This window comes from Coffea arabica, chromosome 3e (assembly GCF_036785885.1).
Source record: "Coffea arabica cultivar ET-39 chromosome 3e, Coffea Arabica ET-39 HiFi, whole genome shotgun sequence".
Classification (NCBI taxonomy): Eukaryota; Viridiplantae; Streptophyta; class Magnoliopsida; order Gentianales; family Rubiaceae; genus Coffea; species Coffea arabica.
The window spans coordinates 41,920,151-41,992,239 of record NC_092315.1 but is presented as its reverse complement, the minus strand read 5'-3'; the positions used below and the strand labels follow the sequence as shown (position 1 = coordinate 41,992,239).

Here is a 72,089-nt window from a genome sequence, read left to right as displayed (position 1 = left end):
AGGCAAAGAAAGAGGGAAATGAGTTTTGTCTGAAATTTGGCTAAGTGTTGTTGAGTATTTTTCTTCCAAATCAACTTCAAACGACATCGTTTCTGCTTCTTTTAGAACCCCGCCTCTACTCCTTCAGTTTTCAGCTTCCCGCTTCCACTATTGCACACTAAAAAATAATGCCTTCTCTCTCTAAATTGTTGAACCTTTTTTATAGAAATAACGCCTTCTATCTCTTTTTCTTTTCCCAATCTTTGTGCAATTAACATTGTTTATTATTTTGAGCTTTTTTAGTTCACAAGTTGTATTAAAACTTTTGAATATAAAAATTTAGTATTTTTGAGGATTTTTTCTTTTTTTACTAACATAGGTTTTTTAGGTGTTATAACATATGCAACCAAACAAGTGAACAAACAAGAACACAAGCTTCAGGGGTGTTGCCCCCCGAGCCCCCCAGCCTGGACGCGTCGCCCCCTGGACCCCCAACTTGCTGACCGGGCAGCGAGACCCCCAAACAGCTCAGCGAAGGTTGAAAACTTGATTCAAGGCATCTCAACATTAGGATCTCTACCAAAAATAATGTTAAAAAACTAAAAGGCTTATTAAAAATATGTTTATGATTCAAAAAAAGATCTTTTAATGCAAATATTTTTGGTATCAATTTAATAATTTTATCAATTATGCACGAATTGTGGTCTGACAAGACCAAACAATCTGTTTAGTTGATCAAATAACCAAAATTGTTTACTACTACATGCATGAAACACTAAATCTATTTGATACAAGTACTGATTCATAAACCATAAACAATTTGATTATTGTAAATTGTAATACATAACAAACTCCAGTCATGCAATTGTCAAGATTTTTACTTAATTTCATATTAAATTTTATTATTCTCTACCATTATTTTCACACTATGTTAATCAGTAATTTCCCATATGTTGTCAAGAGAACTAAATAATGAATTCATGATATTTTTTAACTTTATAACAAGGTATTAGTTACGTTTGGAATAATTAAAAAATAGGTAAACATTGTTTTTTACAATACCTTCCTCATTTTGCTAATGATGAACACAACCTAAAGTGTAAAAGCATAGGGTGCCATAATAGAATTAATAAAACCTTTCTTTATCACATACGAGGCTAAATTGTAAAAGATAAGGTGTCAAGGAAGAGTTAATGAGATTAGTTTACCAAATACGGGGCTAAAATATAAAAGTTCAGCAAAATAACATAATTAATTAAATTTACTTACAGCATATGGGCCATATAGAAAAAATTTGGGTGGCATATGGGGCTAAAATGTAATAGTTAGGATGTCATATAGTAGAATTAATAAAATTTATTTACAACACATGGGCCATATTAAAAAATTAAGGTGGTATATGGGGCTAAAATGTAAAAGTTAGGGTGTCATAGTAGATTTAATAAAATTTATTTACAACACATGGGCCATATTAAAAAAAATAAGGTGGTATATGGGGTCAAAATGTAAAAGTTAGGGTGTCATAGTAGAATTAATAAAATTTATTTACAACATATGGGGCATATTGAAAATATTAGGGTGACATAGTAGAAATAGTGAAAGTGGGATGGGAATAAACGCTTTGGACAGTGACAACTAGTTGTTGTCACTAATTTAGAACTGGCAACCATATTGTGACAATATTTTAAGTTGTCACTGTAGGACCAACTTCAGTGACAACATGTTTTCCAGTCGTCACAATGGTGATTTCCCGCCACACTGGATGGTTGCGCGCCGTCCAAATTGTGATGACTTATTCCGTGTTATCACCGTTGACGGGTGAACCCACGATCAAGTATGACGACATTAAAAGTCGTCACTAAAGTTTTCAATTGTGACAACTTTCTCTATTGTCAAAGCGAATATTGTCATAAAAGGCCAAATTTCTTGTAGTGTCAGAACTTCACTTTCTTTCAAATACAATCATTTCAAAGCTGGCATCTCTTAAAGGCGAACTTCACTTCTACGAGCTCACGTTATGTGAATTCTTGAGAGTTGGTATTATCAAAATGCAAAGATCCTATAAAAGAAACTACTAGTAGTATGATTTTAAAATTCGTAACAAAGTTGGGAGGATAAAATTCCTCCATTTTGTAAATTTTGAAATGCTAAGATGGATCCGTTCTATTGTGCTAACGGAGATGTATTATACTAACGGAAGTGTAATTTTTGAGAGGATAAAATTCTTACCAATTATTGTTTTTAGGTGTGAAGAAAGGTTTTGCAACTTAGATGTCTTGCTCAACCTTTGAGTAAAGTCAATACTTCTTTTTGGTATGATTCTAAGCATTCTTTGGGTCCCTTGTACAAAAAATATAAATACCCCGTCTCTCTACTCGAAAGTTTGGGTCTAACTATAAAATCAAAAGTTATTGACTTTATCAGAGGTGATGATTGGGAAGTGACAACATGGGGGGAATTTACCCGCTTTGGTTAGTGACTTCAAAAAGTCTACCCCTTTATCTTTGCTATATAACTTATATCGACCAGATCAAATGGCAGGAAGAAATTGTTCTGTTCTGGTGTTAAGATAAGGTGGTTCAACCTGATATGGGGCAAAGCGCATATTCCCAAGTTTGCTTTTGTGCTTTGGTTGGCTATACTGGAAAGATTGATGGCAAAAAAGTGGTTCAACCTGGCATGGGGCAAAGCTCATATTCCCAAGTCTTCTTGTGTGCTTTGATTGCTTATACAGGAAAGATTGATGACAAAGGATAGGGTTTGTAGGTGGGGTGTCACTAATGAATCTATGGACAATTGTTTTTTAGTTGTTACTTTTTGCATTGTGCTTGGGATACAGTTCAAAGGATGTGTTTTTTTTTTTGTTTGTTTTTTTTGACAGAGGTACTTTATATTAGAGGTAGAATGAGTTGGAAAGGATGTTTTTACTTTATATAGAAGTGGAAGTAGCGTGAGTTGGCAACAGGAAGTGTTATGGTGGAGTAAGCATGCATGCTTTGATTCGTTTGTTGCTAAATTCAAGAGGTTGGTTTTAGCAACAGTTTGGAACAAGCATATTTTTTCAGCAATCCATAAACAGAAAATCCCATTTCTGATATTAAAAAAAAATTATCATAATTTATCAATGTGATCTACGTTATTGCACAGTATACGAATCCGTATGAAAAAAGAATCTTTACGGATCAACTACCGTGTTAACTTACTCACTATCATGAACTGAATATATCTTTTCAAAGCATACCAACTAATCTAATTGTGCATCAGATTTCAAATGCCTAAGTGCTTAATCCACTTCACTTCGCTATGGTTGATTGGTTACTTGAAAATTAGGCAGCAAGCGAGCAAAATTATCACCTTGAAAATATTAAGTAGATCATGCACAATATGAAGCATATGTAATGTGATGGTCTAAAATCAATCACTCATCACTAATAAGTATTAGATAAAAAAAAATGACTGACTTTAATACTCAGTGATGGATGATTAATATTTGCATTACATGATATTTCCACATGGTATACACATGGTGTAGTAAAGTCCATGCAAGCTTCATGTGTAAAGTCCGTACTAAAGAAGGACGTACGGAATCACTGTAGGCCACAAAACATGCCATCCTCATCAATCATTCTTTTCTTCTTCGATGCAACTTCTTGGGCATATATGCAAGCTTTAAAGGAAAAATTCAGCAAGAAACCTCAAAACTCAACGACAGCCCAGGTACAGTAAAGAAATAATACAGAAGTGATAAGTGAATATTTAACGTACATTTTGTATGAATTTGGCATTAATTTTTGGTATGTTCTGAGAAGATTAAGCCATATTTGAACTCTTTTGGTGATAATTGCTTAAATATTGATTAAGGTTTCAAAAAATTGATAAATGAGTGAATTAATGCGTTAATCTTGTGAATTTGTGAAGGTAATTGATGTATGAAATTCATGCACAAGTTCAAAGAAATGTAAGGGTCATCCAGAGGACAAAGTACACAAGAAATTAGGAGCAAAAATGTAGAAAAAAGAGAAGAAGTGAAAAACTGGAAATTGGTCAACACGGATCCGAGCTCGGATCCGTGTGCACAAGATGGATCCGAACCCTCGTCTGTACTTCTGGCGGAGAGCATCCGAGGTCAGGACGATCCGACCTCGGATCCATTACGAAATCCCTCGGATCCTGAAGATCCGAGCTCGGATCCATTTTCACTCCTCGGATCCGAGGCTCGGATCTGTCTCTCTCCTCAGCAAGTGCAACAGCCGTTTTTCTTTACCTTTTTCACAACTTTCCAGCTATTTTGAGGGACAGAAATCGGTGGCACATGCTTCTGCAACAAAAGAAAAGACCAAATGAGTATGGACAAAAGGAAATATCATATCTTTGACTTCTTTTTACAAAATCTGAGTGGAGGAAATTATGAAGTGAGAGGAATGGAATTTCTTCCACCTTTTATGCAGAAACACAGAGGAGAAGCAGAGGATGACCATACGTAGCTAGTTTTTCATTTTGTAACAAGTTTCTCTCTAGTTAGGAGTCTTGGAGAAGCATTTTGTCTTTGGAGTTTTTCACTTGTAATCAGATTGTGCAAGAGCATAGCAGGAATTAGAGAGCTTCACCTTCAGTTGGCTAAGCTTTCTTTCATCTTTCTTATACTTGTACTGTATGATGTTTTGCAGCAATAAACTTGTGATTCTGATTGTTGAATCATACATGAGTAGCTAACTTTCTTCATCTAGGGAGTAGATGAAACTTATGGCTAAATAGTATAAATTGAATGTGATTTACACTTGTTATATCTTGTATTAACTTGTCTACTTGTGTAGCTGTGATTACTTGCTATTGATTGATCACCAATAGTTTGGTTATAGTTGTTATTGTTCAATGAGAATTGGTAATAACAATGGAAACACATGAGTAGAGCTTGAGTTGTATGTTCATGAAAATAGAGATACACGTAGGTGGATTACTTAGCATTTCATGAAATAAAACAGAGTAGTAGTAGTATTTCACCATGAAAATAGGGAAATCTATATTGCTTTAGGCCATTTCATCATGAAAATGAGTCTTGGAAACTTTGGAAATGAATCTGTGGTTAAGCAAGAATAATAGCAAGAAGTAAATCCATTCATTTGTATTGTTTATGCCATAAGTGGAATCTACATCCCTAGAATCTTCCTTAAGTGAAATTTCTCTATTTGCATTCAGCATTTGTTAAACTAGATTTGTATATCAGATTTGTAGATTACAGCATTAGATTTTCTCTGCTCAAATTAATTGTTAGTCTAAATAATAGAGAAAATAAGGGCTTAGTAATTGTTTGAATTGCTCCTCGTGGGATCGACCCGATATACATCTTGTACTACAATTGCGACCTGTATACTTGCAGTCCAACGGGTGTAAAATCGGAATTAAACTTGCATTGATACAAAATATCCCGTCAAGTTTTTGGCGCCGTTGCCGGGGAGCGGCAATATTAGGGCCTCATCATCTCTATTAATTTAGATAAATTTCATTATCTTTATTCAAGTTGTTGAATTAAAAGTATAAAAATTTTCTCTTGTTTTTGTTTGTAGTGTATGCACCGATCAAATCGAGGAGTTGTACATTTCGATCCGGAAATTGAAAGAACATTACGCAGACAAAGGAGGAATACATCACATCAAGAGGAACAAGAGGTTTGGCAGCCAATAGAAGATATTTTGATAGAATTACAATTTGAGGAAGAAATGGCAGAAAATGAATCAAATAGGAGAATTCTGCGAGATTTTGCTTTACCGGGAGCACAAGGATCTCAAACTAGCATTGTAAGACCAACGGTAAACGCTAATAACTTTGAGATAAAACCATCACTGATTCAAATGGTACAACAATCTCAATATGGAGGTAATGCTACTGAGGATCCAAATTCTCACTTGTCAACATTTCTTGAAATTTGTGATACAATTAAGTTTAATGGTGTTAGTGAAGATGCGATTAAACTTCGATTGTTTCCATTTTCACTAAGGGACAAGGCTAAGGTTTGGCTACAATCTCATCCTCCAAATACTTTTACTACTTGGGATGAATTAGCTAAGGCTTTTCTTAATAAATTCTTTCCACCTGGAAAAACTGCTAAATTGAGAATGGATATAACAAGTTTCTCTCAACAGGAAGGAGAGACATTGTATGAAGCTTGGGAGCGTTATCGGGAATTGCAAAGAAGATGCCCTCATCATGGTCTACCCGATTGGCTAGTAGTCCAAACATTTTACAATGGTCTCACCTATCCAACAAAGACACATGTAGATGCAGCAGCGGGAGGAGCTTTAATGGGAAAGACAGCTGAGGAAGCTCAGCAATTGATCGAAGAAATGGCTGCTAACAACTACCAATGGGCAAACGAACGAGGTAATTCAAGGAGAACCGCAGGTATGCTTGAAGTAGATACCTTGAATATGTTAAGTGCAAAAATGGATAATGTGGTTAAGATGCTTAATAGGCAAGTTGGTTCTAGTTCTAATCAAGGAGTAGTTGTTGCAAGTTGTACCATTTGCGGCGGAGATCATGATGATTTTATGTGTTCTAGCAGTGAACAGGTTCAATATCTCAACAATTACAACCGTCCACCCCAAAACAATCCATACTCCAATACTTATAATCCAGGATGGCGTAATCACCCGAATTTTGGATGGAAAGATCAAGGGAACCAACAAAGACCAGTTAATCCACCAGGTTTTCAACAAAAGCAAACACTGCATGAGTCCAAACCAGCTTGGGAATTGGCAATCGAAAAGCTAGCTAATGCATCAAATGATAAAATTGAAAAGTTAGCTAGTGCCACTACTCAACGGTTTGAAAGAATTGAGGGAAGAATGGACCAACTCACCAATATGTACAGGAATGTTGAGGTCCAATTAGGCCAAATTGCCAATGCGGTTAATAATCGCAACCAAGGGGATTTACCTAGCAAAACTGAAGTGAACCCAAGGGAGCATGTGAAGGCCATAACCCTCCGTAGTGGTAAGGAATTAGTTGAGCCGCCAGTAGTTGGAAGTGGAAGAGAGTTTGAAAAAAGAGAGAATAAGAAATTGAGTGAGTTAAAAGAGGGAAGCAAGGAAGAAAAAGGGAAAGAAAAGATAGAGGAAAATGAACTGCAAATGGAAGATGCAACACCAATTCCTCCACCGGTGCCATTCCCTCAAAGATTGAAGCCTTCAAGAAATGACAAAGAATTTGAGAAATTTGTCAACATTTTTAAACAATTACATATTAACATTCCTTTTGTGGATGCTATTTTGCAGATTCCTTCGTACGCGAAGTTTCTCAAGGAGATAATGACCAGGAAAAGGAAGTTGGTAGACAGTGAGACAATTGCATTAACAGAAGAATGTAGTGCAATCATACAAAACAAATTGCCACCCAAATTGAAAGATCCAGGGAGTTTTACAGTTCCTTGCACTATCGGTAATGTAGAATTTTCTAAAGCACTTTGTGACCTTGGTGCAAGTGTGTCATTGATCCCTTTAACTGTGGCTAGGCAATTGGGGTTGAAAGAGTTGAAGCGTACTAACATTTCCTTGCAATTGGCTGACAGGTCTATTAGACATCCAATGGGCATATTGGAAAATGTGCTCATTAAAGTGCAGAAATTTATTATTCCTGTCGATTTTGTTGTTTTAGATATGGAGGAAGATGTAAATGTACCTATTATACTTGGTAGACCATTTCTGGCCACTGCAGGTACAATAATAGACGTCAAACGAGGTAAGTTTAAGTTTCAAATCGGTGAAGAGGAAGTGGAATTTGATTTGAGTAAAGTAGAGAAATATCCCTCTTTTACCGACCATGTTTATTCGGTTGACATATGTGATGAATTGGCATTAGAAATGAGTCAAGTAAATCTTGATAATGATTCTCTTGAACTTTGTCTTAATGGTATAGGTATACAAGAGGAACAGATTGAAGAAATGACTGAATTTTTGCAGGCACAAATTCCTTATAAAAGGAGAAATGCATACGAGGCGTTAGGACTGAGCAAAGGGCTACCTCCACCATCATGTGAGAAAGCACCGCAGCTTGAGCTTAAGCCGCTGCCTAAGCACCTCAAATATGCATTTCTTGGAGAAAAAGAGACACTGCCTGTGATTGTAAATTCAGCATTAAATGAGGAACAATTAGACAAGCTCTTACGTGTTTTGAGGAAGCATTTAAAGGCTATAGGATGGACAATTTCTGATATCAAAGGAATTAGTCCAACTATTTGTATGCACAGGATTTTATTGGAAGAAAATTCTAAACCAGTGGTTGAGACTCAAAGAAGGTTAAATCCAAACATGAAAGAAGTGGTAAGAGTAGAAATCCTTAAATGGTTGGATGCAGGTATAATTTTTCCAATTTCTGACAGTGTGTGGATTTCTCCTATCCATGTAGTACCAAAGAAAGGGGGGATAACCATAGTACATGGTAAAAATGATGAAATGATTCCCTCTAGAGTTGTGGTTGGTTGGCGAGTCTGTATTGATTACAGAAAATTGAATGCAGCTACTAGGAAGGATCATTTCCCTCTTCCTTTTCTTGATCAAATGGTAGAAAGATTGGCCGGATATGAATTTTATTGTTTCTTGGATGGTTTTTCAGGATACAATCAAATAGTCATTGCACCAGAAGATCAAGAGAAAACTACATTCACTTGTCCTTACGGTACTTTTGCATTTCGAAGGATGCCTTTTGGATTGTGCAATGCACCGGCCACTTTCCAACGATGCATGATGGCAATTTTCTCTGATTTTAATGAGAAAATTATGGAAATCTTCATGGATGATTTTTCTGTATTTGGATCTACTTATGATGATTGTCTTAACAATTTAGATCTAATTTTGCAGAGATGTGAAGAAACAAACCTTGTACTCAATTGGGAAAAATGTCACTTCATGGTTTGTGAAGGTATTGTGTTAGGCCACAAAATTTCCTCAGAAGGTATTGAGGTTGATCAAGCCAAAATAGAGGTTATTGAGAGAATGCCTCCACCAACCAATGTGAAAGGCATTCGTAGCTTTCTTGGACATGTGGGATTCTATCGGCGGTTTATTAAGGATTTTTCCAAGATTGCTAAACCTTTATGTGAATTACTTGCAAAAGATGTTCCTTTTCAATTTACTGATGAGTGTTTACTTGCTTTTAATAGGTTAAAGAAGCAACTTGTCTCCGCACCTATCATAGCATCACCGGATTGGAGCTTGCCATTCGAATTAATGTGTGACGCAAGTGATTTTGCAGTTGGGGCTGTTCTTGGGCAAAAACATAATAAGCGACTTCATGTCATTTATTATGCAAGTAAAATGTTAAATGAAGCTCAAGTTAACTATGCAACAACAGAGAAGGAGTTGCTAGCAGTGATTTTTGCATTGGATAAATTTAGATCATACTTAGTAGGATCTAAAGTTATCGTTTATACTGATCATGCAGCACTCAAGTATTTGTTAAATAAGAAAGATGCAAAACCGCGATTAATTCGATGGATTTTATTGTTGCAGGAATTTGACTTGGAGATCAAAGATAAAAAAGGATCCGAGAATTTAGTTGCAGATCATCTTTCTAGACTGGAGAACATGCAGCAAGATGACCATTTGTCCATTAAAGAAGAATTTCCAGATGAGTTTTTAATGGCAATTTATAAGTCACCATGGTATGCTGATCTAGTTAACTTTATAGCTAGTGGAGTGATACCTAATGATTTGAATTCTCATCAAAGAAAAAAATTCTTAAATGATGCTAAACATTACTTTTGGGAGGAACCATTCTTTTACAAACATTGTGCAGATGGAATAATTAGAAGATGTGTTCCGGAGGAGGAGGTACATAGCATTTTAATGCATTGTCATACTCTTGAAACGGGAGGTCATTTTAGTACTACTAAGACTGTAGCAAAGATATGGCAATCTGGATTTTATTGGCCTACTATGCACCAAGATACTAGAAATTGGGTGAAAAGTTGTGATCAATGCCAAAGAACCGGTAATATCTCAAGAAGGAATGAAATGCCTTTGACTACATATTTGGAAGTTGAGTTATTTGATGTTTGGGGCATTGATTTTATGGGACCATTTCCTAGCTCATATAATAACAAGTACATCCTTTTAGCAGTTGATTATGTCTCTAAATGGGTGGAGGCCATTCCTTCACAAACTAATGAGGCTAAAGTTGTGCTTAAGTTCCTGAAACGGAACATATTTTGTAGGTTTGGAGTCCCAAAGGCAATAATAAGCGACGAAGGTAAGCATTTTTGTAATAAAGCTATTGACACTTTGTTGTTTAAATATGGGTGCAGGCATAAAAAGTCACTCCCCTATCATCCTCAAGCTAATGGACAAGCGGAGTTGGCCAACCGGGAAATTAAAATCATTTTGGAAAAAACAGTAAACCGATCAAGAAAGGATTGGTCAAACAAGCTTGAAGATGCTTTATGGGCGTATAGAACGGCATTTAAAACGCCGTTGGGAATGTCTCCATATAAGCTTGTTTATGGGAAAGCATGTCATTTACCTGTGGAAATAGAACATAGAGCTTATTGGGCTGTTAAAGCAATTAACTTTGATTTTAAATCTGCAGGTGAAAAGAGAATGCTTGAGTTAAGCGAATTGGAGGAATTGAGGTTGACTTCGTATGAGAATGTCAAGATTTACAAAGAAAAAGTGAAATTTTGGCATGATAAACATATCCTCCCTAAGCATTTTGAACAAGGGCAAAAGGTTTTGATGTTTAACTCAAGGCTTAAATTATTTCCTGGAAAGCTTAAGTCTCGATGGTCCGGTCCATTTGAAGTGGTTCGCATGTTTCCTTATGGAGCAGTGGAAATAAAAGGAGAAAATGGTGCTCCATTCAAAGTAAATGGCCAAAGATTGAAGCTCTATTTGGCAGGAGAAAAAGTTCCTAAAGGGGTAATTTACTCCTTAGGAAATGCAAAGGAGAATTAAAGAAGTTATAGGATTGTCGAGCCAACGACTATAAACAAAAGCGCTTGTTGGGAGGCAACCCAATAATAATAGTGTATTTGTGTGTTTTTAGGTGTTTCTTACATTTTGGCGTGATTTAATTGACTAATTAGATGTATTTCACTTGTTTGTAGGAGGTACGGGAGTTTTATCATCCATCTCGGAGGTGCACTTGAAGAATATGTGTAAAAGGGAGTTTTTCTTATCAAATTGTGTTTTAAGTGCTCAAAATTCCCATGCATATACATACATTGTGCATTTCAAGTATATTTAAGTGAGTTTTGGTGATATCATGGTTATAAAGGCTCATGGACTCATTTGATATACATTTAATGCTCAAAAAAAAAAAATGCCATTTTAGTGTAAAAATGCAAAAATGATCAAAGAACCTCACCTCTCGATTTTCAATGTAGATGTGTTTGTTGTGTTTTGAGAGGTTGGATATTATGTTTATGGTATATTACATGTGCATGGGACGTTGGAATTGAGAAAAGGGATGTCCAATGTGTAATTTGGAATTGGCCGAAAAAAGGGAGAAAAAGTTTGAAAAAAATTGCAGTTTCTGCAATTTGTTGCAGAGACACAAGGATCCGAGCTCGGATCCTAAAAGCCCAGACAGATCCGACCGCGGATCCATAGATCCGAGCTCGGATCCATTCCAACCCAGACAGATCCGAGGGCTCGTCTGTGTTTCTGTTGGGGCTGATCCGAGCCCTATCGGATCCGAGCCCTTCCAGAAAGGATCCGACCTCGGATCCTTTCACGATAAGAAAGGAAACGAGGCCTCGGTTCCTCATTTTTCCAGATTTTTTTTTCTCTCTTCGAAACCCTATTCCCTTTCCTCCAATCTTCCATTTCATCCATAACATTCCCAATTTTTCACAACAAAAACCTTCACTAACCTCTTCTGAGCATTAACCCTTAACAATTTGAAATCAAAAACATCAAATTGAGGGGTTTTGATCTTCAAAACGCAAATTAGGGCCGAATTGAAATCTTGCAATTTGAGGTCGCGTTTGGGCTTGGTTGTTCTCCATTTTTGCATCATTATCATCCTCCATCATCACTCCATCTATTTGAGGTAACACATTTCGAATTTCTGTGACATTTTATATCTCTCATTTTTGTATATTTTTAGTTTTTCAATATATTTTGCTAATAGCTTAATTGTTGCAAATTCGTGATATAATTGTGATACATTGTGCTCAAATCAGTTGCTATAATTATTTTCATGCTTATTTGTGTGAGAATTATGGATTTGGTGATAGTTTTGAGATTTCCTTCTCAATTTTTGGGCTTGAGCATGTTAGTGGTTTAAACTTGTGAATTTTGCTTTCTGTGAATATATGAACTTGTTCAGAGAGGTATAAATCACTGTTATACCAATTGAAAATGATATGCTAGAGCAATAGCCCATTGGGTAAAAGTGTGTGTTCCCGATCAAGTTAAGCACATTGAACCACTTTTACTTGAAATAATTAGTATTTGGATTAATTGGGACTCATATGTCGTTAACTTAAGTGTTAACGAGTGTTATGAAATGGATTGGAGATATTCTCAAGTGTTTGAGTGTTCATTCTTGCAAATGGATATAATTTAAAATTGTTTGCACTTAATATGCATGAAATGATTTCTTTACTGCTAATATCCTTTCTGAGTGTGGGAATTGGATTTGACAATTGTTAGAAAGTTTATTTGTTTAATTTTGGGTACATTTTGGCAGGGAGTTTAGCCCTTTTTCAAGGGGAAATTCTGCCGAAATTTTCTTAAATTCTTATTTAACATGTATGAGAGAGTTTCTATCGTCTCTAATAAATACTCATCTTGTTTATAGGTGCTATGGCTCGTACAAGGAGGGCTCGTATTCGTACTCCTACACCATCGTCAAGTGAAGAACATACACCTTCTGTGCATGAGGAGTCGCCTGAGGAAGAATCCCCTTCGCCTGAATCACCACCTCGATCTCGCCGGAAAACTGCATCCACTAGCCGTGACGAGCCAATTCCTGACTATGATACCACTCGTTTCACCTCCCTCGAGAATCAACAGTGGTACGAGGCTGGTTTGGACAAAGAGATTATCGTTGAAAAACATTTGGCACCGGAGGTGGATGCACACTACCACATCTCCACGGTATTTAAGCGACTCGGATGGGAGACTATACTAAATTTGCCAAAACATTACTATCCCAATCTGGTCAGGGAATTCTACGCCAATGTAGAAAATAAACAAAGTCACAGTGGCAACCTCATCGTCTCGTGGGTTCGAGGAAGAAGAGTGGCTCTCAATCGCGATACATTGAGACAATTCACCAAACTCAAAGATGAAGGCGAAGATGTCAAATTGACCAAGGAGTTCAAAGCTCGAGACCCTTGGGAAGTGGGAGAGGCCGTGGGACGGCTAAAGGGTCAATACCGTGAGCGAGGAAGTTCGAAAAAACTCACGGTATATGCCGACTCCTTCGAGCATCGGTACCACCTGATTTTCTACCTTTTTGCCTTCAATGTGGTACCGAAAAAGAGTGGCAAACGGGAGATCCGAAATAGCGATCTCTATTTTCTGGATAAAATGATACATGGAGTGGGTAGGCAATTGACTGGTATTCCTCTACCCAGCATTATCATCAGCTATATGCGAACCACAGCTCGTATGAGGGCCGGCGAGACTTGTTTTGGATTTCCTCGGCTGCTATCCCTCATCTTTGAGAAGCTCAAGATTCCCATTGGAACCCAGAGAGCTGTGGTAACTAGGTCGGCCGACGAGGTAAATGATTCGTTACTCAAATCCTTGGGTATTTCTACTGATTTTGGAGCTACTTTGGTCCGGGACACAGGAGAAGCATCGACTTCCACTCAGCCTCCGCCTCACACTGAACCACAAGCGGAAACTCAAGAGACGGAGGCACAGCAGACTCTTCCTCCTCCGGTTCCACGACCACCTCCTCAATCGCGCTCCAAGTGGCAAGAGCTTCTCAATGCTATTTGCTGTATGGAGACGCGAGTCGTCGAGCGCATTGACCAGACGGAACGGATGATGACTGAGCGACTCGACCGACATGATCGCCGTCTTCGTGCGATCGAGGATCATTTTCATATTCGACGGTCCCCTACACCGACACCTCATCAGGAGGAGGGCCATATTGGTACCTCACAGGGTCCTCATGGAGCCGAGGAGGCAGTAGACCCTCGTTCCCAGCAGCCATGATGCTTTTTAGCGCATTAGACCTTTTATTTCTTTATTTTTCTTTTCTTTTGTTAAGACAAACTTTGTAGCTTTTATTTTTCTTTAATTTAAATCATTTTGTGCTACTTATGGTATTTGGTACCCTTGTTCTCTCATTTTGGACAGAAAATGGATGAGCGTGATGATTAAAAGATTCAAACGGCATCACCACCTATTTTGAGGGAAGTTTCAGTTCTTTTACCTTCCTCTACAATGAGGACATTGTAGATTTTAAGTGTGGGGGAGGCATTACTTATCTTATGGATGGGTGATTGTGTGTTGAAATGCATGATTTTAGTTGTTTATGGCTTAAAAATGTTGGAATTATATGTGGAGATAGTCATGAGGATTTCATTACAATTCTTCCATAAAAATGGCCAAAATGTTAAAATTTTAAGTGTCTAATTCTTCCATTGGATAAAATGGTATGTGTATTTTGGAAAAGTTTAGTTCTTATTTGGCCTGGAATGAATTATTATGCAATTAGGATATTTACATTTTAGAAAGTATATTTGGTTAAATAAGAAAAATTATGCTTAGAATTTTGCAAAATTAATGAGATTTATCATTTTTACTTAATTTTATAAGTAAGTGATTGATATAGTCAAAAACAAGGCCAAATTCTTCCTTTAATTATACTTAGAGGGAAAAAGAAATTATATGTCATAAAAAAAAAAAAAAAACAAGAATAATATTATTATTTTTCTACTCCAATGATTCATATACTGAGTAACCGGGGGTTGGCATTTACAAATGTCGACATTCGCGTAAAAAGGTATTGGAATTAAGAGTATGCTTAGCAATTTAAATAAGTGAAATGTTGAGTAACCGGGAATTTTCACCTAAAAGTGTTGATTTTCGCGTAAAAAGACATTTTCATTATTTAAATAAGAAGAAATGTGAATAAATCCCTCTAAATTGATAAGTTTTGGGATAAGGAAGGCCATAAAATTGACTATGTGATTTACTTATTTGTGAAATTAGGATAGAATGAGAGAATTGATTTGAATTTGTTGAAATTAAGGCATAATTATTTTTATTTAATTAAATATTATGAGTATTTAGTGTAATCTGAGAAATGGCATAATGATTGGTTTCTAGGTTTTTGAGGAATTAAATTTGACAAAAGTACGTATATTGTTTTATCTATTAAAATAGTTGAAGTAAGTTGAAAAAAGAAAAAAAAAAAAAGAAAAAAAAAATTGCTTGAGGACAAGCAATGATTCAAGTGTGGGGGAATTTGATAAGTGAATATTTAACGTACATTTTGTATGAATTTGGCATTAATTTTTGGTATGTTCTGAGAAGATTAAGCCATATTTGAACTCTTTTGGTGATAATTGCTTAAATATTGATTAAGGTTTCAAAAAATTGATAAATGAGTGAATTAATGCGTTAATCTTGTGAATTTGTGAAGGTAATTGATGTATGAAATTCATGCACAAGTTCAAAGAAATGTAAGGGTCATCCAGAGGACAAAGTACACAAGAAATTAGGAGCAAAAATGTAGAAAAAAGAGAAGAAGTGAAAAACTGGAAATTGGTCAACACGGATCCGAGCTCGGATCCGTGTGCACAAGATGGATCCGAACCCTCGTCTGTACTTCTGGCGGAGAGCATCCGAGGTCAGGACGATCCGACCTCGGATCCATTACGAAATCCCTCGGATCCTGAAGATCCGAGCTCGGATCCATTTTCACTCCTCGGATCCGAGGCTCGGATCTGTCTCTCTCCTCAGCAAGTGCAACAGCCGTTTTTCTTTACCTTTTTCACAACTTTCCAGCTATTTTGAGGGACAGAAATCGGTGGCACATGCTTCTGCAACAAAAGAAAAGACCAAATGAGTATGGACAAAAGGAAATATCATATCTTTGACTTCTTTTTACAAAATCTGAGTGGAGGAAATTATGAAGTGAGAGGAATGGAATTTCTTCCACCTTTTATGCAGAAACACAGAGGAGAAGCAGAGGATGACCATACGTAGCTAGTTTTTCATTTTGTAACAAGTTTCTCTCTAGTTAGGAGTCTTGGAGAAGCATTTTGTCTTTGGAGTTTTTCACTTGTAATCAGATTGTGCAAGAGCATAGCAGGAATTAGAGAGCTTCACCTTCAGTTGGCTAAGCTTTCTTTCATCTTTCTTATACTTGTACTGTATGATGTTTTGCAGCAATAAACTTGTGATTCTGATTGTTGAATCATACATGAGTAGCTAACTTTCTTCATCTAGGGAGTAGATGAAACTTATGGCTAAATAGTATAAATTGAATGTGATTTACACTTGTTATATCTTGTATTAACTTGTCTACTTGTGTAGCTGTGATTACTTGCTATTGATTGATCACCAATAGTTTGGTTATAGTTGTTATTGTTCAATGAGAATTGGTAATAACAATGGAAACACATGAGTAGAGCTTGAGTTGTATGTTCATGAAAATAGAGATACACGTAGGTGGATTACTTAGCATTTCATGAAATAAAACAGAGTAGTAGTAGTATTTCACCATGAAAATAGGGAAATCTATATTGCTTTAGGCCATTTCATCATGAAAATGAGTCTTGGAAACTTTGGAAATGAATCTGTGGTTAAGCAAGAATAATAGCAAGAAGTAAATCCATTCATTTGTATTGTTTATGCCATAAGTGGAATCTACATCCCTAGAATCTTCCTTAAGTGAAATTTCTCTATTTGCATTCAGCATTTGTTAAACTAGATTTGTATATCAGATTTGTAGATTACAGCATTAGATTTTCTCTGCTCAAATTAATTGTTAGTCTAAATAATAGAGAAAATAAGGGCTTAGTAATTGTTTGAATTGCTCCTCGTGGGATCGACCCGATATACATCTTGTACTACAATTGCGACCTGTATACTTGCAGTCCAACGGGTGTAAAATCGGAATTAAACTTGCATTGATACAAAATATCCCGTCAATAGCATTTAAAATTCATATTTTCACCAAAAAAAAAGGATAAAAAGGTTAATTCATTTTTGGGTATTATTATTATTATTATTATTATTATTATTAGTCTGAGATGCCGAACAAGTTGTGGAGACTTATTTCACCTTTACAAGGTCATTGGAGGGCTTGACGAGGTGCGATGTGGTAAGGAACGGCACAAAAAACTCTTTTTTCTTTATTAAAAAACATACAAATTGCACTAATAATGGCTGAAAATGCATCCAACATGCAATAGTGAAAAATGGTTAGATGCAAGATATATAAAAGTTAACAAAAATTATCTTAGAACCTCTGATATATTCCAAATTCAGATAAATCATCTGCCCCCAATGAATATATGTGCATATCATCATTTTCAATAAATATTTATGCATATCATTCCCGTTAGATTTTATATTGAAGTGGTTCAAGCTCCAAATCTAGTTTTAGACTTGAGAAAATAAGTTAAGAAATTCAAGATTTGACATACAAATCTGAAAAGCTCTCAAATGTAACAAAACAAGATATAAAATTATCTAAATAAAACTCTCACTAGGATATTTTAGTAGAGAAGAAAATTCTCACTAGATAGTCTCACTATACTTTATTAGACATAAAAAAAAAAAAAGAGGGAAGTCAAACAGAGGGAGGAAGGCATTCCTCCATGGAGGAAAAAATAATTGTCTTGAAGGTTTGTGTAGAGAGATGGTGGAGAAACTTCTTTTGTTTTATCCATTGGTTATCTTTCTAATTGTTAGTTAACGAACAATAAACTCTAAATGAAACTACTAAATTGCAGCCGAAGACATTTGTGTGCTTGTATTTTAGCATCGAAATCGTCACCCAATCAGAGCCGCCCATGACGGCTTCACTAAATATATAATTTGGGGCAACCAGGATTTGAGGCCAAATTTCGGCAACCTTCAAGGCACTTCATTGTTTTCTCACAAATTTTGTTTATTTATTGTAAAAGATTAACTTTAAAGTGTCCTCAAATTTCTTCCCTATTTTCTCTCAAACTTTACCCGTGAAAATTGTTTGTCTTCATCTCGTTGATTGTCTGCCCGAGTGCATACAAATGTATTATGGGCATTTTGGGGAAAGAAAGGCATAAACCGAGTTCTGCACAACTAAATTTTGCCAATAGCATATGAAAATATGAAGAAGAATAATAATAAATGAAGGGTCTGTCTAACAGGTGTCCATAGAGTGTCATTAAAATATATCTCAAGCATTATGATTTTGGAAATGTAAAATTAATTAGAAAAAATAAATAAATACAAGAGAGAGTAGATAAAATTAAATAAGAAAAATATATAAATGCAAGAAATGTTAATAATTGTCAATAGATGTATATACATGGTAGATTAGATGAACGTTAATGTATTAACGAGTGCCTTATTAGCACCCGTTAAAAAAACCTATAAATGAAAGATGTGATCACCAGATCATTGACAAAGAAATGTGTCGAAAGTGAAACAAGAAAGTCAAACATGATAAGGGATCAAAAATGGAATTTAATAATTGCAGATACTCCAAGAAGTTGAGTTGAAATCAGTTATCCGATTTCAAATTCACAACTTCTGCTGTCAAAGAACTACAAAGGTACTCAACTTCTGCTAATTTTTATTAGTTTCGAAACTCTTACAAGTACCCTAGCACCTGAGATTATCACCGGGATCAACACTCAACTGGTCACAATATTCAGTATAATATTCAACACGAGCACTAACAGCGTCCGGATTTGCACCATCACATTCAAGCTGTCCGTTAACGGCACGAATTGTAGCCCCAAACCCTGACCAGAAATGATAAGATGATGACAATTGTTCATCCAGAACCACAAGGCAGTTTTGAATGAAATAACATTATCTGTGGCCACAGTTTCAGGTTCATTTAGTCCATCGAACCCTATGCTTTCACCTGCTGGTCCATAGTTAAAGTTCCATGATATTTGTAAAGGACCCCTGCCGTAATATCCCTTGCCTAGCACACATGGGTACTGAGTGTTGCTTGATAAGTGACTAAATTACGTTTTAATTGAATGACATTTTATATTATTTTTAGTCACTTTTCTTATATTATTGGAAGAAAAAGAATCATTTTGGCTATAATTGGTGAAAAATGCTTTTAAGTGATTAAATGAGGTTTTTATCACTTTTTAAATGAGGTTTTTATCACTTTTTACTTGGATTTTGCGAATTTTGACAACTTTGACACATCTTCGTATTTCGGCTATAACTTGAGCTCCAATGATCGGATTGAGATGATTCTTGAACCAATTTGAAGATAAGAGATAGATCTATAACTTTGGTGAAGATATCTGAATCCAGTTTTAAGGTTGCTCCTCGTGGGATCGACCCGATATACATCTTGTACTACAATTGCGACCTGTATACTTGCAGTCCAACGGGTGTAAAATCGGAATTAAACTTGCATTGATACAAAATATCCCGTCAAGTTTTTGGCGCCGTTGCCGGGGAGCGGCAATATTAGGGCCTCATCATCTCTATTAATTTAGATAAATTTCATTATCTTTATTCAAGTTGTTGAATTAAAAGTATAAAAATTTTCTCTTGTTTTTGTTTGTAGTGTATGCACCGGTCAAATCGAGGAGTTGTACATTTCGATCCGGAAATTGAAAGAACATTACGCAGACAAAGGAGGAATACATCACATCAAGAGGAACAAGAGGTTTGGCAGCCAATAGAAGATATTTTGATAGAATTACAATTTGAGGAAGAAATGGCAGAAAATGAATCAAATAGGAGAATTCTGCGAGATTTTGCTTTACCGGGAGCACAAGGATCTCAAACTAGCATTGTAAGACCAACGGTAAACGCTAATAACTTTGAGATAAAACCATCACTGATTCAAATGGTACAACAATCTCAATATGGAGGTAATGCTACTGAGGATCCAAATTCTCACTTGTCAACATTTCTTGAAATTTGTGATACAATTAAGTTTAATGGTGTTAGTGAAGATGCGATTAAACTTCGATTGTTTCCATTTTCACTAAGGGACAAGGCTAAGGTTTGGCTACAATCTCATCCTCCAAATACTTTTACTACTTGGGATGAATTAGCTAAGGCTTTTCTTAATAAATTCTTTCCACCTGGAAAAACTGCTAAATTGAGAATGGATATAACAAGTTTCTCTCAACAGGAAGGAGAGACATTGTATGAAGCTTGGGAGCGTTATCGGGAATTGCAAAGAAGATGCCCTCATCATGGTCTACCCGATTGGCTAGTAGTCCAAACATTTTACAATGGTCTCACCTATCCAACAAAGACACATGTAGATGCAGCAGCGGGAGGAGCTTTAATGGGAAAGACAGCTGAGGAAGCTCAGCAATTGATCGAAGAAATGGCTGCTAACAACTACCAATGGGCAAACGAACGAGGTAATTCAAGGAGAACCGCAGGTATGCTTGAAGTAGATACCTTGAATATGTTAAGTGCAAAAATGGATAATGTGGTTAAGATGCTTAATAGGCAAGTTGGTTCTAGTTCTAATCAAGGAGTAGTTGTTGCAAGTTGTACCATTTGCGGCGGAGATCATGATGATTTTATGTGTTCTAGCAGTGAACAGGTTCAATATCTCAACAATTACAACCGTCCACCCCAAAACAATCCATACTCCAATACTTATAATCCAGGATGGCGTAATCACCCGAATTTTGGATGGAAAGATCAAGGGAACCAACAAAGACCAGTTAATCCACCAGGTTTTCAACAAAAGCAAACACTGCATGAGTCCAAACCAGCTTGGGAATTGGCAATCGAAAAGCTAGCTAATGCATCAAATGATAAAATTGAAAAGTTAGCTAGTGCCACTACTCAACGGTTTGAAAGAATTGAGGGAAGAATGGACCAACTCACCAATATGTACAGGAATGTTGAGGTCCAATTAGGCCAAATTGCCAATGCGGTTAATAATCGCAACCAAGGGGATTTACCTAGCAAAACTGAAGTGAACCCAAGGGAGCATGTGAAGGCCATAACCCTCCGTAGTGGTAAGGAATTAGTTGAGCCGCCAGTAGTTGGAAGTGGAAGAGAGTTTGAAAAAAGAGAGAATAAGAAATTGAGTGAGTTAAAAGAGGGAAGCAAGGAAGAAAAAGGGAAAGAAAAGATAGAGGAAAATGAACTGCAAATGGAAGATGCAACACCAATTCCTCCACCGGTGCCATTCCCTCAAAGATTGAAGCCTTCAAGAAATGACAAAGAATTTGAGAAATTTGTCAACATTTTTAAACAATTACATATTAACATTCCTTTTGTGGATGCTATTTTGCAGATTCCTTCGTACGCGAAGTTTCTCAAGGAGATAATGACCAGGAAAAGGAAGTTGGTAGACAGTGAGACAATTGCATTAACAGAAGAATGTAGTGCAATCATACAAAACAAATTGCCACCCAAATTGAAAGATCCAGGGAGTTTTACAGTTCCTTGCACTATCGGTAATGTAGAATTTTCTAAAGCACTTTGTGACCTTGGTGCAAGTGTGTCATTGATCCCTTTAACTGTGGCTAGGCAATTGGGGTTGAAAGAGTTGAAGCGTACTAACATTTCCTTGCAATTGGCTGACAGGTCTATTAGACATCCAATGGGCATATTGGAAAATGTGCTCATTAAAGTGCAGAAATTTATTATTCCTGTCGATTTTGTTGTTTTAGATATGGAGGAAGATGTAAATGTACCTATTATACTTGGTAGACCATTTCTGGCCACTGCAGGTACAATAATAGACGTCAAACGAGGTAAGTTTAAGTTTCAAATCGGTGAAGAGGAAGTGGAATTTGATTTGAGTAAAGTAGAGAAATATCCCTCTTTTACCGACCATGTTTATTCGGTTGACATATGTGATGAATTGGCATTAGAAATGAGTCAAGTAAATCTTGATAATGATTCTCTTGAACTTTGTCTTAATGGTATAGGTATACAAGAGGAACAGATTGAAGAAATGACTGAATTTTTGCAGGCACAAATTCCTTATAAAAGGAGAAATGCATACGAGGCGTTAGGACTGAGCAAAGGGCTACCTCCACCATCATGTGAGAAAGCACCGCAGCTTGAGCTTAAGCCGCTGCCTAAGCACCTCAAATATGCATTTCTTGGAGAAAAAGAGACACTGCCTGTGATTGTAAATTCAGCATTAAATGAGGAACAATTAGACAAGCTCTTACGTGTTTTGAGGAAGCATTTAAAGGCTATAGGATGGACAATTTCTGATATCAAAGGAATTAGTCCAACTATTTGTATGCACAGGATTTTATTGGAAGAAAATTCTAAACCAGTGGTTGAGACTCAAAGAAGGTTAAATCCAAACATGAAAGAAGTGGTAAGAGTAGAAATCCTTAAATGGTTGGATGCAGGTATAATTTTTCCAATTTCTGACAGTGTGTGGATTTCTCCTATCCATGTAGTACCAAAGAAAGGGGGGATAACCATAGTACATGGTAAAAATGATGAAATGATTCCCTCTAGAGTTGTGGTTGGTTGGCGAGTCTGTATTGATTACAGAAAATTGAATGCAGCTACTAGGAAGGATCATTTCCCTCTTCCTTTTCTTGATCAAATGGTAGAAAGATTGGCCGGATATGAATTTTATTGTTTCTTGGATGGTTTTTCAGGATACAATCAAATAGTCATTGCACCAGAAGATCAAGAGAAAACTACATTCACTTGTCCTTACGGTACTTTTGCATTTCGAAGGATGCCTTTTGGATTGTGCAATGCACCGGCCACTTTCCAACGATGCATGATGGCAATTTTCTCTGATTTTAATGAGAAAATTATGGAAATCTTCATGGATGATTTTTCTGTATTTGGATCTACTTATGATGATTGTCTTAACAATTTAGATCTAATTTTGCAGAGATGTGAAGAAACAAACCTTGTACTCAATTGGGAAAAATGTCACTTCATGGTTTGTGAAGGTATTGTGTTAGGCCACAAAATTTCCTCAGAAGGTATTGAGGTTGATCAAGCCAAAATAGAGGTTATTGAGAGAATGCCTCCACCAACCAATGTGAAAGGCATTCGTAGCTTTCTTGGACATGTGGGATTCTATCGGCGGTTTATTAAGGATTTTTCCAAGATTGCTAAACCTTTATGTGAATTACTTGCAAAAGATGTTCCTTTTCAATTTACTGATGAGTGTTTACTTGCTTTTAATAGGTTAAAGAAGCAACTTGTCTCCGCACCTATCATAGCATCACCGGATTGGAGCTTGCCATTCGAATTAATGTGTGACGCAAGTGATTTTGCAGTTGGGGCTGTTCTTGGGCAAAAACATAATAAGCGACTTCATGTCATTTATTATGCAAGTAAAATGTTAAATGAAGCTCAAGTTAACTATGCAACAACAGAGAAGGAGTTGCTAGCAGTGATTTTTGCATTGGATAAATTTAGATCATACTTAGTAGGATCTAAAGTTATCGTTTATACTGATCATGCAGCACTCAAGTATTTGTTAAATAAGAAAGATGCAAAACCGCGATTAATTCGATGGATTTTATTGTTGCAGGAATTTGACTTGGAGATCAAAGATAAAAAAGGATCCGAGAATTTAGTTGCAGATCATCTTTCTAGACTGGAGAACATGCAGCAAGATGACCATTTGTCCATTAAAGAAGAATTTCCAGATGAGTTTTTAATGGCAATTTATAAGTCACCATGGTATGCTGATCTAGTTAACTTTATAGCTAGTGGAGTGATACCTAATGATTTGAATTCTCATCAAAGAAAAAAATTCTTAAATGATGCTAAACATTACTTTTGGGAGGAACCATTCTTTTACAAACATTGTGCAGATGGAATAATTAGAAGATGTGTTCCGGAGGAGGAGGTACATAGCATTTTAATGCATTGTCATACTCTTGAAACGGGAGGTCATTTTAGTACTACTAAGACTGTAGCAAAGATATGGCAATCTGGATTTTATTGGCCTACTATGCACCAAGATACTAGAAATTGGGTGAAAAGTTGTGATCAATGCCAAAGAACCGGTAATATCTCAAGAAGGAATGAAATGCCTTTGACTACATATTTGGAAGTTGAGTTATTTGATGTTTGGGGCATTGATTTTATGGGACCATTTCCTAGCTCATATAATAACAAGTACATCCTTTTAGCAGTTGATTATGTCTCTAAATGGGTGGAGGCCATTCCTTCACAAACTAATGAGGCTAAAGTTGTGCTTAAGTTCCTGAAACGGAACATATTTTGTAGGTTTGGAGTCCCAAAGGCAATAATAAGCGACGAAGGTAAGCATTTTTGTAATAAAGCTATTGACACTTTGTTGTTTAAATATGGGTGCAGGCATAAAAAGTCACTCCCCTATCATCCTCAAGCTAATGGACAAGCGGAGTTGGCCAACCGGGAAATTAAAATCATTTTGGAAAAAACAGTAAACCGATCAAGAAAGGATTGGTCAAACAAGCTTGAAGATGCTTTATGGGCGTATAGAACGGCATTTAAAACGCCGTTGGGAATGTCTCCATATAAGCTTGTTTATGGGAAAGCATGTCATTTACCTGTGGAAATAGAACATAGAGCTTATTGGGCTGTTAAAGCAATTAACTTTGATTTTAAATCTGCAGGTGAAAAGAGAATGCTTGAGTTAAGCGAATTGGAGGAATTGAGGTTGACTTCGTATGAGAATGTCAAGATTTACAAAGAAAAAGTGAAATTTTGGCATGATAAACATATCCTCCCTAAGCATTTTGAACAAGGGCAAAAGGTTTTGATGTTTAACTCAAGGCTTAAATTATTTCCTGGAAAGCTTAAGTCTCGATGGTCCGGTCCATTTGAAGTGGTTCGCATGTTTCCTTATGGAGCAGTGGAAATAAAAGGAGAAAATGGTGCTCCATTCAAAGTAAATGGCCAAAGATTGAAGCTCTATTTGGCAGGAGAAAAAGTTCCTAAAGGGGTAATTTACTCCTTAGGAAATGCAAAGGAGAATTAAAGAAGTTATAGGATTGTCGAGCCAACGACTATAAACAAAAGCGCTTGTTGGGAGGCAACCCAATAATAATAGTGTATTTGTGTGTTTTTAGGTGTTTCTTACATTTTGGCGTGATTTAATTGACTAATTAGATATATTTCACTTGTTTGTAGGAGGTACGGGAGTTTTATCATCCATCTCGGAGGTGCACTTGAAGAATATGTGTAAAAGGGAGTTTTTCTTATCAAATTGTGTTTTAAGTGCTCAAAATTCCCATGCATATACATACATTGTGCATTTCAAGTATATTTAAGTGAGTTTTGGTGATATCATGGTTATAAAGGCTCATGGACTCATTTGATATACATTTAATGCTCAAAAAAAAAAATGCCATTTTAGTGTAAAAATGCAAAAATGATCAAAGAACCTCACCTCTCGATTTTCAATGTAGATGTGTTTGTTGTGTTTTGAGAGGTTGGATATTATGTTTATGGTATATTACATGTGCATGGGACGTTGGAATTGAGAAAAGGGATGTCCAATGTGTAATTTGGAATTGGCCGAAAAAAGGGAGAAAAAGTTTGAAAAAAATTGCAGTTTCTGCAATTTGTTGCAGAGACACAAGGATCCGAGCTCGGATCCTAAAAGCCCAGACAGATCCGACCGCGGATCCATAGATCCGAGCTCGGATCCATTCCAACCCAGACAGATCCGAGGGCTCGTCTGTGTTTCTGTTGGGGCTGATCCGAGCCCTATCGGATCCGAGCCCTTCCAGAAAGGATCCGACCTCGGATCCTTTCACGATAAGAAAGGAAACGAGGCCTCGGTTCCTCATTTTTCCAGATTTTTTTTTTTCTCTCTTCGAAACCCTATTCCCTTTCCTCCAATCTTCCATTTCATCCATAACATTCCCAATTTTTCACAACAAAAACCTTCACTAACCTCTTCTGAGCATTAACCCTTAACAATTTGAAATCAAAAACATCAAATTGAGGGGTTTTGATCTTCAAAACGCAAATTAGGGCCGAATTGAAATCTTGCAATTTGAGGTCGCGTTTGGGCTTGGTTGTTCTCCATTTTTGCATCATTATCATCCTCCATCATCACTCCATCTATTTGAGGTAACACATTTCGAATTTCTGTGACATTTTATATCTCTCATTTTTGTATATTTTTAGTTTTTCAATATATTTTGCTAATAGCTTAATTGTTGCAAATTCGTGATATAATTGTGATACATTGTGCTCAAATCAGTTGCTATAATTATTTTCATGCTTATTTGTGTGAGAATTATGGATTTGGTGATAGTTTTGAGATTTCCTTCTCAATTTTTGGGCTTGAGCATGTTAGTGGTTTAAACTTGTGAATTTTGCTTTCTGTGAATATATGAACTTGTTCAGAGAGGTATAAATCACTGTTATACCAATTGAAAATGATATGCTAGAGCAATAGCCCATTGGGTAAAAGTGTGTGTTCCCGATCAAGTTAAGCACATTGAACCACTTTTACTTGAAATAATTAGTATTTGGATTAATTGGGACTCATATGTCGTTAACTTAAGTGTTAACGAGTGTTATGAAATGGATTGGAGATATTCTCAAGTGTTTGAGTGTTCATTCTTGCAAATGGATATAATTTAAAATTGTTTGCACTTAATATGCATGAAATGATTTCTTTACTGCTAATATCCTTTCTGAGTGTGGGAATTGGATTTGACAATTGTTAGAAAGTTTATTTGTTTAATTTTGGGTACATTTTGGCAGGGAGTTTAGCCCTTTTTCAAGGGGAAATTCTGCCGAAATTTTCTTAAATTCTTATTTAACATGTATGAGAGAGTTTCTATCGTCTCTAATAAATACTCATCTTGTTTATAGGTGCTATGGCTCGTACAAGGAGGGCTCGTATTCGTACTCCTACACCATCGTCAAGTGAAGAACATACACCTTCTGTGCATGAGGAGTCGCCTGAGGAAGAATCCCCTTCGCCTGAATCACCACCTCGATCTCGCCGGAAAACTGCATCCACTAGCCGTGACGAGCCAATTCCTGACTATGATACCACTCGTTTCACCTCCCTCGAGAATCAACAGTGGTACGAGGCTGGTTTGGACAAAGAGATTATCGTTGAAAAACATTTGGCACCGGAGGTGGATGCACACTACCACATCTCCACGGTATTTAAGCGACTCGGATGGGAGACTATACTAAATTTGCCAAAACATTACTATCCCAATCTGGTCAGGGAATTCTACGCCAATGTAGAAAATAAACAAAGTCACAGTGGCAACCTCATCGTCTCGTGGGTTCGAGGAAGAAGAGTGGCTCTCAATCGCGATACATTGAGACAATTCACCAAACTCAAAGATGAAGGCGAAGATGTCAAATTGACCAAGGAGTTCAAAGCTCGAGACCCTTGGGAAGTGGGAGAGGCCGTGGGACGGCTAAAGGGTCAATACCGTGAGCGAGGAAGTTCGAAAAAACTCACGGTATATGCCGACTCCTTCGAGCATCGGTACCACCTGATTTTCTACCTTTTTGCCTTCAATGTGGTACCGAAAAAGAGTGGCAAACGGGAGATCCGAAATAGCGATCTCTATTTTCTGGATAAAATGATACATGGAGTGGGTAGGCAATTGACTGGTATTCCTCTACCCAGCATTATCATCAGCTATATGCGAACCACAGCTCGTATGAGGGCCGGCGAGACTTGTTTTGGATTTCCTCGGCTGCTATCCCTCATCTTTGAGAAGCTCAAGATTCCCATTGGAACCCAGAGAGCTGTGGTAACTAGGTCGGCCGACGAGGTAAATGATTCGTTACTCAAATCCTTGGGTATTTCTACTGATTTTGGAGCTACTTTGGTCCGGGACACAGGAGAAGCATCGACTTCCACTCAGCCTCCGCCTCACACTGAACCACAAGCGGAAACTCAAGAGACGGAGGCACAGCAGACTCTTCCTCCTCCGGTTCCACGACCACCTCCTCAATCGCGCTCCAAGTGGCAAGAGCTTCTCAATGCTATTTGCTGTATGGAGACGCGAGTCGTCGAGCGCATTGACCAGACGGAACGGATGATGACTGAGCGACTCGACCGACATGATCGCCGTCTTCGTGCGATCGAGGATCATTTTCATATTCGACGGTCCCCTACACCGACACCTCATCAGGAGGAGGGCCATATTGGTACCTCACAGGGTCCTCATGGAGCCGAGGAGGCAGTAGACCCTCGTTCCCAGCAGCCATGATGCTTTTTAGCGCATTAGACCTTTTATTTCTTTATTTTTCTTTTCTTTTGTTAAGACAAACTTTGTAGCTTTTATTTTTCTTTAATTTAAATCATTTTGTGCTACTTATGGTATTTGGTACCCTTGTTCTCTCATTTTGGACAGAAAATGGATGAGCGTGATGATTAAAAGATTCAAACGGCATCACCACCTATTTTGAGGGAAGTTTCAGTTCTTTTACCTTCCTCTACAATGAGGACATTGTAGATTTTAAGTGTGGGGGAGGCATTACTTATCTTATGGATGGGTGATTGTGTGTTGAAATGCATGATTTTAGTTGTTTATGGCTTAAAAATGTTGGAATTATATGTGGAGATAGTCATGAGGATTTCATTACAATTCTTCCATAAAAATGGCCAAAATGTTAAAATTTTAAGTGTCTAATTCTTCCATTGGATAAAATGGTATGTGTATTTTGGAAAAGTTTAGTTCTTATTTGGCCTGGAATGAATTATTATGCAATTAGGATATTTACATTTTAGAAAGTATATTTGGTTAAATAAGAAAAATTATGCTTAGAATTTTGCAAAATTAATGAGATTTATCATTTTTACTTAATTTTATAAGTAAGTGATTGATATAGTCAAAAACAAGGCCAAATTCTTCCTTTAATTATACTTAGAGGGAAAAAGAAATTATATGTCATAAAAAAAAAAAAAAAACAAGAATAATATTATTATTTTTCTACTCCAATGATTCATATACTGAGTAACCGGGGGTTGGCATTTACAAATGTCGACATTCGCGTAAAAAGGTATTGGAATTAAGAGTATGCTTAGCAATTTAAATAAGTGAAATGTTGAGTAACCGGGAATTTTCACCTAAAAGTGTTGATTTTCGCGTAAAAAGACATTTTCATTATTTAAATAAGAAGAAATGTGAATAAATCCCTCTAAATTGATAAGTTTTGGGATAAGGAAGGCCATAAAATTGACTATGTGATTTACTTATTTGTGAAATTAGGATAGAATGAGAGAATTGATTTGAATTTGTTGAAATTAAGGCATAATTATTTTTATTTAATTAAATATTATGAGTATTTAGTGTAATCTGAGAAATGGCATAATGATTGGTTTCTAGGTTTTTGAGGAATTAAATTTGACAAAAGTACGTATATTGTTTTATCTATTAAAATAGTTGAAGTAAGTTGAAAAAAGAAAAAAAAAAAAAGAAAAAAAAAATTGCTTGAGGACAAGCAATGATTCAAGTGTGGGGGAATTTGATAAGTGAATATTTAACGTACATTTTGTATGAATTTGGCATTAATTTTTGGTATGTTCTGAGAAGATTAAGCCATATTTGAACTCTTTTGGTGATAATTGCTTAAATATTGATTAAGGTTTCAAAAAATTGATAAATGAGTGAATTAATGCGTTAATCTTGTGAATTTGTGAAGGTAATTGATGTATGAAATTCATGCACAAGTTCAAAGAAATGTAAGGGTCATCCAGAGGACAAAGTACACAAGAAATTAGGAGCAAAAATGTAGAAAAAAGAGAAGAAGTGAAAAACTGGAAATTGGTCAACACGGATCCGAGCTCGGATCCGTGTGCACAAGATGGATCCGAACCCTCGTCTGTACTTCTGGCGGAGAGCATCCGAGGTCAGGACGATCCGACCTCGGATCCATTACGAAATCCCTCGGATCCTGAAGATCCGAGCTCGGATCCATTTTCACTCCTCGGATCCGAGGCTCGGATCTGTCTCTCTCCTCAGCAAGTGCAACAGCCGTTTTTCTTTACCTTTTTCACAACTTTCCAGCTATTTTGAGGGACAGAAATCGGTGGCACATGCTTCTGCAACAAAAGAAAAGACCAAATGAGTATGGACAAAAGGAAATATCATATCTTTGACTTCTTTTTACAAAATCTGAGTGGAGGAAATTATGAAGTGAGAGGAATGGAATTTCTTCCACCTTTTATGCAGAAACACAGAGGAGAAGCAGAGGATGACCATACGTAGCTAGTTTTTCATTTTGTAACAAGTTTCTCTCTAGTTAGGAGTCTTGGAGAAGCATTTTGTCTTTGGAGTTTTTCACTTGTAATCAGATTGTGCAAGAGCATAGCAGGAATTAGAGAGCTTCACCTTCAGTTGGCTAAGCTTTCTTTCATCTTTCTTATACTTGTACTGTATGATGTTTTGCAGCAATAAACTTGTGATTCTGATTGTTGAATCATACATGAGTAGCTAACTTTCTTCATCTAGGGAGTAGATGAAACTTATGGCTAAATAGTATAAATTGAATGTGATTTACACTTGTTATATCTTGTATTAACTTGTCTACTTGTGTAGCTGTGATTACTTGCTATTGATTGATCACCAATAGTTTGGTTATAGTTGTTATTGTTCAATGAGAATTGGTAATAACAATGGAAACACATGAGTAGAGCTTGAGTTGTATGTTCATGAAAATAGAGATACACGTAGGTGGATTACTTAGCATTTCATGAAATAAAACAGAGTAGTAGTAGTATTTCACCATGAAAATAGGGAAATCTATATTGCTTTAGGCCATTTCATCATGAAAATGAGTCTTGGAAACTTTGGAAATGAATCTGTGGTTAAGCAAGAATAATAGCAAGAAGTAAATCCATTCATTTGTATTGTTTATGCCATAAGTGGAATCTACATCCCTAGAATCTTCCTTAAGTGAAATTTCTCTATTTGCATTCAGCATTTGTTAAACTAGATTTGTATATCAGATTTGTAGATTACAGCATTAGATTTTCTCTGCTCAAATTAATTGTTAGTCTAAATAATAGAGAAAATAAGGGCTTAGTAATTGTTTGAATTGCTCCTCGTGGGATCGACCCGATATACATCTTGTACTACAATTGCGACCTGTATACTTGCAGTCCAACGGGTGTGCACCGGTCAAATCGAGGAGTTGTACATTTCGATCCGGAAATTGAAAGAACATTACGCAGACAAAGGAGGAATACATCACATCAAGAGGAACAAGAGGTTTGGCAGCCAATAGAAGATATTTTGATAGAATTACAATTTGAGGAAGAAATGGCAGAAAATGAATCAAATAGGAGAATTCTGCGAGATTTTGCTTTACCGGGAGCACAAGGATCTCAAACTAGCATTGTAAGACCAACGGTAAACGCTAATAACTTTGAGATAAAACCATCACTGATTCAAATGGTACAACAATCTCAATATGGAGGTAATGCTACTGAGGATCCAAATTCTCACTTGTCAACATTTCTTGAAATTTGTGATACAATTAAGTTTAATGGTGTTAGTGAAGATGCGATTAAACTTCGATTGTTTCCATTTTCACTAAGGGACAAGGCTAAGGTTTGGCTACAATCTCATCCTCCAAATACTTTTACTACTTGGGATGAATTAGCTAAGGCTTTTCTTAATAAATTCTTTCCACCTGGAAAAACTGCTAAATTGAGAATGGATATAACAAGTTTCTCTCAACAGGAAGGAGAGACATTGTATGAAGCTTGGGAGCGTTATCGGGAATTGCAAAGAAGATGCCCTCATCATGGTCTACCCGATTGGCTAGTAGTCCAAACATTTTACAATGGTCTCACCTATCCAACAAAGACACATGTAGATGCAGCAGCGGGAGGAGCTTTAATGGGAAAGACAGCTGAGGAAGCTCAGCAATTGATCGAAGAAATGGCTGCTAACAACTACCAATGGGCAAACGAACGAGGTAATTCAAGGAGAACCGCAGGTATGCTTGAAGTAGATACCTTGAATATGTTAAGTGCAAAAATGGATAATGTGGTTAAGATGCTTAATAGGCAAGTTGGTTCTAGTTCTAATCAAGGAGTAGTTGTTGCAAGTTGTACCATTTGCGGCGGAGATCATGATGATTTTATGTGTTCTAGCAGTGAACAGGTTCAATATCTCAACAATTACAACCGTCCACCCCAAAACAATCCATACTCCAATACTTATAATCCAGGATGGCGTAATCACCCGAATTTTGGATGGAAAGATCAAGGGAACCAACAAAGACCAGTTAATCCACCAGGTTTTCAACAAAAGCAAACACTGCATGAGTCCAAACCAGCTTGGGAATTGGCAATCGAAAAGCTAGCTAATGCATCAAATGATAAAATTGAAAAGTTAGCTAGTGCCACTACTCAACGGTTTGAAAGAATTGAGGGAAGAATGGACCAACTCACCAATATGTACAGGAATGTTGAGGTCCAATTAGGCCAAATTGCCAATGCGGTTAATAATCGCAACCAAGGGGATTTACCTAGCAAAACTGAAGTGAACCCAAGGGAGCATGTGAAGGCCATAACCCTCCGTAGTGGTAAGGAATTAGTTGAGCCGCCAGTAGTTGGAAGTGGAAGAGAGTTTGAAAAAAGAGAGAATAAGAAATTGAGTGAGTTAAAAGAGGGAAGCAAGGAAGAAAAAGGGAAAGAAAAGATAGAGGAAAATGAACTGCAAATGGAAGATGCAACACCAATTCCTCCACCGGTGCCATTCCCTCAAAGATTGAAGCCTTCAAGAAATGACAAAGAATTTGAGAAATTTGTCAACATTTTTAAACAATTACATATTAACATTCCTTTTGTGGATGCTATTTTGCAGATTCCTTCGTACGCGAAGTTTCTCAAGGAGATAATGACCAGGAAAAGGAAGTTGGTAGACAGTGAGACAATTGCATTAACAGAAGAATGTAGTGCAATCATACAAAACAAATTGCCACCCAAATTGAAAGATCCAGGGAGTTTTACAGTTCCTTGCACTATCGGTAATGTAGAATTTTCTAAAGCACTTTGTGACCTTGGTGCAAGTGTGTCATTGATCCCTTTAACTGTGGCTAGGCAATTGGGGTTGAAAGAGTTGAAGCGTACTAACATTTCCTTGCAATTGGCTGACAGGTCTATTAGACATCCAATGGGCATATTGGAAAATGTGCTCATTAAAGTGCAGAAATTTATTATTCCTGTCGATTTTGTTGTTTTAGATATGGAGGAAGATGTAAATGTACCTATTATACTTGGTAGACCATTTCTGGCCACTGCAGGTACAATAATAGACGTCAAACGAGGTAAGTTTAAGTTTCAAATCGGTGAAGAGGAAGTGGAATTTGATTTGAGTAAAGTAGAGAAATATCCCTCTTTTACCGACCATGTTTATTCGGTTGACATATGTGATGAATTGGCATTAGAAATGAGTCAAGTAAATCTTGATAATGATTCTCTTGAACTTTGTCTTAATGGTATAGGTATACAAGAGGAACAGATTGAAGAAATGACTGAATTTTTGCAGGCACAAATTCCTTATAAAAGGAGAAATGCATACGAGGCGTTAGGACTGAGCAAAGGGCTACCTCCACCATCATGTGAGAAAGCACCGCAGCTTGAGCTTAAGCCGCTGCCTAAGCACCTCAAATATGCATTTCTTGGAGAAAAAGAGACACTGCCTGTGATTGTAAATTCAGCATTAAATGAGGAACAATTAGACAAGCTCTTACGTGTTTTGAGGAAGCATTTAAAGGCTATAGGATGGACAATTTCTGATATCAAAGGAATTAGTCCAACTATTTGTATGCACAGGATTTTATTGGAAGAAAATTCTAAACCAGTGGTTGAGACTCAAAGAAGGTTAAATCCAAACATGAAAGAAGTGGTAAGAGTAGAAATCCTTAAATGGTTGGATGCAGGTATAATTTTTCCAATTTCTGACAGTGTGTGGATTTCTCCTATCCATGTAGTACCAAAGAAAGGGGGGATAACCATAGTACATGGTAAAAATGATGAAATGATTCCCTCTAGAGTTGTGGTTGGTTGGCGAGTCTGTATTGATTACAGAAAATTGAATGCAGCTACTAGGAAGGATCATTTCCCTCTTCCTTTTCTTGATCAAATGGTAGAAAGATTGGCCGGATATGAATTTTATTGTTTCTTGGATGGTTTTTCAGGATACAATCAAATAGTCATTGCACCAGAAGATCAAGAGAAAACTACATTCACTTGTCCTTACGGTACTTTTGCATTTCGAAGGATGCCTTTTGGATTGTGCAATGCACCGGCCACTTTCCAACGATGCATGATGGCAATTTTCTCTGATTTTAATGAGAAAATTATGGAAATCTTCATGGATGATTTTTCTGTATTTGGATCTACTTATGATGATTGTCTTAACAATTTAGATCTAATTTTGCAGAGATGTGAAGAAACAAACCTTGTACTCAATTGGGAAAAATGTCACTTCATGGTTTGTGAAGGTATTGTGTTAGGCCACAAAATTTCCTCAGAAGGTATTGAGGTTGATCAAGCCAAAATAGAGGTTATTGAGAGAATGCCTCCACCAACCAATGTGAAAGGCATTCGTAGCTTTCTTGGACATGTGGGATTCTATCGGCGGTTTATTAAGGATTTTTCCAAGATTGCTAAACCTTTATGTGAATTACTTGCAAAAGATGTTCCTTTTCAATTTACTGATGAGTGTTTACTTGCTTTTAATAGGTTAAAGAAGCAACTTGTCTCCGCACCTATCATAGCATCACCGGATTGGAGCTTGCCATTCGAATTAATGTGTGACGCAAGTGATTTTGCAGTTGGGGCTGTTCTTGGGCAAAAACATAATAAGCGACTTCATGTCATTTATTATGCAAGTAAAATGTTAAATGAAGCTCAAGTTAACTATGCAACAACAGAGAAGGAGTTGCTAGCAGTGATTTTTGCATTGGATAAATTTAGATCATACTTAGTAGGATCTAAAGTTATCGTTTATACTGATCATGCAGCACTCAAGTATTTGTTAAATAAGAAAGATGCAAAACCGCGATTAATTCGATGGATTTTATTGTTGCAGGAATTTGACTTGGAGATCAAAGATAAAAAAGGATCCGAGAATTTAGTTGCAGATCATCTTTCTAGACTGGAGAACATGCAGCAAGATGACCATTTGTCCATTAAAGAAGAATTTCCAGATGAGTTTTTAATGGCAATTTATAAGTCACCATGGTATGCTGATCTAGTTAACTTTATAGCTAGTGGAGTGATACCTAATGATTTGAATTCTCATCAAAGAAAAAAATTCTTAAATGATGCTAAACATTACTTTTGGGAGGAACCATTCTTTTACAAACATTGTGCAGATGGAATAATTAGAAGATGTGTTCCGGAGGAGGAGGTACATAGCATTTTAATGCATTGTCATACTCTTGAAACGGGAGGTCATTTTAGTACTACTAAGACTGTAGCAAAGATATGGCAATCTGGATTTTATTGGCCTACTATGCACCAAGATACTAGAAATTGGGTGAAAAGTTGTGATCAATGCCAAAGAACCGGTAATATCTCAAGAAGGAATGAAATGCCTTTGACTACATATTTGGAAGTTGAGTTATTTGATGTTTGGGGCATTGATTTTATGGGACCATTTCCTAGCTCATATAATAACAAGTACATCCTTTTAGCAGTTGATTATGTCTCTAAATGGGTGGAGGCCATTCCTTCACAAACTAATGAGGCTAAAGTTGTGCTTAAGTTCCTGAAACGGAACATATTTTGTAGGTTTGGAGTCCCAAAGGCAATAATAAGCGACGAAGGTAAGCATTTTTGTAATAAAGCTATTGACACTTTGTTGTTTAAATATGGGTGCAGGCATAAAAAGTCACTCCCCTATCATCCTCAAGCTAATGGACAAGCGGAGTTGGCCAACCGGGAAATTAAAATCATTTTGGAAAAAACAGTAAACCGATCAAGAAAGGATTGGTCAAACAAGCTTGAAGATGCTTTATGGGCGTATAGAACGGCATTTAAAACGCCGTTGGGAATGTCTCCATATAAGCTTGTTTATGGGAAAGCATGTCATTTACCTGTGGAAATAGAACATAGAGCTTATTGGGCTGTTAAAGCAATTAACTTTGATTTTAAATCTGCAGGTGAAAAGAGAATGCTTGAGTTAAGCGAATTGGAGGAATTGAGGTTGACTTCGTATGAGAATGTCAAGATTTACAAAGAAAAAGTGAAATTTTGGCATGATAAACATATCCTCCCTAAGCATTTTGAACAAGGGCAAAAGGTTTTGATGTTTAACTCAAGGCTTAAATTATTTCCTGGAAAGCTTAAGTCTCGATGGTCCGGTCCATTTGAAGTGGTTCGCATGTTTCCTTATGGAGCAGTGGAAATAAAAGGAGAAAATGGTGCTCCATTCAAAGTAAATGGCCAAAGATTGAAGCTCTATTTGGCAGGAGAAAAAGTTCCTAAAGGGGTAATTTACTCCTTAGGAAATGCAAAGGAGAATTAAAGAAGTTATAGGATTGTCGAGCCAACGACTATAAACAAAAGCGCTTGTTGGGAGGCAACCCAATAATAATAGTGTATTTGTGTGTTTTTAGGTGTTTCTTACATTTTGGCGTGATTTAATTGACTAATTAGATATATTTCACTTGTTTGTAGGAGGTACGGGAGTTTTATCATCCATCTCGGAGGTGCACTTGAAGAATATGTGTAAAAGGGAGTTTTTCTTATCAAATTGTGTTTTAAGTGCTCAAAATTCCCATGCATATACATACATTGTGCATTTCAAGTATATTTAAGTGAGTTTTGGTGATATCATGGTTATAAAGGCTCATGGACTCATTTGATATACATTTAATGCTCAAAAAAAAAAATGCCATTTTAGTGTAAAAATGCAAAAATGATCAAAGAACCTCACCTCTCGATTTTCAATGTAGATGTGTTTGTTGTGTTTTGAGAGGTTGGATATTATGTTTATGGTATATTACATGTGCATGGGACGTTGGAATTGAGAAAAGGGATGTCCAATGTGTAATTTGGAATTGGCCGAAAAAAGGGAGAAAAAGTTTGAAAAAAATTGCAGTTTCTGCAATTTGTTGCAGAGACACAAGGATCCGAGCTCGGATCCTAAAAGCCCAGACAGATACGACCGCGGATCCATAGATCCGAGCTCGGATCCATTCCAACCCAGACAGATCCGAGGGCTCGTCTGTGTTTCTGTTGGGGCTGATCCGAGCCCTATCGGATCCGAGCCCTTCCAGAAAGGATCCGACCTCGGATCCTTTCACGATAAGAAAGGAAACGAGGCCTCGGTTCCTCATTTTTCCAGATTTTTTTTTTTCTCTCTTCGAAACCCTATTCCCTTTCCTCCAATCTTCCATTTCATCCATAACATTCCCAATTTTTCACAACAAAAACCTTCACTAACCTCTTCTGAGCATTAACCCTTAACAATTTGAAATCAAAAACATCAAATTGAGGGGTTTTGATCTTCAAAACGCAAATTAGGGCCGAATTGAAATCTTGCAATTTGAGGTCGCGTTTGGGCTTGGTTGTTCTCCATTTTTGCATCATTATCATCCTCCATCATCACTCCATCTATTTGAGGTAACACATTTCGAATTTCTGTGACATTTTATATCTCTCATTTTTATATATTTTTAGTTTTTCAATATATTTTGCTAATAGCTTAATTGTTGCAAATTCGTGATATAATTGTGATACATTGTGCTCAAATCAGTTGCTATAATTATTTTCATGCTTATTTGTGTGAGAATTATGGATTTGGTGATAGTTTTGAGATTTCCTTCTCAATTTTTGGGCTTGAGCATGTTAGTGGTTTAAACTTGTGAATTTTGCTTTCTGTGAATATATGAACTTGTTCAGAGAGGTATAAATCACTGTTATACCAATTGAAAATGATATGCTAGAGCAATAGCCCATTGGGTAAAAGTGTGTGTTCCCGATCAAGTTAAGCACATTGAACCACTTTTACTTGAAATAATTAGTATTTGGATTAATTGGGACTCATATGTCGTTAACTTAAGTGTTAACGAGTGTTATGAAATGGATTGGAGATATTCTCAAGTGTTTGAGTGTTCATTCTTGCAAATGGATATAATTTAAAATTGTTTGCACTTAATATGCATGAAATGATTTCTTTACTGCTAATATCCTTTCTGAGTGTGGGAATTGGATTTGACAATTGTTAGAAAGTTTATTTGTTTAATTTTGGGTACATTTTGGCAGGGAGTTTAGCCCTTTTTCAAGGGGAAATTCTGCCGAAATTTTCTTAAATTCTTATTTAACATGTATGAGAGAGTTTCTATCGTCTCTAATAAATACTCATCTTGTTTATAGGTGCTATGGCTCGTACAAGGAGGGCTCGTATTCGTACTCCTACACCATCGTCAAGTGAAGAACATACACCTTCTGTGCATGAGGAGTCGCCTGAGGAAGAATCCCCTTCGCCTGAATCACCACCTCGATCTCGCCGGAAAACTGCATCCACTAGCCGTGACGAGCCAATTCCTGACTATGATACCACTCGTTTCACCTCCCTCGAGAATCAACAGTGGTACGAGGCTGGTTTGGACAAAGAGATTATCGTTGAAAAACATTTGGCACCGGAGGTGGATGCACACTACCACATCTCCACGGTATTTAAGCGACTCGGATGGGAGACTATACTAAATTTGCCAAAACATTACTATCCCAATCTGGTCAGGGAATTCTACGCCAATGTAGAAAATAAACAAAGTCACAGTGGCAACCTCATCGTCTCGTGGGTTCGAGGAAGAAGAGTGGCTCTCAATCGCGATACATTGAGACAATTCACCAAACTCAAAGATGAAGGCGAAGATGTCAAATTGACCAAGGAGTTCAAAGCTCGAGACCCTTGGGAAGTGGGAGAGGCCGTGGGACGGCTAAAGGGTCAATACCGTGAGCGAGGAAGTTCGAAAAAACTCACGGTATATGCCGACTCCTTCGAGCATCGGTACCACCTGATTTTCTACCTTTTTGCCTTCAATGTGGTACCGAAAAAGAGTGGCAAACGGGAGATCCGAAATAGCGATCTCTATTTTCTGGATAAAATGATACATGGAGTGGGTAGGCAATTGACTGGTATTCCTCTACCCAGCATTATCATCAGCTATATGCGAACCACAGCTCGTATGAGGGCCGGCGAGACTTGTTTTGGATTTCCTCGGCTGCTATCCCTCATCTTTGAGAAGCTCAAGATTCCCATTGGAACCCAGAGAGCTGTGGTAACTAGGTCGGCCGACGAGGTAAATGATTCGTTACTCAAATCCTTGGGTATTTCTACTGATTTTGGAGCTACTTTGGTCCGGGACACAGGAGAAGCATCGACTTCCACTCAGCCTCCGCCTCACACTGAACCACAAGCGGAAACTCAAGAGACGGAGGCACAGCAGACTCTTCCTCCTCCGGTTCCACGACCACCTCCTCAATCGCGCTCCAAGTGGCAAGAGCTTCTCAATGCTATTTGCTGTATGGAGACGCGAGTCGTCGAGCGCATTGACCAGACGGAACGGATGATGACTGAGCGACTCGACCGACATGATCGCCGTCTTCGTGCGATCGAGGATCATTTTCATATTCGACGGTCCCCTACACCGACACCTCATCAGGAGGAGGGCCATATTGGTACCTCACAGGGTCCTCATGGAGCCGAGGAGGCAGTAGACCCTCGTTCCCAGCAGCCATGATGCTTTTTTAGCGCATTAGACCTTTTATTTCTTTATTTTTCTTTTCTTTTGTTAAGACAAACTTTGTAGCTTTTATTTTTCTTTAATTTAAATCATTTTGTGCTACTTATGGTATTTGGTACCCTTGTTCTCTCATTTTGGACAGAAAATGGATGAGCGTGATGATTAAAAGATTCAAACGGCATCACCACCTATTTTGAGGGAAGTTTCAGTTCTTTTACCTTCCTCTACAATGAGGACATTGTAGATTTTAAGTGTGGGGGAGGCATTACTTATCTTATGGATGGGTGATTGTGTGTTGAAATGCATGATTTTAGTTGTTTATGGCTTAAAAATGTTGGAATTATATGTGGAGATAGTCATGAGGATTTCATTACAATTCTTCCATAAAAATGGCCAAAATGTTAAAATTTTAAGTGTCTAATTCTTCCATTGGATAAAATGGTATGTGTATTTTGGAAAAGTTTAGTTCTTATTTGGCCTGGAATGAATTATTATGCAATTAGGATATTTACATTTTAGAAAGTATATTTGGTTAAATAAGAAAAATTATGCTTAGAATTTTGCAAAATTAATGAGATTTATCATTTTTACTTAATTTTATAAGTAAGTGATTGATATAGTCAAAAACAAGGCCAAATTCTTCCTTTAATTATACTTAGAGGGAAAAAGAAATTATATGTCATAAAAAAAAAAAAAAAACAAGAATAATATTATTATTTTTCTACTCCAATGATTCATATACTGAGTAACCGGGGGTTGGCATTTACAAATGTCGACATTCGCGTAAAAAGGTATTGGAATTAAGAGTATGCTTAGCAATTTAAATAAGTGAAATGTTGAGTAACCGGGAATTTTCACCTAAAAGTGTTGATTTTCGCGTAAAAAGACATTTTCATTATTTAAATAAGAAGAAATGTGAATAAATCCCTCTAAATTGATAAGTTTTGGGATAAGGAAGGCCATAAAATTGACTATGTGATTTACTTATTTGTGAAATTAGGATAGAATGAGAGAATTGATTTGAATTTGTTGAAATTAAGGCATAATTATTTTTATTTAATTAAATATTATGAGTATTTAGTGTAATCTGAGAAATGGCATAATGATTGGTTTCTAGGTTTTTGAGGAATTAAATTTGACAAAAGTACGTATATTGTTTTATCTATTAAAATAGTTGAAGTAAGTTGAAAAAAGAAAAAAAAAAAAGAAAAAAAAAATTGCTTGAGGACAAGCAATGATTCAAGTGTGGGGGAATTTGATAAGTGAATATTTAACGTACATTTTGTATGAATTTGGCATTAATTTTTGGTATGTTCTGAGAAGATTAAGCCATATTTGAACTCTTTTGGTGATAATTGCTTAAATATTGATTAAGGTTTCAAAAAATTGATAAATGAGTGAATTAATGCGTTAATCTTGTGAATTTGTGAAGGTAATTGATGTATGAAATTCATGCACAAGTTCAAAGAAATGTAAGGGTCATCCAGAGGACAAAGTACACAAGAAATTAGGAGCAAAAATGTAGAAAAAAGAGAAGAAGTGAAAAACTGGAAATTGGTCAACACGGATCCGAGCTCGGATCCGTGTGCACAAGATGGATCCGAACCCTCGTCTGTACTTCTGGCGGAGAGCATCCGAGGTCAGGACGATCCGACCTCGGATCCATTACGAAATCCCTCGGATCCTGAAGATCCGAGCTCGGATCCATTTTCACTCCTCGGATCCGAGGCTCGGATCTGTCTCTCTCCTCAGCAAGTGCAACAGCCGTTTTTCTTTACCTTTTTCACAACTTTCCAGCTATTTTGAGGGACAGAAATCGGTGGCACATGCTTCTGCAACAAAAGAAAAGACCAAATGAGTATGGACAAAAGGAAATATCATATCTTTGACTTCTTTTTACAAAATCTGAGTGGAGGAAATTATGAAGTGAGAGGAATGGAATTTCTTCCACCTTTTATGCAGAAACACAGAGGAGAAGCAGAGGATGACCATACGTAGCTAGTTTTTCATTTTGTAACAAGTTTCTCTCTAGTTAGGAGTCTTGGAGAAGCATTTTGTCTTTGGAGTTTTTCACTTGTAATCAGATTGTGCAAGAGCATAGCAGGAATTAGAGAGCTTCACCTTCAGTTGGCTAAGCTTTCTTTCATCTTTCTTATACTTGTACTGTATGATGTTTTGCAGCAATAAACTTGTGATTCTGATTGTTGAATCATACATGAGTAGCTAACTTTCTTCATCTAGGGAGTAGATGAAACTTATGGCTAAATAGTATAAATTGAATGTGATTTACACTTGTTATATCTTGTATTAACTTGTCTACTTGTGTAGCTGTGATTACTTGCTATTGATTGATCACCAATAGTTTGGTTATAGTTGTTATTGTTCAATGAGAATTGGTAATAACAATGGAAACACATGAGTAGAGCTTGAGTTGTATGTTCATGAAAATAGAGATACACGTAGGTGGATTACTTAGCATTTCATGAAATAAAACAGAGTAGTAGTAGTATTTCACCATGAAAATAGGGAAATCTATATTGCTTTAGGCCATTTCATCATGAAAATGAGTCTTGGAAACTTTGGAAATGAATCTGTGGTTAAGCAAGAATAATAGCAAGAAGTAAATCCATTCATTTGTATTGTTTATGCCATAAGTGGAATCTACATCCCTAGAATCTTCCTTAAGTGAAATTTCTCTATTTGCATTCAGCATTTGTTAAACTAGATTTGTATATCAGATTTGTAGATTACAGCATTAGATTTTCTCTGCTCAAATTAATTGTTAGTCTAAATAATAGAGAAAATAAGGGCTTAGTAATTGTTTGAATTGCTCCTCGTGGGATCGACCCGATATACATCTTGTACTACAATTGCGACCTGTATACTTGCAGTCCAACGGGTGTAAAATCGGAATTAAACTTGCATTGATACAAAATATCCCGTCAATAGCATTTAAAATTCATATTTTCACCAAAAAAAAAGGATAAAAAGGTTAATTCATTTTTGGGTATTATTATTATTATTATTATTATTATTATTAGTCTGAGATGCCGAACAAGTTGTGGAGACTTATTTCACCTTTACAAGGTCATTGGAGGGCTTGACGAGGTGCGATGTGGTAAGGAACGGCACAAAAAACTCTTTTTTCTTTATTAAAAAACATACAAATTGCACTAATAATGGCTGAAAATGCATCCAACATGCAATAGTGAAAAATGGTTAGATGCAAGATATATAAAAGTTAACAAAAATTATCTTAGAACCTCTGATATATTCCAAATTCAGATAAATCATCTGCCCCCAATGAATATATGTGCATATCATCATTTTCAATAAATATTTATGCATATCATTCCCGTTAGATTTTATATTGAAGTGGTTCAAGCTCCAAATCTAGTTTTAGACTTGAGAAAATAAGTTAAGAAATTCAAGATTTGACATACAAATCTGAAAAGCTCTCAAATGTAACAAAACAAGATATAAAATTATCTAAATAAAACTCTCACTAGGATATTTTAGTAGAGAAGAAAATTCTCACTAAATAGTCTCACTATACTTTATTAGACATAAAAAAAAAAAAAAGAGGGAAGTCAAACAGAGGGAGGAAGGCATTCCTCCATGGAGGAAAAAATAATTGTCTTGAAGGTTTGTGTAGAGAGATGGTGGAGAAACTTCTTTTGTTTTATCCATTGGTTATCTTTCTAATTGTTAGTTAACGAACAATAAACTCTAAATGAAACTACTAAATTGCAGCCGAAGACATTTGTGTGCTTGTATTTTAGCATCGAAATCGTCACCCAATCAGAGCCGCCCATGACGGCTTCACTAAATATATAATTTGGGGCAACCAGGATTTGAGGCCAAATTTCGGCAACCTTCAAGGCACTTCATTGTTTTCTCACAAATTTTGTTTATTTATTGTAAAAGATTAACTTTAAAGTGTCCTCAAATTTCTTTATCCGATTTCAAATTCACAACTTCTGCTGTCAAAGAACTACAAAGGTACTCAACTTCTGCTAATTTTTATTAGTTTCGAAACTCTTACAAGTACCCTAGCACCTGAGATTATCACCGGGATCAACACTCAACTGGTCACAATATTCAGTATAATATTCAACACGAGCACTAACAGCGTCCGGATTTGCACCATCACATTCAAGCTGTCCGTTAACGGCACGAATTGTAGCCCCAAACCCTGACCAGAAATGATAAGATGATGACAATTGTTCATCCAGAACCACAAGGCAGTTTTGAATGAAATAACATTATCTGTGGCCACAGTTTCAGGTTCATTTAGTCCATCGAACCCTATGCTTTCACCTGCTGGTCCATAGTTAAAGTTCCATGATATTTGTAAAGGACCCCTGCCGTAATATCCCTTGCCTAGCACACATGGGTACTGAGTGTTGCTTGATAAGTGACTAAATTACGTTTTAATTGAATGACATTTTATATTATTTTTAGTCACTTTTCTTATATTATTGGAAGAAAAAGAATCATTTTGGCTATAATTGGTGAAAAATGCTTTTAAGTGATTAAATGAGGTTTTTATCACTTTTTAAATGAGGTTTTTATCACTTTTTACTTGGATTTTGCGAATTTTGACAACTTTGACACATCTTCGTATTTCGGCTATAACTTGAGCTCCAATGATCGGATTGAGATGATTCTTGAACCAATTTGAAGATAAGAGATAGATCTATAACTTTGGTGAAGATATCTGAATCCAGTTTTAAGGTTTTCCAGGTAAAAAAGCCGAATTACAATAGCTAATTTCTATTGATCGAAGCTGAAACAGGCCATTGAGTAGTCAAGGGTATTTCAGTCATTTTTCAGCCTACACAAATCCAAATGAGGTAATTCTTGATGCATTGGAAAGCTAACTCAAAGGGGTGTTATGTTTTGGTCAAGAGTTAAATCAGCTTATATCATCAAGAAAAGTTCAGTTGAAATTGAGAAAAAATCGGAGCAGAGTTAGAAATTGAACAGAAACTGCACAAAAGGTCACTGTAGCAATCCGGCCGGAACTTGGCCAGATTTATGGACGGATTTATGGCCGGATTGTGGTCAGAAAAGGCTGCTCTTTACGTGGACAACTTGATTTCACCTCCAATAAGTCACATGTAGTGCTAGACATGTGACAAACACTTTGCAGCTGTAAAAGGGAGGTATAAACCTCATTCCTTGACCACCTTTTATCATTAAATAGCCAAAAACTTGCAAGATTGGGAGATATACGGGAGAAGCTTGGAGTTTGCAAAAATATAGTTATTCCATTTTCTTATTGTAGGATAGTTTAGCTAGTTAGTTCATCCTTCTTGTTTATTAGCTAGATGAAGAAGAGGTTGGAGGATGAAGAAGGCAAGGAGATGAACTCATGTGACAAGGGTTACATTCCTTTCCAACTCTTTATCTTTTGTACTTGATTCCAAGTTTAGTTAATATACAAGTTCTGGATTTTATGTTATTTATGTATCTCTAAAGTTTATGCCTTGGGTTGGTTGAACTTCCTATGATTGTCAGTATTTATTATTTGGCTAGTTTGATGCTATTACTTGAGCAAGTTATTTAGCACTTAAGATCTTTAAATCATGATTAATCTGGTACCATTAATTGTGATTATCTAAAGTGTTGTTTCTGAAATGAAAATTAAGATTTAACACTTGTTCAAGAAGTGCTAAACATTGGAAGTACACTCACAAGAGTAGAGATGCACCGATGTGGTTTTGGTGATTAATTTCATGTAATTTTATTGAAGAAATGAGCTTGTAGCTAATTTCATAACCATGATAGTAGGTATGGATTAATTATGAGTATAGTTGATTCACTACGAAAGTAGGTTTCATATGCATAAGGAAATTACACCATAACTAGCCTAGATCGTAGTACTCAATGATCCAAATATAGCATTGCATGAGTAGTTAGGGATACCATAACCTAAAGAGCTTTCAATTATTATTTTGCATAAGTTCAGTAGGTTTCATTTTGTATATTTCATTGATAGTCTAAATAATAGAGAAGCTTTAGTAACACCAGTAATTGTTCAATCTTTTTCGTGGGATCAACTCGATATATACCCTAAACTATTAGTTGACCTGTATACTTGCAGTGAAACGGATATATTTCGGATTTTTTAACTTGTACGTATATCAAAAGCCCGTCATTGCTCTCATCACAGTAATCTTTGAAGGGGCCGTCTATCTCTTCTATGTAGCATAAATCTGCGCAATATAGAGAAGTCTGTATCAATTATCACTGTATTCAATTGCATATATGAAAGCCACTCATTGATACATCATGGATTTTAGATATTTTTACTATTAAAAAAATATATAATCTAAATAAAAAAATAAATGAGAACATAAAAAAATTGATTATTTAAAATCAGAATCTATAGTCAGTCATAATAATCAATCAAGAACAATCCCAAAAAAATGTCATCAATAATTAAGAAGGGACCATATGTTATAAAGAAATTGTAAAGTTATAAGTAATCACAGACTAAATAAATAACCAATACAACAAAGTAGAAAAAAAAGGAAAACAATAACGCCTCTGCCCAGTTATAAGAGACACACCCTCATGATAAATTTCTTTTTTTTTAGGCATGTCATTTTAAGTTATTTGACAATAGTAAGTATTTCATATTAATGTCGTTATCTTTGAAGAAAGTTCTTGGACAACAGTGCACAGGACAACATCCTATGTAGAACTGTACAAAGATTTAGTAAATAGGATCTCAGACTTAGAAAAGTTACTAAAAATTTCAAAATAAAAACTAAATCTCCTTGGTGGAGTTGTTCAAAGCTTACATCCAGTCTCATGAGTCACATGAGCAATGAAGGCAGCAATCTCCCTTTTAGAATATCAACTGAACCAACTGTTCCAAACTCAGAATACGAATTCAGAGCTTCAAGAAATGCCGATCGAGTATAGAACCCTTTTCCAGCACAGCTTGAAGCAGCTTGATCAGAAGTCCCGCTCAAGAAAGCGTTTGTCACAACATCAGCAACTGAAACACCATTATTACCACCATCTGATGCAGCGGTGCAAGGCCCGGACTAGCAGCCTTTGCCACAATAGTCGTCGCTGGTGCCACAATAGCCCCACTGGCTGCAGCATAAATCTGGTTCACAGTCACAGTTTTGGCTTGAAATCAGCTGGGAAAGGACCCTACAAGAACTGCAATGGAGAAAATGATGAATAGAAAATTCTTCATTTCTGTACTTGAAGAAGGAGAAAAGGATGTGGACAAAAATTGTTTGAGTAAGAAGGATATTTATAGCATAGAGAACTGGAAAAGTGATCAACTTGTGTGAAGTATGGAGAACTGCTATTGTTGGAAATCTTGAAGTTGAGCACTGAATGGAATGGATATAAAGCAATATTAGTGCTTGACTTTCAATTAATCTATTGACTTTGGCACTGTCAAAAAGTAGCAAACTTCTTTCTTGGCATTCGGAATGGGAATTGTGGAAAAGAAAAATTTTGGCCAATTCATATCAACAATTGTGAGTACAAGTCACAAGTCACAAGTCACAAATATAATGCGTGCAAAAAAGATAACTTGATGTTGTCTGTATCATCTGATGTTAATAACGCCTAACTATGTTGTAGTCCTACTTTAGTCTCGTATTTGAGTTAGAACACAGATGATATTTGTACCATTCTAGATCCACGGGCTGCCCTACTACACATTCTTTTCATTTGGCTTAAAAAAAACATTTTAAAGGGTGTAAGCTTTACAATTAAAGCACGATCTTTACCTCATCATGCAAAGTATTGGACATATAAAATTTTATCAAACTATTGTAGTGAAAAGAACTCAAATTATCAAACTTTATCCATTTGATAAATATAGAATCCTAAATAAAATGCATAATCCTTTTTTTTCCTTTAGAGTTCTTATTGTAAGGGTGGTTATCTAAATTTAGCCTTTGGTGAAAACCATCGCCTATTAAACCCAAAATCTATATGACGATTATTAAGAAATAAATTAACAGTAAAATAGCGGAAGCGTACCTGAATCCATATTGGCAAACTTGATACTTGAATCTTTAGAGAATTTGGGGTGGCTTTCCAGGTCAACACGTATTCGCCAGTCCTTGAGAGAGGCCTTTAGTTTCTCTCTGATATCTTTCCTGACGATGGGATATCAGAGAAGAGCTATTTTGTGGTATTAGAAAAAACGACAATTAGAATAATGATCCATGTGACCTGGGGACCATAACCCTTATTTATAGATAACATTCCTGATACCTTTTTGAAGCCCTATTTTAGCCCATCATAGAAATAGGAGCCCTTAAGTTTCTACACAGTAAAGGCACACATCCTATTAGATACATTAAGTTCAAACTATATTTGATCACTTTAATTGGACTTAACTTTATTTGACAGTTTGCAACCCATAATTATTCACATATAAGTTCAATGTTGGATTAAGTATCCAATAATCTCCCACTTGGACTATATATATAACCTCATAATTATGTTTCGCAATTAACCGTATGAGCTCAACTTTACTGTTATTACTAAAATGTATCTGTAGTCAATTCGGTCCATCAATCACACCAATATATCAAAGCGGCCTTTGTCACAATTTCGTAATTCGACCCATCAATGGTCACATATATCGATGCAATTAAATGACATGAATCATGATGTGGATGTGTAGCATGGAAATTTCATGTAATGTGATCAAAACATGCCTATTTCCAACTGGTCCACCTTAAATTTTATGAGATCAAACCATACCAAAATCAGAGTGTAAATAAATCTAAACTTTATATATGTAAAAAATATCCTTAAATCATTAATAACCGAAAAGTATCATAAGAGCATTTAAAATATCAAACTCCCACTAAAACTGTACATCATTTATTAACATGACACCCATATGCGCAATATGCTCATGAAACATTTTAGGTGGCAATCCCTTAGTAAGCGGATCCGCAACCATGGAGTTTGTCCCAATATGCTCTATCAATAACTGTCCACTCTGTACTCTTTCTTTAACAGCCAGGAACTTGATATCTATATGTTTAGATTTCGTCGAGCTCCTGTTATTATTGGAATATAAGACTGCTGATTTATTGTCACAAAATAATTTGAGTGGTCATTCAATACTATCCACTACACGTAATCCTGTAACAAAATTTCGCAACCAAATTCCTTGATTGGATGTCTCATAACAAGCTACAAACTCTGCAGCCATAGTAGAAAATGTTATGATAGACTGTTTAGCACTCTTCCAGGATATGGCACCTCCAGCCAACAAGTAGACATAGCTTGACGTTGACTTCATAGTATTTTGGCATCCAACATAATCGGAATCAGTATACCCAATAGTCTCTAACTCATCTGACTTCCGATACGTGAGCATGTAATCCTTTGTTTTCTGTAGATATCGTAAGACCCGTTTGGTTGCTTTCCAATGATCTAATTCAGGATTACTCAAATATCTATCCAACATTCTAATAATATACGCAATATCCGGACGCATACATATTTGAGCATACATTAGACTCCCTACTGCTGACGCATAAGAAATCTTTTGCATCTCTTTTTCCTCAAAAGTATTCTTGGGACACTGTTCAAAACTAAATTTGTCTCCTTTAGCCACAGGGGTGTCACCTAGTTTACAATTTTGCTTGTCATACCTTTTAAAAAACTTTTTGATATAACCCTTTTGTGATAGCCCCAAAATACCCCGAGAGCGATCCCGGTGTATCTGTATACCTAATACAAAAGATGCATCACCAAAATCTTTCATTTCAAAATTCTTAGTTAAAAATTTCTTAGTTTCATGCAATAGATCCATATCGTTGTTGGCAAGCAAAATGTCATCAACAGATAATACCAAAAAAATATATTTGCTCCCACAGAACTTATGGTATATACAATCATCCATTAAGTTCATCTCGAAATCAAATGAGATGATCACTTGATGAAATTTGAAATACCATTGTCGATAAGCTTGTTTGAGCCCATAGATGGATTTTTTAAGTTTGCAAACCATATTCTTTAGATCTCCTGATACAAAGTTTTCTGGTTGCACCATATAAATTGTTTCAGCAATGTTACCATTGAGAAACGCTGTCTTTACATCCATCTGATGTAACTCAAGATTGAAATACGACACCAATGCCATAATAATTCTAAAGGAGTCCTTTGAAGAGACTGGAGAGAAAGTTTCTTTATAGTGGATACCTTCTTTTTGTGTAAATCCCTTGGCGACAAGACGAGCTTTGTATCTTTCCACATTGCCTTTCGAATCTCTTTTGATTTTAAATATCCATTTACAACCAATGGGTTTCGCTCCTCCTGGCAATGGGACAAGATCCCAAACGTCATTGTCTTTCATGGATTTAATCTCCTCATTCATGGCATCGATCAACTTTTGAGAATTTGAACTTTTCATGGCTTGACGGAAGTTGATTGGATCATCTTCCATCAATCCAGAGTCATCCTCATGTTTTTGGAGAAAAATAATGTAATCATCTAGCACTGCACTTCTGCTTTCTCTAGTGGATCTTCTTAATGACACTGGTTCTTGTAGAGGAAAAGTTTGTTCTTCTATAACAGTTTATTCTTCGACATTGTCTTAATTTGTTATGTCATGATTTTGTTCAGGAATAGGATCCAGAACAAGATCAATGACACCTATGAGAATATTAATATATTCCTCTTTAAAGAAAATGTCCCTTACTGTATTTTCTCCCCCAAATTCGACTTCCTCAAAAGAACCGGGCATTTTCTGTCACAAAAATTGATTTAATTGTGAGATCATAAAACTTGTAACCTCTGGATCTTTCAGAATATCCAATAAAATAACAACTAACTGTTTTTGAGCCAGTTTCTTTTCATTTGACCTATAAGGCCTTGCCTCAACTGGACACCCCGAAACATGCATATGCTTTAAACTGGGCTTTTTTCCTATCCAAATCTCATAAGAGATTTTGATAGTTGTTTTAGTTGGAATTCTATTAAGGATATATGCTGCAGTCTAAAGTGCTTCACCCCAGAATGACTCTAGTAAGGTAGAATGACATATCATACTCCTTACCATATCTTTAAATATTTTATTTCGTCTTTTAACTATACCATTCATAGTGGGTGAATCTAGTATAGTGTACCGTGAGACGATACCGCATTCCTCTAGGTATTTAGCAAATGGTCCTGGACGTTGTTCACCGGAACCTTCATATCTACCATAGTACTCACCACCACGGTCAGATTTGACGCTTTTAATTTTTTTATTGAGTTGATTCTCAACTTCAGCCTTAAAATTTTTGAACACGTCCAGTGACTGTGACTTTTCTGAAATGAAATATATATAGTCATATCTTGAAAAAAACGTCTATGAACGTTATAAAATATTGTTGATCATTCCAAACAGATGAAGGAAATGGTCCACAAACATCTGCATATATAAGTTCTAAGACGTATGAGGATCTATTGGTTTCAAATCTCCTTTTATTAGTTTGTTTCCCCTTTATACAGTTAATACAATCATTAAAATCTGTAAAATTCAAGGGGTCAAGAATTTCATTTGACACAAGTCTTTCCATTCTCCGTTTGGAAATGTGTCCCAATCTCTTGTGCCATAATGCAGTTGAATTCTCATTGGTTAATATTCTCTTTACACCTCTAGTACTCAAATACAGAGATTCATTAAATGAGATAATCGTATCAATTAAATATAGATTATTGTAATGCATTAAAGAACCAGAACCAACCAATTTTGAATCATGAAACAATTCAAATTTTTCATTTTCAAATGAACAAAAATAATCAAATTTATCCAAAGCAGAAATAAAAATTAAATTCCGTCTAGAAGACGGTACAACAAATGTCTCATAGAGATCCAAATAAAATTCAATTTTTAACAATAACCATGTGTGTCTAGGTACCGAAGTTAAATTAATCTCAGAACAAACCAAATTAATAAGCATACCTTTCTTAGCACGCCAAGCGTGATAGTTGGTGCAATGCTTCTTTTGATGCCATTCAACTCCACAGAAGAAATAACTATTCTTTCTGACGGGGATTTTACATACGTACAAGTTAAAAAATCGAATTACACCCGTTCACTGCAATTATACAGGTCAACTAGTAGTTTAGGGTATATATCGGGTCGATCCCACAGGGAAGAGTGAACAATTACCGGTATTACTAAAGTTTCTTTATTATTTAGACTATCAATGAATTATAACAAATTTAACCTACTGAAATTATACAAAATAATAAATAAAAGCTCCTTAGGTTGTGGTATCCCTAACTACTCATGCAAGTGTTATATTTGGATCATTGAATACTACATCTAAGCTAATTATGGTGTAATTTCCTTATGCATTTGAATCCTACTTTCGTAGTGAATCAATTATACTTATAACTAATCCATACCTATTCTCATGGTTATGAAATTAGCTACAAGTTCATTTCTTCAGTGAAATTACATGAAATGAATCACTAAAAATCACATAGATGCACCTCTACTTTCGTGAGTGTACTCCCTATGTTTAGCACTTCTTGAACTAATGTTAAATCTCAATTTTCATTGTAGAAATAGCACCTTAGATAATCACAATTAATGGTACCAGATTAATCATGATTTAAAGAGCTAAAATACTAAATAACTTGCTCAAATCATAGCAATCAAATAACCAAATAATAAACACTAACAATCATAGAAAGTTCAACCAAATCCAAGGTATAAACTTTAAAGACACATAAATAACATAAATTCCAGAACTTGTATATTAACTATATTTAAGAATCCAATACAAAAGATAAAGAGTTGGAGAAGAGATAACCCATGTCACTTGAGCTTCAACTTCTCTTTCTTCATCTCCATTTTCATCCTAATCTAACCATTATACAAGAATGGAAGAACTACACTTACTACACTATCCTACACTAAGGAAATGGAAGAACTACATTTCTGCACTCTTCAAGCTTCTCCCGTATGATTTTCCATCTCCCTCTTATTGCTCTCTATATAAAACTGATATGAGGTGCCTTTCCATTGGTCCAAAATTTCTGCTATGATTCTCCAAATCTGAATTTGTTAAGGGAGTCAAAAATAATGGCTTTTGACTTGGAACCTTGGCTATATCTCTTCCTTATGTCTTCTGAAGCATGTGCAGCCTACGTTTTCTCTCCAACTCTAGCTGGAAAGTAGTGTGAAGATGAGAAAAATGGCTGAGCAAATTACAGAAATTCGGCTGCCATACACGTTTTTACTTTTGACATCACTTCAACTGCATGTTTCTCCATGATGAAAGATGAACTGGCTTTTGTAAAAAACACAAAAGTTGTAGCCCTTTGAATTAGAGTTCCAATGCTTCAAGAATCATCTAATTTGGAGATCGGTGGACGGAGATATGGTCAAAATACCATAGACTGGTCAATTCTGGGCTTCAGCTTTCGACCATCCAGATAAGTTTCTGAGTTTCGACCTTTTGACCAAGAAAACGGCTGAATTGGACTTTGATGTCTTCATACCAAATGTAGATATATCTCTTAGCTTCAAAATGGTACCAAGATCACCTTGATCCGATCATTGTAGCTCCTGATATAGTCAAAATACGAAAATATGTCTGAGTTGTCAAAGCTGACTTTTCTTGATTTTTGTTCTCAAATTGCATTTCTTCCTTTTACACTTCATATTTTATTTTCACCACTTTAATCCATCATCAATCATCCAAATATCTTCTCAATGCACTTCATTTGATGATTGAATTATTAAACCTACAAAATATGAAGTTTTTCCCATAAAAATCCATAAAATGCAATATTTAGCCACTTTAACATAAAATGTAGTTTTTTACCAAAACCTTAGTTATTTAACTTATAAAACTAAATAATTAAACCAAAATTAACTAGTAAAACACACTAAAAAATACGTAAAATATATTCTTATCAAATACCCCCACACTTGAACCATTGCTTGTCCTCAAGCAATAAGAAATACAAAACAACAATGATCCAAAATTTGAAAATAAACATATGTAGCATTTGAACTTCATTTCCTCAAAACAAAGTAAATAACCATTATGCAATTATTCAATTAAATTCAAGTACTCATAATATCAAGTAAAGGAGAGCCAATTATACCATAATTATAACAAGTTTAATTCCATTTCTCATCCTTTCCCAATTTCACAAGCAAGTAATTCATATGGTCAATAATAATGCTTCCTAAACTCATGATCATCTCTTTATTCTACTTAAAAGGATATTTATTCGTATAACATAGCTAAATATTACTTAAGATGTGAGAATGCCTTTTGACGCGAGGATCGACATTTTTAGATGAAAATCACCGGTTACTCAACACTTCACATACTCAAGTTGCTTTGCATACTCTTAATTCAAGTACCGTTTTACGCGAAAGTCGACATTTGTAGATGAAGACTTCCGGTTACTAAGTACGAGAATCATTGGAGTAGAATAAATCTTATTTTCTTTTTTTTTTCTTCATTTTTTCTTCATTTTTTTCATTTTTCATCATTTTTTATTTTTTATTTTTTAGTAAAGATAATAACATTCCCTTGAAAGCATAATCATGAGAAGAGTATTGCAATTATTGACCATATTTATCACTTAACTTATAAAATCAAATAAAGCGAAGAAATTTCATCAAATATGCAAAAAAAAAAAAAAAATTGGCATAATTTTCTCCACTTTAAAAGATATATTTTCCTACAAATGCAAAAATTATAATCACATAATAGTCATTTCCAAGTTAAATGAGAAAAGAAGTGCTTAAACCACATATATTTATCTCAAATGTAGAAGGACTTTGAACTACTAATGGTATGGAACTTGTTACCCCTTGGATAAAATCGAAAAAATTTAAAAATTGTTGAGGCAAGTTTGCAATTTTGGACAAGATTTTGGAAAAATTTTGAATTTTAACACAAGTCCAATATTTGCAACTAATAAGTCAATCACATACAATATATATAATCTCAATTCTCCCCCTACACTTAACATACACATTGTCCTCAATGTGTAAAAAGGAAAATCAAGATAAAGAAAGTAATACTCCCCTATGTAATGATTGAATATGAAGCTTCAAAATCCATTGTCCGTGTAACTCCAACGCTTCATAAGTTCCATTGAATAACCATTAGTAATAATAATCGAAACATAGAAAATAAGAAACAAAAGTGATAACAAAGGCTTAATAAAACAAAACGGCGATCCGTAATTTCAAACCTTTGTTTTGGTGATGTACCTATATAAAATATACAATAAGTAATTCAAGGTACAAGAAAATATATGAGGAAAAGAAGAAAAAGAGAATCAAGGAAGCTGCATTTTTCAAAAAAAAGTGCTCAGAAAACGTGACTCATCAAAACGCGCCACCAAGCCGCGTTTTGGAAGTCGCGTTTCTTCACATATCTTGCAGGATCGAAAACGCGGCAATGCTTAAAAACGCGACTTCATGTCGCGTTTCTGAAGGCGCGTTTTCAATTTTTGATCAGGCTGGAAAACGCGACTTGGTAGAAAACGCGACTTCCTGTCGCGTTTTGAAGGCGCGTTTTCTTCAGTATAGGCGCAGAATTGAAAACGCGATTATGGAAAACGCGATTCCAAGGCGCGTTTTCAGCCCAAATGCGTTTTCTTCTGCGAAATTTTTGCAGAAAGCCAACTTTGAAAAAATTACCATTGGTATCCCAACACTCAAAATGCATCATAGATCATTTGTTTGTTAAAATATTCAATACATGCACATGTAAAATGATCAAAATATGCATTTTAACCCCTTCTAACAAATCAAAAACAACAATTACTCAAATTGAGGGGTTGAGTTCCTTGATCAAATTTCGCCTTTTTCACCTCATTTGGTCACTTTTGCTTTCATTTCCAATACCTATAAATGAAAAATAACAAAATAACTCAAACACATACTTTAAACATAAAATCACCCCAAAATAACATAAACTTAAACAAACATTGGGTTGCCTCCCAATAAGCGCTTCTTTAAAGTCAATAGCTTGACTATTTCACCTCATTTTTTCAAGGAGGCTTTGTTAGCAAATAATCCACCATTTTGGTCGTGGTGGATCATTAAATGGTGACTTTATAGCAAAAGTCACATGATCTAATGATGTGAGAAATGGAAGTGACTTACCTATCCCAAGTGTTTCATAAATATTACCTTGAATATGCACCACTTGAGAACTTACCAACGGGAATGCCATGAGAGTATGTTGGGCAGCAATACCCTTAGAACCTATACTTTCAATGCACTCCTCAAGAGGGGTGAAAAATGAGTCATTAAAACTCACCTCTTGAGGCTCAAAGTTAGTTCCAAAGATATTATCTTGTGAAATGGACATTTGCTCATTGAAACACAATTGAGATTCATCATTTTCATCAACATGCAATCCATTTTCACATACAACATTCCTACCATTCATGCTAGGATCATTTTTCATATCATTAGAAGAAATAACTTCACACAATGCGTTCAATTGCTCTTGTATTCTACTAAAGTGAGAAGTCAGTTCATCTATTCTTTCTTCAACCCTATCAAAACGGTCGGAAGTTGCATTAGCTAATTTTTCTAAAGCTAACTCCCAAGATGGCTTAGAATCATTAGCTACCATTTCAATTGCCAACTCCCAAGATGGTTTTGGTTCATATTGGACACATTCAGGTTGGTAATCGTAAAAATATGAGGAATTATTATAAGTACATTGATTATCCCAACCATACACAGGAGAATTGTTCCAATTAGCACTATATTGATCAAAACAAGGATTGTAATGCTCTAATTCATCATAATAATCCACATTTTGTACTTGCATACATGTATTAGTTGCATTATAACCTCCACACAAGTCACAAATCACATGATAAGAATTAAAAGCATTAAAATTCCTCCCTTGCTCAATTTCATGCATAATTGTGTCCATTTGAACTTGTAACATCATAACATCAAATTTTGCCTTTAAGCACCTTAAACCATCTTCAAAAGACATACAATCAGTAAATTCTTGGTTACCTCTGTTGAAGGAGCTTTGCACTTGGTAACCATCCATTGCCAAACTTTCATTTCTCAAGCTTTGTCCTCCCAATTCACCTAACCTTCTCATTACCTAAAATTGCTTTTAAACAACCTCAAAAGCAAAATTAGTAAGAAAAATAGGTAATGAAACACATACACATAAAATACAAAAATAACAGAAAATAACATTCACATTATAACTAATATTATGTCTAAACTAATAAAGTTGCTCTTCACACCGATATTGCCAAATCTTCCCCGGCAACGGCGCCAAAAACTTGACGGGTATTTTACATACGTACAAGTTAAAAAACCGAATTACACCCGTTCACTGCAAGTATACAGGTCAACTAGTAGTTTAGGGTATATATCGGGTCGATCCCACAGGGAAGAGTGAACAATTACCGGTATTACTAAAGTTTCTTTATTATTTAGACTATCAATGAATTATAACAAATTTAACCTACTGAAATTATACAAAATAACAAATAAAAGCTCCTTAGGTTGTGGTATCCCTAACTACTCATGCAAGTGTTATATTTGGATCATTGAATACTACATCTAAGCTAATTATGGTGTAATTTCCTTATGCATTTGAATCCTACTTTCGTAGTGAATCAATTATACTTATAACTAATCCATACCTATTCTCATGGTTATGAAATTAGCTACAAGTTCATTTCTTCAGTGAAATTACATGAAATGAATCACTAAAAACCACATAGATGCACCTCTATTTTCGTGAGTGTACTCCCTATGTTTAGCACTTCTTGAACTAATGTTAAATCTCAATTTTCATTGTAGAAATAACACCTTAGATAATCACAATTAATGGTACCAGATTAATCATGATTTAAAGAGCTAAAATACTAAATAACTTGCTCAAATCATAGCAATCAAATAACCAAATAATAAACACTAACAATCATAGAAAGTTCAACCAAATCCAAGGTATAAACTTTAAAGACACATAAATAACATAAATTCCAGAACTTGTATATTAACTATATTTAAGAATCCAATACAAAAGATAAAGAGTTGGAGAAGAGATAACCCATGTCACTTGAGCTTCAACTTCTCTTTCTTCATCTCCATTTTCATCCTAATCTAACCATTATACAAGAATGGAAGAACTACACTTACTACACTATCCTACACTAAGGAAATGGAAGAACTACATTTCTGCACTCTTCAAGCTTCTCCCGTATGATTTTCCATCTCCCTCTTATTGCTCCCTATATAAAACTGATATGAGGTGCCTTTCCATTGGTCCAAAATTTCTGCTATGATTCTCCAAATCTGAATTTGTTAAGGGAGTCAAAAATAATGGCTTTTGACTTGGAACCTTGGCTATATCTCTTGCTTATGTCTTCTGAAGCATGTGCAGCCTACGTTTTCTCTCCAGCTCTAGCTGGAAAGTAGTGTGAAGATGAGAAAAATGGCTGAGCAAATTACAGAAATTCGGCTGCCATACACGTTTTTACTTTTGACTTCACTTCAACTGCATGTTTCTCCATGATGAAGGCCGAACTGGCTTTTGTGCAAAACACAAAAGATGTAGCCCTTTGAATTAGAGTTCCAATGCTTCAAGAATCATCTAATTTGGAGATCGGTGGACGGAGATATGGTCAAAATACCATAGACTGGTCAATTCTGGGCTTCAGCTTTCGACCATCCAGATAAGTTTCTGAGTTTCGACCTTTTGACCAAGAAAACGGCTGAATTGGACTTTGATGTCTTCATACCAAATGTAGATATATCTCTTAGCTTCAAAATGGTACCAAGATCACCTTGATCCGATCATTGTAGCTCCTGATATAGTCAAAATACGAAAATATGTCTGAGTTGTCAAAGCTGACTTTTCTTGATTTTTGTCCTCAAATTGCATTTCTTCCTTTTACACTTCATATTTTATTTTCACCACTTTAATCCATCATCAATCATCCAAATATCTTCTCAATGCACTTCATTTGATGATTGAATCATTAAACCTACAAAATATGAAGTTTTTCCCATAAAAATCCATAAAATGCAATATTTAGCCACTTTAACATAAAATGTAGTTTTTTACCAAAACCTTAGTTATTTAACTTATAAAACTAAATAATTAAACCAAAATTAACTAGTAAAACACACTAAAAAATACGTAAAATATATTCTTATCAAATACCCCCACACTTGAACCATTGCTTGTCCTCAAGCAATAAGAAATACAAAACAACAATGATCCAAAATTTGAAAATAAACATATGTAGCATTTGAACTTCATTTCCTCAAAACAAAGTAAATAACCATTATGCAATTATTCAATTAAATTCAAGTACTCATAATATCAAGTAAAGGAGAGCCAATTATACCATAATTATAACAAGTTTAATTCCATTTCTCATCCTTTCCCAATTTCACAAGCAAGTAATTCATATGGTCAATAATAATGCTTCCTAAACTCATGATCATCTCTTTATTCTACTTAAAAGGATATTTATTCGTATAACATAGCTAAATATTACTTAAGATGTGAGAATGCCTTTTGACGCGAGGATCGACATTTTTAGATGAAAATCACCGGTTACTCAACACTTCACATACTCAAGTTGCTTTGCATACTCTTAATTCAAGTACCGTTTTACGCGAAAGTCGACATTTGTAGATGAAGACTTCCGGTTACTAAGTACGAGAATCATTGGAGTAGAATAAATCTTATTTTCTTTTTTTTTTCTTCATTTTTTCTTCATTTTTTTCATTTTTCATCATTTTTTATTTTTTATTTTTTAGTAAAGATAATAACATTCCCTTGAAAGCATAATCATGAGAAGAGTATTGCAATTATTGACCATATTTATCACTTAACTTATAAAATCAAATAAAGCGAAGAAATTTCATCAAATATGCAAAAAAAAAAAAAAAATTGGCATAATTTTCTCCACTTTAAAAGATATATTTTCCTACAAATGCAAAAATTATAATCACATAATAGTCATTTCCAAGTTAAATGAGAAAAGAAGTGCTTAAACCACATATATTTATCTCAAATGTAGAAGGACTTTGAACTACTAATGGTATGGAACTTGTTACCCCTTGGATAAAATCGAAAAAATTTAAAAATTGTTGAGGCAAGTTTGCAATTTTGGACAAGATTTTGGAAAAATTTTGAATTTTAACACAAGTCCAATATTTGCAACTAATAAGTCAATCACATACAATATATATAATCTCAATTCTCCCCCCACACTTAACATACACATTGTCCTCAATGTGTAAAAAGGAAAATCAAGATAAAGAAAGTAATACTCCCCTATGTAATGATTGAATATGAAGCTTCAAAATCCATTGTCCGTGTAACTCCAACGCTTCATAAGTTCCATTGAATAACCATTAGTAATAATAATCGAAACATAGAAAATAAGAAACAAAAGTGATAACAAAGGCTTAATAAAACAAAACGGCGATCCGTAATTTCAAACCTTTGTTTTGGTGATGTACCTATATAAAATATACAATAAGTAATTCAAGGTACAAGAAAATATATGAGGAAAAGAAGAAAAAGAGAATCAAGGAAGCTGCATTTTTCAAAAAAAAGTGCTCAGAAAACGTGACTCATCAAAACGCGCCACCAAGCCGCGTTTTGGAAGTCGCGTTTCTTCACATATCTTGCAGGATCGAAAACGCGGCAATGCTTAAAAACGCGACTTCATGTCGCGTTTCTGAAGGCGCGTTTTCAATTTTTGATCAGGCTGGAAAACGCGACTTGGTAGAAAACGCGACTTCCTGTCGCGTTTTGAAGGCGCGTTTTCTTCAGTATAGGCGCAGAATTGAAAACGCGATTATGGAAAACGCGATTCCAAGGCGCGTTTTCAGCCCAAATGCGTTTTCTTCTGCGAAATTTTTGCAGAAAGCCAACTTTGAAAAAATTACCATTGGTATCCCAACACTCAAAATGCATCATAGATCATTTGTTTGTTAAAATATTCAATACATGCACATGTAAAATGATCAAAATATGCATTTTAACCCCTTCTAACAAATCAAAAACAACAATTACTCAAATTGAGGGGTTGAGTTCCTTGATCAAATTTCGCCTTTTTCACCTCATTTGGTCACTTTTGCTTTCATTTCCAATACCTATAAATGAAAAATAACAAAATAACTCAAACACATACTTTAAACATAAAATCACCCCAAAATAACATAAACTTAAACAAACATTGGGTTGCCTCCCAATAAGCGCTTCTTTAAAGTCAATAGCTTGACTATTTCACCTCATTTTTTCAAGGAGGCTTTGTTAGCAAATAATCCACCATTTTGGTCGTGGTGGATCATTAAATGGTGACTTTATAGCAAAAGTCACATGATCTAATGATGTGAGAAATGGAAGTGACTTACCTATCCCAAGTGTTTCATAAATATTACCTTGAATATGCACCACTTGAGAACTTACCAACGGGAATGCCATGAGAGTATGTTGGGCAGCAATACCCTTAGAACCTATACTTTCAATGCACTCCTCAAGAGGGGTGAAAAATGAGTCATTAAAACTCACCTCTTGAGGCTCAAAGTTAGTTCCAAAGATATTATCTTGTGAAATGGACATTTGCTCATTGAAACACAATTGAGATTCATCATTTTCATCAACATGCAATCCATTTTCACATACAACATTCCTACCATTCATGCTAGGATCATTTTTCATATCATTAGAAGAAATAACTTCACACAATGCGTTCAATTGCTCTTGTATTCTACTAAAGTGAGAAGTCAGTTCATCTATTCTTTCTTCAACCCTATCAAAACGGTCGGAAGTTGCATTAGCTAATTTTTCTAAAGCTAACTCCCAAGATGGCTTAGAATCATTAGCTACCATTTCAATTGCCAACTCCCAAGATGGTTTTGGTTCATATTGGACACATTCAGGTTGGTAATCGTAAAAATATGAGGAATTATTATAAGTACATTGATTATCCCAACCATACACAGGAGAATTGTTCCAATTAGCACTATATTGATCAAAACAAGGATTGTAATGCTCTAATTCATCATAATAATCCACATTTTGTACTTGCATACATGTATTAGTTGCATTATAACCTCCACACAAGTCACAAATCACATGATAAGAATTAAAAGCATTAAAATTCCTCCCTTGCTCAATTTCATGCATAATTGTGTCCATTTGAACTTGTAACATCATAACATCAAATTTTGCCTTTAAGCACCTTAAACCATCTTCAAAAGACATACAATCAGTAAATTCTTGGTTACCTCTGTTGAAGGAGCTTTGCACTTGGTAACCATCCATTGCCAAACTTTCATTTCTCAAGCTTTGTCCTCCCAATTCACCTAACCTTCTCATTACCTAAAATTGCTTTTAAACAACCTCAAAAGCAAAATTAGTAAGAAAAATAGGTAATGAAACACATACACATAAAATACAAAAATAACAGAAAATAACATTCACATTATAACTAATATTATGTCTAAACTAATAAAGTTGCTCTTCACACCGATATTGCCAAATCTTCCCCGGCAACGGCGCCAAAAACTTGACGGGTATTTTACATACGTACAAGTTAAAAAACCGAATTACACCCGTTCACTGCAAGTATACAGGTCAACTAGTAGTTTAGGGTATATATCGGGTCGATCCCACAGGGAAGAGTGAACAATTACCGGTATTACTAAAGTTTCTTTATTATTTAGACTATCAATGAATTATAACAAATTTAACCTACTGAAATTATACAAAATAACAAATAAAAGCTCCTTAGGTTGTGGTATCCCTAACTACTCATGCAAGTGTTATATTTGGATCATTGAATACTACATCTAAGCTAATTATGGTGTAATTTCCTTATGCATTTGAATCCTACTTTCGTAGTGAATCAATTATACTTATAACTAATCCATACCTATTCTCATGGTTATGAAATTAGCTACAAGTTCATTTCTTCAGTGAAATTACATGAAATGAATCACTAAAAACCACATAGATGCACCTCTATTTTCGTGAGTGTACTCCCTATGTTTAGCACTTCTTGAACTAATGTTAAATCTCAATTTTCATTGTAGAAATAACACCTTAGATAATCACAATTAATGGTACCAGATTAATCATGATTTAAAGAGCTAAAATACTAAATAACTTGCTCAAATCATAGCAATCAAATAACCAAATAATAAACACTAACAATCATAGAAAGTTCAACCAAATCCAAGGTATAAACTTTAAAGACACATAAATAACATAAATTCCAGAACTTGTATATTAACTATATTTAAGAATCCAATACAAAAGATAAAGAGTTGGAGAAGAGATAACCCATGTCACTTGAGCTTCAACTTCTCTTTCTTCATCTCCATTTTCATCCTAATCTAACCATTATACAAGAATGGAAGAACTACACTTACTACACTATCCTACACTAAGGAAATGGAAGAACTACATTTCTGCACTCTTCAAGCTTCTCCCGTATGATTTTCCATCTCCCTCTTATTGCTCCCTATATAAAACTGATATGAGGTGCCTTTCCATTGGTCCAAAATTTCTGCTATGATTCTCCAAATCTGAATTTGTTAAGGGAGTCAAAAATAATGGCTTTTGACTTGGAACCTTGGCTATATCTCTTGCTTATGTCTTCTGAAGCATGTGCAGCCTACGTTTTCTCTCCAGCTCTAGCTGGAAAGTAGTGTGAAGATGAGAAAAATGGCTGAGCAAATTACAGAAATTCGGCTGCCATACACGTTTTTACTTTTGACTTCACTTCAACTGCATGTTTCTCCATGATGAAGGCCGAACTGGCTTTTGTGCAAAACACAAAAGATGTAGCCCTTTGAATTAGAGTTCCAATGCTTCAAGAATCATCTAATTTGGAGATCGGTGGACGGAGATATGGTCAAAATACCATAGACTGGTCAATTCTGGGCTTCAGCTTTCGACCATCCAGATAAGTTTCTGAGTTTCGACCTTTTGACCAAGAAAACGGCTGAATTGGACTTTGATGTCTTCATACCAAATGTAGATATATCTCTTAGCTTCAAAATGGTACCAAGATCACCTTGATCCGATCATTGTAGCTCCTGATATAGTCAAAATACGAAAATATGTCTGAGTTGTCAAAGCTGACTTTTCTTGATTTTTGTCCTCAAATTGCATTTCTTCCTTTTACACTTCATATTTTATTTTCACCACTTTAATCCATCATCAATCATCCAAATATCTTCTCAATGCACTTCATTTGATGATTGAATCATTAAACCTACAAAATATGAAGTTTTTCCCATAAAAATCCATAAAATGCAATATTTAGCCACTTTAACATAAAATGTAGTTTTTTACCAAAACCTTAGTTATTTAACTTATAAAACTAAATAATTAAACCAAAATTAACTAGTAAAACACACTAAAAAATACGTAAAATATATTCTTATCAAATACCCCCACACTTGAACCATTGCTTGTCCTCAAGCAATAAGAAATACAAAACAACAATGATCCAAAATTTGAAAATAAACATATGTAGCATTTGAACTTCATTTCCTCAAAACAAAGTAAATAACCATTATGCAATTATTCAATTAAATTCAAGTACTCATAATATCAAGTAAAGGAGAGCCAATTATACCATAATTATAACAAGTTTAATTCCATTTCTCATCCTTTCCCAATTTCACAAGCAAGTAATTCATATGGTCAATAATAATGCTTCCTAAACTCATGATCATCTCTTTATTCTACTTAAAAGGATATTTATTCGTATAACATAGCTAAATATTACTTAAGATGTGAGAATGCCTTTTGACGCGAGGATCGACATTTTTAGATGAAAATCACCGGTTACTCAACACTTCACATACTCAAGTTGCTTTGCATACTCTTAATTCAAGTACCGTTTTACGCGAAAGTCGACATTTGTAGATGAAGACTTCCGGTTACTAAGTACGAGAATCATTGGAGTAGAATAAATCTTATTTTCTTTTTTTTTTCTTCATTTTTTCTTCATTTTTTTCATTTTTCATCATTTTTTATTTTTTATTTTTTAGTAAAGATAATAACATTCCCTTGAAAGCATAATCATGAGAAGAGTATTGCAATTATTGACCATATTTATCACTTAACTTATAAAATCAAATAAAGCGAAGAAATTTCATCAAATATGCAAAAAAAAAAAAAAAAATTGGCATAATTTTCTCCACTTTAAAAGATATATTTTCCTACAAATGCAAAAATTATAATCACATAATAGTCATTTCCAAGTTAAATGAGAAAAGAAGTGCTTAAACCACATATATTTATCTCAAATGTAGAAGGACTTTGAACTACTAATGGTATGGAACTTGTTACCCCTTGGATAAAATCGAAAAAATTTAAAAATTGTTGAGGCAAGTTTGCAATTTTGGACAAGATTTTGGAAAAATTTTGAATTTTAACACAAGTCCAATATTTGCAACTAATAAGTCAATCACATACAATATATATAATCTCAATTCTCCCCCCACACTTAACATACACATTGTCCTCAATGTGTAAAAAGGAAAATCAAGATAAAGAAAGTAATACTCCCCTATGTAATGATTGAATATGAAGCTTCAAAATCCATTGTCCGTGTAACTCCAACGCTTCATAAGTTCCATTGAATAACCATTAGTAATAATAATCGAAACATAGAAAATAAGAAACAAAAGTGATAACAAAGGCTTAATAAAACAAAACGGCGATCCGTAATTTCAAACCTTTGTTTTGGTGATGTACCTATATAAAATATACAATAAGTAATTCAAGGTACAAGAAAATATATGAGGAAAAGAAGAAAAAGAGAATCAAGGAAGCTGCATTTTTCAAAAAAAAGTGCTCAGAAAACGTGACTCATCAAAACGCGCCACCAAGCCGCGTTTTGGAAGTCGCGTTTCTTCACATATCTTGCAGGATCGAAAACGCGGCAATGCTTAAAAACGCGACTTCATGTCGCGTTTCTGAAGGCGCGTTTTCAATTTTTGATCAGGCTGGAAAACGCGACTTGGTAGAAAACGCGACTTCCTGTCGCGTTTTGAAGGCGCGTTTTCTTCAGTATAGGCGCAGAATTGAAAACGCGATTATGGAAAACGCGATTCCAAGGCGCGTTTTCAGCCCAAATGCGTTTTCTTCTGCGAAATTTTTGCAGAAAGCCAACTTTGAAAAAATTACCATTGGTATCCCAACACTCAAAATGCATCATAGATCATTTGTTTGTTAAAATATTCAATACATGCACATGTAAAATGATCAAAATATGCATTTTAACCCCTTCTAACAAATCAAAAACAACAATTACTCAAATTGAGGGGTTGAGTTCCTTGATCAAATTTCGCCTTTTTCACCTCATTTGGTCACTTTTGCTTTCATTTCCAATACCTATAAATGAAAAATAACAAAATAACTCAAACACATACTTTAAACATAAAATCACCCCAAAATAACATAAACTTAAACAAACATTGGGTTGCCTCCCAATAAGCGCTTCTTTAAAGTCAATAGCTTGACTATTTCACCTCATTTTTTCAAGGAGGCTTTGTTAGCAAATAATCCACCATTTTGGTCGTGGTGGATCATTAAATGGTGACTTTATAGCAAAAGTCACATGATCTAATGATGTGAGAAATGGAAGTGACTTACCTATCCCAAGTGTTTCATAAATATTACCTTGAATATGCACCACTTGAGAACTTACCAACGGGAATGCCATGAGAGTATGTTGGGCAGCAATACCCTTAGAACCTATACTTTCAATGCACTCCTCAAGAGGGGTGAAAAATGAGTCATTAAAACTCACCTCTTGAGGCTCAAAGTTAGTTCCAAAGATATTATCTTGTGAAATGGACATTTGCTCATTGAAACACAATTGAGATTCATCATTTTCATCAACATGCAATCCATTTTCACATACAACATTCCTACCATTCATGCTAGGATCATTTTTCATATCATTAGAAGAAATAACTTCACACAATGCGTTCAATTGCTCTTGTATTCTACTAAAGTGAGAAGTCAGTTCATCTATTCTTTCTTCAACCCTATCAAAACGGTCGGAAGTTGCATTAGCTAATTTTTCTAAAGCTAACTCCCAAGATGGCTTAGAATCATTAGCTACCATTTCAATTGCCAACTCCCAAGATGGTTTTGGTTCATATTGGACACATTCAGGTTGGTAATCGTAAAAATATGAGGAATTATTATAAGTACATTGATTATCCCAACCATACACAGGAGAATTGTTCCAATTAGCACTATATTGATCAAAACAAGGATTGTAATGCTCTAATTCATCATAATAATCCACATTTTGTACTTGCATACATGTATTAGTTGCATTATAACCTCCACACAAGTCACAAATCACATGATAAGAATTAAAAGCATTAAAATTCCTCCCTTGCTCAATTTCATGCATAATTGTGTCCATTTGAACTTGTAACATCATAACATCAAATTTTGCCTTTAAGCACCTTAAACCATCTTCAAAAGACATACAATCAGTAAATTCTTGGTTACCTCTGTTGAAGGAGCTTTGCACTTGGTAACCATCCATTGCCAAACTTTCATTTCTCAAGCTTTGTCCTCCCAATTCACCTAACCTTCTCATTACCTAAAATTGCTTTTAAACAACCTCAAAAGCAAAATTAGTAAGAAAAATAGGTAATGAAACACATACACATAAAATACAAAAATAACAGAAAATAACATTCACATTATAACTAATATTATGTCTAAACTAATAAAGTTGCTCTTCACACCGATATTGCCAAATCTTCCCCGGCAACGGCGCCAAAAACTTGACGGGTATTTTACATACGTACAAGTTAAAAAACCGAATTACACCCGTTCACTGCAAGTATACAGGTCAACTAGTAGTTTAGGGTATATATCGGGTCGATCCCACAGGGAAGAGTGAACAATTACCGGTATTACTAAAGTTTCTTTATTATTTAGACTATCAATGAATTATAACAAATTTAACCTACTGAAATTATACAAAATAACAAATAAAAGCTCCTTAGGTTGTGGTATCCCTAACTACTCATGCAAGTGTTATATTTGGATCATTGAATACTACATCTAAGCTAATTATGGTGTAATTTCCTTATGCATTTGAATCCTACTTTCGTAGTGAATCAATTATACTTATAACTAATCCATACCTATTCTCATGGTTATGAAATTAGCTACAAGTTCATTTCTTCAGTGAAATTACATGAAATGAATCACTAAAAACCACATAGATGCACCTCTATTTTCGTGAGTGTACTCCCTATGTTTAGCACTTCTTGAACTAATGTTAAATCTCAATTTTCATTGTAGAAATAACACCTTAGATAATCACAATTAATGGTACCAGATTAATCATGATTTAAAGAGCTAAAATACTAAATAACTTGCTCAAATCATAGCAATCAAATAACCAAATAATAAACACTAACAATCATAGAAAGTTCAACCAAATCCAAGGTATAAACTTTAAAGACACATAAATAACATAAATTCCAGAACTTGTATATTAACTATATTTAAGAATCCAATACAAAAGATAAAGAGTTGGAGAAGAGATAACCCATGTCACTTGAGCTTCAACTTCTCTTTCTTCATCTCCATTTTCATCCTAATCTAACCATTATACAAGAATGGAAGAACTACACTTACTACACTATCCTACACTAAGGAAATGGAAGAACTACATTTCTGCACTCTTCAAGCTTCTCCCGTATGATTTTCCATCTCCCTCTTATTGCTCCCTATATAAAACTGATATGAGGTGCCTTTCCATTGGTCCAAAATTTCTGCTATGATTCTCCAAATCTGAATTTGTTAAGGGAGTCAAAAATAATGGCTTTTGACTTGGAACCTTGGCTATATCTCTTGCTTATGTCTTCTGAAGCATGTGCAGCCTACGTTTTCTCTCCAGCTCTAGCTGGAAAGTAGTGTGAAGATGAGAAAAATGGCTGAGCAAATTACAGAAATTCGGCTGCCATACACGTTTTTACTTTTGACTTCACTTCAACTGCATGTTTCTCCATGATGAAGGCCGAACTGGCTTTTGTGCAAAACACAAAAGATGTAGCCCTTTGAATTAGAGTTCCAATGCTTCAAGAATCATCTAATTTGGAGATCGGTGGACGGAGATATGGTCAAAATACCATAGACTGGTCAATTCTGGGCTTCAGCTTTCGACCATCCAGATAAGTTTCTGAGTTTCGACCTTTTGACCAAGAAAACGGCTGAATTGGACTTTGATGTCTTCATACCAAATGTAGATATATCTCTTAGCTTCAAAATGGTACCAAGATCACCTTGATCCGATCATTGTAGCTCCTGATATAGTCAAAATACGAAAATATGTCTGAGTTGTCAAAGCTGACTTTTCTTGATTTTTGTCCTCAAATTGCATTTCTTCCTTTTACACTTCATATTTTATTTTCACCACTTTAATCCATCATCAATCATCCAAATATCTTCTCAATGCACTTCATTTGATGATTGAATCATTAAACCTACAAAATATGAAGTTTTTCCCATAAAAATCCATAAAATGCAATATTTAGCCACTTTAACATAAAATGTAGTTTTTTACCAAAACCTTAGTTATTTAACTTATAAAACTAAATAATTAAACCAAAATTAACTAGTAAAACACACTAAAAAATACGTAAAATATATTCTTATCAAATACCCCCACACTTGAACCATTGCTTGTCCTCAAGCAATAAGAAATACAAAACAACAATGATCCAAAATTTGAAAATAAACATATGTAGCATTTGAACTTCATTTCCTCAAAACAAAGTAAATAACCATTATGCAATTATTCAATTAAATTCAAGTACTCATAATATCAAGTAAAGGAGAGCCAATTATACCATAATTATAACAAGTTTAATTCCATTTCTCATCCTTTCCCAATTTCACAAGCAAGTAATTCATATGGTCAATAATAATGCTTCCTAAACTCATGATCATCTCTTTATTCTACTTAAAAGGATATTTATTCGTATAACATAGCTAAATATTACTTAAGATGTGAGAATGCCTTTTGACGCGAGGATCGACATTTTTAGATGAAAATCACCGGTTACTCAACACTTCACATACTCAAGTTGCTTTGCATACTCTTAATTCAAGTACCGTTTTACGCGAAAGTCGACATTTGTAGATGAAGACTTCCGGTTACTAAGTACGAGAATCATTGGAGTAGAATAAATCTTATTTTCTTTTTTTTTTCTTCATTTTTTCTTCATTTTTTTCATTTTTCATCATTTTTTATTTTTTATTTTTTAGTAAAGATAATAACATTCCCTTGAAAGCATAATCATGAGAAGAGTATTGCAATTATTGACCATATTTATCACTTAACTTATAAAATCAAATAAAGCGAAGAAATTTCATCAAATATGCAAAAAAAAAAAAAAAAATTGGCATAATTTTCTCCACTTTAAAAGATATATTTTCCTACAAATGCAAAAATTATAATCACATAATAGTCATTTCCAAGTTAAATGAGAAAAGAAGTGCTTAAACCACATATATTTATCTCAAATGTAGAAGGACTTTGAACTACTAATGGTATGGAACTTGTTACCCCTTGGATAAAATCGAAAAAATTTAAAAATTGTTGAGGCAAGTTTGCAATTTTGGACAAGATTTTGGAAAAATTTTGAATTTTAACACAAGTCCAATATTTGCAACTAATAAGTCAATCACATACAATATATATAATCTCAATTCTCCCCCCACACTTAACATACACATTGTCCTCAATGTGTAAAAAGGAAAATCAAGATAAAGAAAGTAATACTCCCCTATGTAATGATTGAATATGAAGCTTCAAAATCCATTGTCCGTGTAACTCCAACGCTTCATAAGTTCCATTGAATAACCATTAGTAATAATAATCGAAACATAGAAAATAAGAAACAAAAGTGATAACAAAGGCTTAATAAAACAAAACGGCGATCCGTAATTTCAAACCTTTGTTTTGGTGATGTACCTATATAAAATATACAATAAGTAATTCAAGGTACAAGAAAATATATGAGGAAAAGAAGAAAAAGAGAATCAAGGAAGCTGCATTTTTCAAAAAAAAGTGCTCAGAAAACGTGACTCATCAAAACGCGCCACCAAGCCGCGTTTTGGAAGTCGCGTTTCTTCACATATCTTGCAGGATCGAAAACGCGGCAATGCTTAAAAACGCGACTTCATGTCGCGTTTCTGAAGGCGCGTTTTCAATTTTTGATCAGGCTGGAAAACGCGACTTGGTAGAAAACGCGACTTCCTGTCGCGTTTTGAAGGCGCGTTTTCTTCAGTATAGGCGCAGAATTGAAAACGCGATTATGGAAAACGCGATTCCAAGGCGCGTTTTCAGCCCAAATGCGTTTTCTTCTGCGAAATTTTTGCAGAAAGCCAACTTTGAAAAAATTACCATTGGTATCCCAACACTCAAAATGCATCATAGATCATTTGTTTGTTAAAATATTCAATACATGCACATGTAAAATGATCAAAATATGCATTTTAACCCCTTCTAACAAATCAAAAACAACAATTACTCAAATTGAGGGGTTGAGTTCCTTGATCAAATTTCGCCTTTTTCACCTCATTTGGTCACTTTTGCTTTCATTTCCAATACCTATAAATGAAAAATAACAAAATAACTCAAACACATACTTTAAACATAAAATCACCCCAAAATAACATAAACTTAAACAAACATTGGGTTGCCTCCCAATAAGCGCTTCTTTAAAGTCAATAGCTTGACTATTTCACCTCATTTTTTCAAGGAGGCTTTGTTAGCAAATAATCCACCATTTTGGTCGTGGTGGATCATTAAATGGTGACTTTATAGCAAAAGTCACATGATCTAATGATGTGAGAAATGGAAGTGACTTACCTATCCCAAGTGTTTCATAAATATTACCTTGAATATGCACCACTTGAGAACTTACCAACGGGAATGCCATGAGAGTATGTTGGGCAGCAATACCCTTAGAACCTATACTTTCAATGCACTCCTCAAGAGGGGTGAAAAATGAGTCATTAAAACTCACCTCTTGAGGCTCAAAGTTAGTTCCAAAGATATTATCTTGTGAAATGGACATTTGCTCATTGAAACACAATTGAGATTCATCATTTTCATCAACATGCAATCCATTTTCACATACAACATTCCTACCATTCATGCTAGGATCATTTTTCATATCATTAGAAGAAATAACTTCACACAATGCGTTCAATTGCTCTTGTATTC

At 35.3% G+C, this 72,089-nt stretch overlaps 3 non-coding genes across 3 annotated transcripts; all 3 read right to left on the bottom strand.

Annotated features, from left to right (window-relative positions):
* Positions 1-6,083: 6,083 nt before the first annotated feature.
* On the bottom strand, positions 6,084-6,190 carry LOC140004629 (small nucleolar RNA R71). The gene has a single exon (XR_011812688.1). It is a non-coding gene; the product is annotated as a small nucleolar RNA R71 (small nucleolar RNA).
* Positions 6,191-20,232: 14,042 nt separating this feature from the next.
* LOC140004628 (small nucleolar RNA R71) lies at positions 20,233-20,339 on the bottom strand. The gene has a single exon (XR_011812687.1). It is a non-coding gene; the product is annotated as a small nucleolar RNA R71 (small nucleolar RNA).
* Positions 20,340-31,735: 11,396 nt separating this feature from the next.
* LOC140004627 (small nucleolar RNA R71) lies at positions 31,736-31,842 on the bottom strand. Its single transcript, XR_011812686.1, has one exon. It is a non-coding gene; the product is annotated as a small nucleolar RNA R71 (small nucleolar RNA).
* Positions 31,843-72,089: the final 40,247 nt, after the last annotated feature.